This window comes from Ostrinia furnacalis, unplaced genomic scaffold, assembly GCF_004193835.3.
Source record: "Ostrinia furnacalis isolate ACB-3 unplaced genomic scaffold, ASM419383v2 OfSCF7154, whole genome shotgun sequence".
Taxonomy (NCBI): Eukaryota; Metazoa; Arthropoda; class Insecta; order Lepidoptera; family Crambidae; genus Ostrinia; species Ostrinia furnacalis.
This window is the reverse complement of record NW_021137393.1, coordinates 35,803-107,891: the sequence shown is the minus strand read 5'-3', so window position 1 is coordinate 107,891 and position 72,089 is coordinate 35,803. Positions and strand designations below refer to the sequence as shown.

Genomic DNA, 72,089 nt, shown 5'->3' with positions numbered 1-72,089 from the left:
GAGTATTAATTAAATATCGAATCCCCGAAGCACACGAAACAACATTTAGGTCTATTGAGGCAAATCTACAAACATAGCTTTTTTTTCAATCAAATCATTTATTTGTAAAACATAGGTAAATGTGGAATTTTATGTCCTCATTTTTTTATATTCTTTGTCGTAAAAGTTTACAGAAAAATGGTACGAATAATGGAATCGCAATCCAACCTAGGTACTCAAACAAAGATTTAGTTGAATCTCACGACTCGTAGCAAAGTCCAAGTCGGCTTGGAGTTCGTATAATTAATCAGGGGAAAAATAAAAGTAGAATAAAACAAGATAAACGACTTCCCCACTTTGCATATCAGGCGCATGAGAACTAGCGCTGTTTATAGCGGTGCTACGATGTTATGGATATCCTTTGCTGGAACTATTAGAATGAGTATTAAAATAAGTATTACATTTATGAAATGTCTGGCTATGATTGCAAAGTTGTAATCGCAAGGTACTTACCTAATTAAATCGTAGAAGATTGATTTTTGCATTTTAAATTTTTCTTCGTAGCCTTATGTATCGCTTGGTCGTCATATTATAAAGGTGCCTTAGTTTACGCAGAAGATGCTTGGTTAAGAATGAACTAAGCATGGAACATTATACAACTTAGTACTAGCTTACATTGTCCTGTAATATTAGACTTTGGTAATAGCGGTTTTCCGCTATTACCTAAGTATCTTCATCCTTATTTCTTATTCTTCATTATTTATCTTTTCCTTCGTACGGTTACCAGTCATGTGGACCTAGCCTAAACTACTTTATCGCACAACCCAAACTTACAGCCGTGTGTATGTGCACGATAAAGCGTCGGAGAAATAACACGAAATGTAAATTTATGGGTATCGATCGCCTCCGAGATTGATTCCAATAACATAACGCGACAGACGCGTCAAAATAACGCGACGGCGGCAACTACGCTAATATTGCCAAGCAAAATCAACACTGAAACTATTTACATTTCGTATTAATTTGCTGTGTCACTGTTTACGAATTCAATCCGCTGCGGCTTTCGGGCGATATTAAGAACTAACGGTCTGTCTGTGTTGGGTAATAAAACCTCTATTTCGGAAAATGATATGGAGAGCTTAATACGACTGGACTATAAACGAATTAATGTTGTATATCTTTGAGAGTGTAGTATAAAACAGGGTANTTTGTAAGAAATTGCAACAAAATATTGCGCTATTTTTTTATTGCGCTGATTCTGCTGCATACTGATGTCTGGGGCCTTTAATAGATGGTATTGTTTGTTTACACAAACAATGTCACTATTTTGTTGCAATTTCTTACAAAAATTGCGCGCAAAAAGCAAATCTAGTATGAAAATCATCAAACTTCTAATGCTCGTAACTCAGTTCAGACTGAGTTTAGAGGTATACATGTCATAATAAGTTTGGTTTATTACACTATTTTGTAATCAAAAAACAAAGTTTGGTCGATGGCCGCGCGAAAAAAAAAAGACGCCACCTTCCATACAAAATCTGGCATTGCCATTTCTATATTACATTGCCTGGCGCTTTGTTCCATAGAGGAGATTTTGTGTTCCAGCAATTGAATTTGCAACACCTGCCCAACCGAACTCGACATTTTATCTTCTACGGACTTGAGGCGGTCGTCAAAGGAATCTTGTCGCTCTGTCGAGTAATTGAGTGATTTCTCAAGATCACTAAGCCTAGTATTGGTCTCTTTGATAGATTTGTTGATGTTCTCATTATCTACATTAAGTTTCATCATGTTTGTATTAATTTCGCTCAGCATACCTGATATTTTAGTCATCTCGTTAGAAAGAGATGAACTAATCGCATTCGCAATACTCTCAGAGATTTTTTCATCCCAAATTGTCAGTTGCTTGTTGAATCTGTCTTCAAGGCGAGCCATGTCAGCGCAGTATGGTTGTTTACGCTTACGGGTGTTTATAGATGACATTTGCCCGCTGTCAACCGACGAAGCTAAGTTGGTGTCCGATGGATATTTCTGTGGCGGTGAGTGTTGCGTAGACATTGCTTTCAACGCGCCGTTCCGTCTACGAGTGCAAGGGAGTCAAAAAATAAGTATCTGTCCTTTAGCCCAGCGGTGAAGTATGAGGTAACCCCGCTGCGACGGCCGATAGATGCGATGCCAGAACGAAATAGCAACAATTTGTAACTTGCTTTCTCACTTAGATTAGCACAATATGCGCACACGATAACAGCACTAACGGTCGCGAAAGTTAACACAGTTAAAAACGATTATCCCGTGATTCTTCCTGTATACAGTCTGTGATAAGGCAGCGGCACTACCACTCTCAATGCATGCCCAACGATGAATGAATGTGAAATAGTAAGTTGAATAATTTATCTTTTAGTATATACCATGAACATGAGCAAAAACAAAAGAAAACTATGTGTAAAATGGGATTGAAAAAAACTGGTCCAAATTACCGGACTCTCCCTTATGTTTTTATTGAGTTGTAACTTTCACTGCTTACTTATTTGAAACTCGATCGATCAATTTTATTTATAGAAATGAAAAGAATCTCCTCGCCGAATTATTGACAAACACCCGCAAAATTGAAACCATTTATTGTTTGAATGAGCCTTTTTCAAGTCCTTTCACTCAGACAATAGTATTCCAAGAACAGCCACGAGCAGCGAGCAGTGATTCATATTCAAATTGAGATAAACTCCAGTCTATTCCAATGAACCACCGAATTCGTATAACTTAAGTACCACTTGCTAAGATGCCTACGTGTGTGCACTCGAAGATAAGAAAGGTCCGACGATCGCGAATAACACTTCCACATTTCCACACAAGCACCTAATGATTTTGGCACTAAATCTCATTTTTATCGTTTNTATCGTATCGCTGCATGTGCCTAACTCACTTTGTCTTAAGGTTGAAGATGATCGCGTTTTTTGACGCGGAGATTGAGGCAATCTTCAATGGGTGGCGGCGCGCTACCGAGTTTGTAGGCTCGCCATCTGCGAAATAACAAGTCTAGGACAAAGAGTTGTAGAGTTATTTAGAAAAATACGCTAAAACCGCCTAAAAAGCTTTTAATTACCCACCTACCTACTTTATAAGAATTATAGTTTTTACATACGATTTCCCCCGTGTAACATTTCAATAAAAATTCCATTACTCACTCATTATATGTATGTACCTACTATCGGCAACAGTATTAACTACCCGTTGCCGGTCATGTCGTTTCGTTCTATCGCATAGAATCACTATTTGATGAGAGCGAGAGCAAAATCTGAAATGGATAGTTTGTTAACAGTGTGGCCGTGTGTACACTGCAATTTAATGGTATAATATCTATGCCAAGGTTTAATTCAAATTTGAACTTAGGTACCTACTTCTTGTGTGAATGATAAGGTTGAAGTTATAAGGTCTCTAAATTAAGATTTAAAATTGTAGAAAAATATACATAGTATACCTACACCAAATAAAAAAAAGCAATAAATAAATGGTAAAACAATATTGCTAAGGTGTTTGGTAGTGTTCCGTGGTACGGGGGCGCGGACGATGCATAGAGCGCCCATTGTGTACGAAATAACTGGCGAAAATTACTTTGCGCAACAAACAGCCCGCACAGACGCAAAACTCGCGAACTTGTAAAGAAAACTAATGTTTGTACGACGCAAAGGAACATAGGTACCTATTACTTACTTTGTTTATAAAACGTTATCTAAAAATAAACTCTATGTGAGCACATTGATATTACTGTACCTACACTACTTGTGATAGTTATGAAATTAATTAACAGTAGCATCCACATTGTGTAGGTATGACTACCAATACTGAAACCGCAAAAAAACAAAAGCTAAAAATATACAGAGTCAGACTCAAGTGTTAGTCGACGTGCATAAGTGTAGGCAAATAATACAAAATAACATGATGCTACATCGCTTCAAATTCAACAAGTCCACATGACGTGTTAAATTTAAAGAAGTAAGTAGGTACTGGATACAAGATCTTAATGGACCTCAATGGAAAAAAAAAATCACTAGAAATATTATTTCACTTCATACTGGCTACTTACAAATCGCACTAAGCCATAATGAAAAAAAAACCTATCATTATAAACTTCAGAAGCAGTTCCAATTTTAAAAATTACCCATTTCATAGCGCGTTCTTTTGTTTTCTTGTACGTTGAACGACGCGTTCCTTTGTTTTCTTGTTTGTCGAATAAGCTCGGCTGACTGATGGCAACCCTATGTCTGGGGAGACAGCACTTCGTTTGTCGCGATATCGCTCATAAGCGCTCGCTATCTCGCGCGCCGCCTCCCTATTCACCCGAAATAGTACCTCCAGGAGTTCGGTAATGAAAATGAAAAAAACTGAAAAAGCCTTTATTGCACCTTCCATTTTTATGGGGATAGTACAACATGACGTGAGATTAGTTCTAACTTCTAACATAATACTTATCGTTACTTCACTGAGTTTTCGGTTGCCTTTGATATTGTTTGCGATACAAGCAAATGTAGGTACTTATTGCAGAGACTGGAGGTTGAAAATTGTAAATTATATTTTACTTTGAAATGTATTATAGTAGGTACTTTGATGTAACTAATTATACCTAGTACAATCGACAGTAGGTGCATTCCTGCATTAGACTTACACCTACATCATTCCTGCATTAGACTTACACCTACATTTTTGTTATAAATTAGCACCTATCAAAAGTAAATTAGATGACATCATCTGTGGAAAGTTACTAGCTACCCCCTAGTTTAACGTCGCCATTTTAAAAATTGACTCCCGCTATCTTGATGCTTCCGCCTTTGGAAAACATTTGAGCGCGCTCTAATATCTGGAACTTTCTAAGACAAAAATGGTCTATGTTTGCTTGGATATGCTCAAAAAGAGAACTTAGATGGTTCCGTTCAATTGAGCAGCTCGTTCGAGTGTTGAAAGATCTATTTCACTTTATACAAGTTAGCTAACCATTTACCTACTTATTAGGTACTACGTACCTACAGTCAACTGCATAACAAACTATACATTTTTCTTATAAAAATCGCAGTAATTAGAACAGAACAAGGTGTTACCTTTATGTGTTGTGGTCTGGTCATCGACTATGTGAATAGAACCTGTATGGCATACAGTGTATGCCCTTTTCTATTGGCACATTATTTCATACCATCCATTTTAAAATGGAAGACGATGTTCGTACAAAATAGTATAGTTATAAAATAAGTAGGTATACCTAATCATTTTAGTATGCATACTACATATCACAATTAACCTGTTCACATCCAAAGTGGTATGTGTTAATTCATTAGCCTTTAAAACAACAATGGCGAGCACAGCCAAATTAAAACACCGCAATGTAATAACCTCGTCGAGAATAAAAATGAATACGAGTTGAAAATTCAGAGCATTCCCTCACAGACTTCAAACCAAGATGGGAGTTTAATCTGATAGTCTACATTACTTTTAACAAATTATTCCCTTGGTGCTGCCAGTTTTTATCAATGAATCCCTGAATCTTAATTTAATTGTGATGTTAAAATATAAGTTCAAGCAACAGTGTCATAATCAAATATCATATTTAGATAGATAGACAGTGTTAGGTACCTATTTGTTTTTTTAACTATTTTCAATCTTAGACATGAAATGACATAGAGAGACATCTATTTAACCCTTTCACGGGCATAAATTTTTGTTGCTAAAAATGTTGTCGGAGAAATCGAATTTCGAAAACAAAACCATAAAGAAACATTTCTGCCGCTTAAATAGCAGGAAATTACGCTCAAGATCGATATGATAAAAATATCAGCAAATCATATCACGAGGGAAATGAAAGCCGCTAAAATTTACCTTATTCAATTGATATCAGTTTGCGATTTTCATGTCTAACGGAATAATAAAGAACGATCCTAGTAGGCTTAATATATTTTTTAATAATAACTACCTACTTAATATTGTTTTATTATTGAGTTTTTTTTTTCAATAATTTAATTATGGTTTCTATATTTTTGACGAAATAAGATGCCAAGCACTATGAGTGTAATGCTACAAAGATAAACATTCACACCGAGTGCCTGCGACTGATGAGATGATTTTTAAATTGAATCGATTACGACATAGGAGTAGGAGTGGTCTTCATACGCACAGGATGACCATTTTACACCACTTTGAGTATCCCCAACCGGTGCCGACCTGGCTAACTAAGGAAAGGTAAATTTACATTACAAACGAACGAAATACACAGTCCACGTTCATCCATCACGAAATTTGTCGTTAGAACTCCGAATATTAAACTAGCCGTTGGGTTCTATCTGCGAGTAGGGACGTAACAAGTCAAGCATAACTTACTGTTTGACATCTCAATATTATATTTTATATCGGGTGTCTAAGGTTCATTCTAAAACGACGCTCAGAATTCGATTCCACCTTAAGTAGGTAGTAGTTTCAAGCCTGTTATTGGGCAAAATATAGCCATTCAACCAATCACAGGTCTTCAATCTCTTAAGTGGGGATTCATACTTGAGTGGAGTTTTCAGACACGGGCATATTATAAGAATTTAAAAATATTTTCATAGCATCTCGATTCTCAACTAATACAAAATATCTAACATGTCAAATACAGCGAAGAGTATAAGTTTGAGAATACCGAGATAGATTAAACAAACTTCTACTACTAAACTATTGAAACTACTCAGCTTTACAAAAGCCTAAAACTTCGATTAACTTAGTTTGAAAGTATTTATTATTCATAGTTTTTAATATTCTATTTTATGTTCTTAGTTTCTAGTTCTCGAATATACCTACATCTGTTTCTATAATAAAACAGCGTAACTCCCGCTTCAACATCTTAACGTTTTAACGTTTTGGGCGTTGTTGGTCGTTTATTCTTATTATTGGGCCGGTTTTGATAGATTTTGCACTTTAACGTCACTCGTAAAGCCGGTGTCATGAAGTCACGACTTCATTTCCCCTAGTCTGTTGCCGGACTGCACGCCGCATGCTTTTGACGGTTATGAAAGTCTCAAACACTAGACTTGCCCGCGGCTATGCACGTGTGCAAGAGTAATGTATGATGTGGTAACTCTATTTACCAAAATAATTGCCGTCACCTTATATGTTTACAATTTCGTTTGCTGATTATAGTATTCATTTAGGGTTAGAAGTAAGCTTATTTTGAAAAGGAACAACAAATAATTTATGTACGTATCATCATCATCAGCATAAGTAATTAATAATATCTCAGTCTACTTACCGCTGAGCATAATCCCAATAGTTAAGTAGCTACCAGCTCTCATGCTTTTATCATTTTTTTGAGTTTGTCAAGGAAAATTCGCTGGCCAATAATGCGATATTTGTTAAGCGATTAGTCAGTTCTACGGAAAATATGACCAGCCTCGTATAAACTGTAATACAGTCTTTTGTTCTCTATCGCATAACTTCATTTCTGATTCTAATTATTCGTTAAAGAAGCTTTGAACGTAGCCTACTCCGTCCATTAAGCAACTTTTAAATGATCTCAACTGAAGTCCGAATACGAATACCTACCCAGTAACCGTGAAAATAGCAAATATTTTGTACATAACTTGCCCTTAAATTGTTCAACGAAGCAACAAACAACCCGACTTAAATTCATATCAATGGATTCAGACATGAAATGCGAGTAGTTAGTACATATAAGTATGTACACAGCATCCTGCTTCCGATGAAGTCAAATGCAAGGCTTATTTCCTGCCCGTGCACATTGGCACTCCCGCCCAAACATCCAATTTTCGATACTTTAACTGAATAGGTATAAATGTACTGTTCAATCCAAATCCGTCCAATATGGCGTATATGAAGGAGGAACAACACAAAAAAAACTTAAGGAACAACAACAACAAAACTCTAAAATTAAAAAGTTTAAGTTAATCCTCGCCAAGACTAAGCAACCAATTTGCGCCCGTTCGTCTCGACAAAGCGCATTGTGTCACGTTGCAATGATTTCCCGCTTTAAAAGCTCTTTGTCACATTCGTGTTAATGGATCCCGCGGTGTCTGCTATAGAGTTCTAAGAATTCACTTAACTAGCGTGGCACGTACACTAACACAGTTTGTTTGTGCCATCCGCACACGAAAAAAACTTGAAATGCAACTGGCTGCCGCAGATTCGCATTATTTTAAAAGCAATTTTGTGGGTTTTGTTATTTTTCATCTCTGTACGTCTACATAAATGAATTACTACAGTATGGTTTTAGCAATTGCACAGGTAGCGCTGAGATTGTTTTAAAAAAACTAGCGAGCATCTTTGATTTAAAACCTAATCCATGTATAAGGTACGTAGTAAATGTATCAAAATACCTTCAGCAGTTTCTAGTATTAGAGAAAAAAATACTAAATTATAATGTGATTAACATATACGAAAGAATGAACCTTTTTTAGTAGGTAGGCATGTAACCTTTGCAAAAAATACAGTTATAGGACTGTTTATCTGTACTGAAATATCCCTGAAAAGTTTCATTTTATGTAAATATCTTTTTTCGTATATGTTTTCTGCCCTGTGGCGCCCTGACGACATGAAGGCATAAGTTTCTGCTTATCGCAGGCGCTGATTTTGACCGGCTTCTGCAAACTCAGCTCGCACGGAGTCAGCTGCTACGGGACAAGGTCAACGGACGGTATTGCTACACCGCAAAGGATGATGGGCACAAATGTATGGGAAGTGGTACCCGCTCCAATAGCCATAACCAATATATATTTTAAAAGGCCTTTAGATGTAGGAAAATGTCTGCTATGGGGCCAGTTCTAATTCACGTTTTGAAAGCAGTAATTCCACTAAGTATTATAATGAAAGTATAACACAATCATCCATGTATACGAGTATGTATTATGACTACAATCTATTCATATAACTAAAAGAAGCATTGAAAAGGAAAGGATTATACCTACGATGAACTACCCAAGCTATTAGGCCTTTATTCGCTTTCATCATCATCATCATGATCATTTTAGCCATAGGACGTCCAGTTGAACATAGGCCTCCCCCAATGATTTCTACAATGGCCGCCTGCATCCAGCGCCTTCCCGCTACCTTTATGAGGTCGTCGGTCCATCTTGTGGGTGGACTTATTGGGTCTTGTGGGTTTATTCGCTTTAGCAACCCATAATAAAACCCTTAAGAAGTAATAAAACTTTAACCCCTTTATTAATAAAAGTTACACCCTAGTTGAACTCTGGCTTAAATTGTCATTTGATATGGAAATGTCATTTTAATCCAAGGTTCTTCCTAGGTGTAACTTTTTATTAATAAGGGGGTTGTACTTCTTTAAATAAAAATATTTATTTCACAATTATCCCCATCAATAATTATAGAGTTAAGGAAGGATGCTGGAGCAGTAAACCCTTCCTGCCTCGCATAACCTAAGTACCATACGATGGACACGTATGATACTTCTTCTTCTTCTTCCTCGGTCCCTCACTGATGAGGATCGCGACCACAGATAGTGTTCCTCCACAGACTGCGGTCATAAGCTGTGTGGACCGCACGATGCAAACTCCCGCCCACCGTCTTCCTCACCGCGTCTGACCCTGCCCCGAGCGCGTTCCCCTTCATACTGTATGATACTTAGGTATACAAAAAGTATCTTTATCTTCGAACTCAACCAGATCTGAGGCTGGTGGCCATAGTAAATGTTGTTCGTCTTGGAAAGACCTTTCAAATGACACTACAAACATAACTATTGGAGCCGGGTACCATTCTGCAAAAAAGTATGTATATCTTCGTACACAACCAGATCTGAGGCTGGTGGCCATAGTAAAAGTTGTTCATCTTGGTAAGACCTTTCAAACGATACTAGACACATATCTATTGGAGCCGGGTACCATTTTGCCCATTGTCCTTTGTGCGGCTTCTTTTCAAAAGAACAATTTGTTCAAGGGCATTGAATTATAGTTCATTAGAAATGAGAGCGATTTCAAAAACAATTTATTGAAGAATTTTCAATAGAAAAATTGGGAATTCATCTCACTTAAACTTTTTAAGGTGTAGACTACTTGATCGTTTAAGTAAAATAAACTTTAAGTAAACTGCTGATTTTTGTCCTATTTTTTGTGTGATTATTTACCTGTGTATGAAAAGTTGTTTGTTTTCCAAATAAAAACTATAAAGTTTCTATCAATTTTACTCTTATTTGTAAGTAGGAAAATTTTCAAAATATTTCCTTCTTCTAAATCGAAGGGAAAATAGCAATCACAAAAAACGTAACGTTTTCACTGTGTGTGTTTCANGACAAAAATCAGCAGTTTACTTAAAGTTTATTTTAGTTACTATAGTGAAAGTAGAACAATAAGGTATAACACCAATTTGGAATGTGATAATCGATCTCCACACCATCTGTTTGTAAAGTGCTATTGTCGCTCACAAACTTTTGCCGCGACACTTGGTCCTGGGACTTGGGGGTGGTGAAATTAGTCGTCACCCGTCTCCCAAAACTATCGTAAATAGAATTGGCAGTGGTATAATTCCGAAGACAGGACTGATACTCCGTGGAAGGGTCGTGGCAGTTTTTTCGGCGTAACCGCTTCGTCCCTCCAGTCGCTCGTTTAGCAAAATGACGGACGAACCTTTTTTATCTCGCCAAACCGCAATTTGTTGCCAGCGATCTCTGGTTGCGATACATGACTCCAGTTGCCTGAATACATTTAAAATTCGTTTCCTATAAATATTTAGGCGTACGGAAGGTGCCGCCTCTGACCGCTGCAGCGCTGTAGTACGTTTTACGGACCCTCATTACGCGGTAGTTTCATACGTTTAATAATTAGGGCCCATTGATGAACGCACAGAGAATATATTTATTGTTTACAATTAGTTACGTGATTATTTATATTCGCATTCTGGTATTAATTAGCGCCATTGAAGCCGCAATGTGTCCTGAATAATTTTCAGTGCCAATCATTTCAAATTGCCCTCATATCTGTAAAACAGACGCTACACCGGTTTTAGTATAGTGTTTACAAATATTAGTGTTAAAATTTGGATAAAAAGAAATGCGTTTATCATTGATTTATTTAGTAATCTATTGCTCCTAGGCAGGAGGACGTAGCGTGGGCAGGCCTCCCACTAGGTGGACCGACGATCTGGTGAAGGTCGCGGGAGGTACCTGGATGCAAGCGGCGCAGGACCGGTCTTTTTGGAAATCCTTGGGGGAGGCCTTTGTCCAGCAGTGGACGTCTTTCGGCTGAAACGAACGATTGCTTTTAGAGTAGAAAGCTATATTGGATATCTCGAATTATAAAGGATAATTTACAAAATATTTAATAGAGTAGAAGATACTAAATGCAAAAAACTGTATTTTTTTTAATTATCTGAAATTCATTACCGAAACCCTGTTTTAAACAATCCTCCAAAAGTTGGATGGGTTCAAAAATAGACGCATAATGCAAAAAACCAACAATACAAAAGATTCCTCTGTATCGTCGCGAGTTTTTTTACCGTGAACTTTTTCAATTCATGTCATGTTTCATATTTCGCACAAAAGAAAGCCGATCTTTTGACTTAACAAAGAAATTGCAGAGCGCCGAAACTTGGTCGTCACAATATCGAGTGAGCGCGTCGCGCCAATAAAATAAAACTTTAAGGAAGTGTGTATCTACTTGTTTTGCAAGTCAGAACTTTAGAAGAATATTATTTTACTTAAATTTTCCTAAACATTTTTCTATTTTGGAACGAGAGTTGGTGATTGTTTCAGCTGAAATTCAGGGCAATAAAGTTGATTGTCCTCGTTGTTTGTATAAAGACTGAACTTTTGCTCTTTTGAGTCATTTCTAAAGGTTTCGTACTTAAATATTAATGAATGACAATGAGACTCATTTTTAAATGAAAAAAACATTAGACTTATAAAGAATAGAATTCTTACAATAAGTAACGAGAAAATATCTTCTATAATAAGTTTCAGTTACATACATCTATTAGAACTAGTGATGTACTTACCTACACGTACGTGTGTTAGATAGCACAGAGGCAGACCAATTACGATGATACATTACTTGATACTTGATCGTTTACGCCAAATCGCCCACCGCTCTTCCCAATTACCGCTGATGTTTTTATGGCTACTTCTCGTTGAACGATAAAGTACAGTATTTTTAAAAACCCAAATTAAGCTTTCCTGCCTAGAGTGCATTAACGCAAGCTCATTTATTTCCGACTTTATTTACTCATGCAAAAACATGTTAATAAAAGTTTCTGATATATGGATACGGTATTGAAAAAAAATTAAAGTGAGTACTCCCGCTCCCATTATGCCCATGTTGGAATCCGGTAGAACTTCTTCTTCCCGAAAAAAATCTTGATTTCATAAATAAAATCATAATGTTGTTTGCATAACAGAAAATCATACATGTATAAAGAAGGAAAAAAGAAATATTTTAAACGTACTAAAATAAACTAAATAGACAAAACGATTCCATATTAATGGAGTATTGGGATTACCCACTGAACATGGAGTCATTGCTTAAAACTTCATGTACATAATTATGAGTGATTCTCGAAATAATTTGATTTTAAACATAAAAAAACAATTAAAAATTAATATGAATTAGGAACAAAAGTAGGTTGGTTTGCCAAAAACTTAGGTAGGTAAGTACTTACCTACTTTTAACAGTACTGAAGACACTGACGACTAAGTTTAGTTTCTTCCACTATTCTCTCACGTACAGCTTTATAATTTACTTCATAACATTTCTACAAACTAAAATGGCACCCTGTATACGCTGCTCCAGCCAATTACCTCTGATGGTTTTATCGGCAGCCGTTGCAGTCGTACGGCCCCATCTGATTTGAAAGCAAAAGGAAAAACTGTTCGGACGTAATGCGATACCATAAGTTTTCACCCCGATTCCAATATTTTTAAGAATACACGAAATTGTGGTTAGCTATTATTTACTTCATCCAAATCAGTTTAGGCCCGATTCGACCAAACTTTTATCCGAGAATAACTTCTGGTATAACATTGACATTGACAGTGTCAGTATAGGAAATATGTCAAAATGTCGAACAAGTGACGATTTATTCTGAGATTAANGCTCTTAATATTTACTATTGTTTGGTCGAATCCACCTTTAATGGTTTAGCGTGAAAAGGCAGCAAAAAATTACATTTGCATATTGATTCATCCAAGATAATACATGACTCCGAATTTCCTGATAATACAGGTACTTGTTCAATTCCAAGTTCAAAATAGTTTTGGAAGTGGAAACACGCAATCCAAGCCACATTCGTAGAATGGGCGAATATGACACCATTCATTGAAAATTAGACCGGAACGTGAATATGTAAACACAATAGAAAATTAGTTGTTTGGAGGAACTCACAGGTATATTAATTCCCCGAAATTACACAAACATTTGTTAGAATGGCTATAGAATCATAAACTATTCGGGTAGGTAGACGTAAAATAAACCAGCTAAGTGTGAGTCAAATTTTTAACTAAATTAAAGTTCTGTATCCTATTAGGTAACTCAACATTTAGGGAAACCTTTCTACCGAATAAAATAAATCGTGTTCAAAAATTCATCTGATAACAGCTACAGATTAGTTACACCTAATGTTAAGGGCAAGTCAAGCTTAAAGTGTTTTATTAGGTCCTACTTCACTTACCTTTTTGCCTTGATACTTGCCTAACTTCACACTTTCTTGAGTAAAACACTCTTGACAGACTATCAAGATGGACAATGGAGTGTCCTTTAAGGGTTCCTTTTTCCTTTTCAGTACAAAACTCTAAAACCTGATTGAAGAGTTGATATTTCGACTGCCCATAAAAATGAGAAATTAATGCCAAAATAAAGAGAGCGATGGCTTCATATCTTTTTTGTCTTTCCAAGAATTACGTTAACATCGTTTCAACAAAATAAATTGTACAAATACTTTCTGAATTTCAGAATTCAATGAATCGAATACGTATCTCAAAGTAGTCAAAAATGAAAAGCTTTCGGCAGTTAGAGAAAAATAACGGAATTCCAAGACAATGATAAAAAAATACGGCGACCGCTAACAATTGCTAACCTGAGCAATAAAAGAACAAAAATGACGACAGTAGAACTTTTTTGGCGACAAAATATCAGTAATTGAAGATTCCCCAAAATACTTTTGCATCCGCCACATGCTGCAGATTAAATAAACGACTTATATGCTCTGCAATGCAAATACACGCTTTAAATTCAGATATTCCATTTCATATGCACTATTTTTATATTGTACCTTCCAATGCGTACTTTTTTACTCGTGCTTATCTATCAACTTTTATGAATTTGAATATTGTAAAGAGCGCACAAAAGTCGGGTTTTCACGATCTCTACAATATGGGTCAAGCCATATATTTTTATCAGTATCTTCATTAATGAAAATACGATTCGATATAGGTATGTAGGTACATACTCATAGAGTAGCAAAAACGTGTTCATAATAAGGAACAAGATTTATAATAACATGTTCAATTTATTGTTGATATTTATTTGAATTAAGTAATTTTTCTGAAATTGTTTTTGTTTAAGTAATGCCTGAAAACATAACTATAATGTAACGTAACGTGAAAATGTTAAAGAAAGTTTACTTACACATTCTCTCCTTTAAGGCTGGGTTGCACCATCATACTTTAACTTTGACAAACGTCAAAAGCCTGTCAAACTCCTTCCAAATTCACCGGATATCGATAAAGTTATGGTGAAATTTGCCCTGCGTTCAGACTCGATCGAAAAACATCAAAACATCATCTGGGCTGCCCCTACAGATTCGGAAGACAATAACGTTAAATCAACTTAAGTTATAGCGGGCAGCACGGAGCGGGCACGCAACGACACCGTGTCGACGTCGGCACGACAATTTACAGCCACAATAAAAGTATCGCGTTTATTGTTGAACACACAATTCGCTCGGACAGCTCTAATTGCGAGCCCCGCAGTGTCTATTGGTTTCGTAATTTAACCCGCACTATTTTAGCATCATGTCCACAAGAATGGAGTGCCATGGCCGTTATTGAATCGGCCGCTCTGGTTCGATCCGTTCTTTACACGGAAGGTACATCTGGGCGAAATAATTACTTTGAATTTTTTTTTATCTGTATTTAATGTTTTGTATATTTATGAAACCTAACTGACAAATTGATGTGCTCAAATTGTGAGTATTAAAACAGAGCTAAATTTTTTCATGAGAAATATGGCAGTAGGTAGGTAAGTTAGGTAACTAAGTAGTAACCTTAGCCTGTTGCCTGTTTCTTTTAGCCCATTGTCAAACGGTAGCTGAGCATCACACCTTTCTGTATGTGAGTCATAAGCGTTAGTGTAATTTAATGTCACTTGGCACTAGCTAAACATCAAAAATATCCCGTAGATTTAACTAACGAAAATGAGGCCGTCTTTTCAAGAATACTTCAAATTTTTAATCCTAATCGTTTTAACATCATTAAGGTAGTGAAATATAATTCCAATGCTCAAGTTTATTGGAGGACCTGACTTAATTTATTTTTAGAAGACGTTTAAGACGAAATGTCTTCCAGTTTCTAAGTAAGGAATAATAAGTGTTTTGATAACAACATAGTTTATTGTGTTTCGTGTATTTTTGCCAAATAACTTTTTTTAATAAAGGAAATATTTGTAGTCAAGCCAAAACGTTTAAAAAAATGGAATCTACGTAGTCCTATTATATGGGTCTAGCTTTTTATATTGAAACATTTTCACATATCTATCTCCCAAATTCCGAGCATAAAAGCATTTGTTGATGAATCTTTCAAAGTGAATATTCAAACATTATGACATCAACAAGGTACCTACAGTCAGAAACTCTGTTCTGTGTAAACAGACCTCCATCAAAATAATAACTTACTTTTCCCTTTCTTGCTAATTTAGGTTCGTCGTTGTCAGCACAACTTCGCCGACGATTGGCTAAGACGAGAAAAGACATTCCTACATTTACTTCGCAGTGGTACCGAAACCACCTCCGTCTGTTAGCGCGGAGCGTCCTGTCTATCTGACTAAACATTTGTGCACAAATGCTGCATTTTCACTCGAGACATTTCTGGATATAATTATACTAAAAGCCGGGCATCCTCAAACGGTTATTCCAGAAGAGTGGCTGCCATGGCTCAAATACTTAGTTAGGGAAAAACTTTTCTATTTGATGGACAAAAAACTAGAATTGGACAAAAGATTTTTAAAGAATTGCTTTTCTTTGGACGTCTCGTAACTATCTTGTTTTATAGCAATTTAACGTATTGTCTGCAGAAAGAAAATATTTTTGCTTCAAACATGATAATTACATTTACTAACAAGGCTTTGACATACCTACCTACTATGTCTGAATGTATGAAACTAGTGTATTTTTAAATATCAGCTTCGTTCTATTAGATATGTATTTCAAGTTAAATACCGGTTGGTTTAGTCATTGATCGTTCATTACGTGTCAAACAACCTACCCTTCTTTATGCTTTGTATTCTTCTACCTAAAGTAAACATATTTAATTGAGTCAACATCTTTTGCTTGCTAAAAAAGAAAACAGAACTTTAAAAAATTCGACGAATAGAAGTCAAAGCAGATCATTACCTATTTCCTTTTGCGCAAGAAACTGCTGCTGCGAAGAAAGACTTCGACAGTCACTTCAGATGGATAGTGTTTTTACTCAGACTGTACACTAAGTTCGACTGAAATAAGAATCAATTTGTACTGAATTTGCATCAATTATTTTTTCAAGGAACCACCCAGCTTTGTCTTGCACAGATGTATAAATGCAGTTCTATGAATAGAATAGTGAACCATAATCGACACTTTTTTTAGTTACTCAATTACTCGTATCTATTCGCATACTCGTAGTCCCGTTGCCATGCAATATCCCATTGTATCACCCAGTAGATAATACTGACCTACATATACTAACGAGCAAAGCGGCTGTCACCCTAACTTTTTACACAACTTCCAAACTCATTTTGGCACGTGAATCATGAATAAAGCTAACCCTTTGTTTTTTGCCATCATTTATAAAAATGTTTTTGTGATTGCCTTCAATCTCAGTTTCATAAAAGGAAATATCATGCTTCCGAGATCTCTCATTTTTCATTTTGTTCATTTTAGAGATGGACCATGTAGTTTCATATACTAAAGCCCGCGTTGAAAGAAGCTTACGACTAGATTTAAATTCAATCTTATATTCAAGTCTGATTGGTTGAATTTCATTAGTTGGATCAATCATAGGTCTGAATCTATTCTCTGGTAGAGATTTGTGATCGAGAGTCGTTTCATAATCTAGGCCTGGATCTTTTTATACCTTTGTGAATTTTAGAGTATTGTTTGTAAATAGGTATTCTAAATGTTGACTCTGAATTTTCTAATTAAATAGGATTAGGATCTTGAAAACAATATAACACTGATAATATCTACTTATTGTTCAGTGCACAATAACATAACCTACTTGAAATTCAATTAACTTGATCCCATTACATTTCGGACGAGTAACTATTTAGAGTGCCTACTTATTATATATTTACGAAATCGATGTACCTACATTTCCTTTCATAAGATAACGGACCATTAACTTTTCAACAACAACCTGAAACTGTTTGACATTACCTCAACCCTCTCGGAATGAGTTGCTTTGAAAGTCAAGTTTTCCATTTGCATTTATACATTTTTTACTACATCAAGTAAGTTATTTTCCTTGTATGTCAATTCTGTCTTAAAGGTTAAATAAAGTACACGTTTCTTTCTGAATTTGATTTATTTCAACTTTAGGAGAACGCTTCCTTGATAGCATTTCACTTACAAACAATTTAAATTCTTAATGCCATCGGCAGTTCTAATATTTACAAATTTCGTTTTACGTGTTCTACTTATTACGTCAATGGAATTAAAAGTTTCACCATAAACGTGAGTTAAAAAAGTCCACCAGAATACACTGACTGGGTTACTTAATTACGATATAATAGACTAGTGAGCCACTCGGGGCGCGGCTGCTGGGGCTTGTAGTCGGGCGGGCTCAGCGCCAGCGGGGACGCGGCGTCCGCCATCGCCACCGATGACGACGTCTCAGTCACCGCCACGCTCGGCTTTCCCTTCAAAACTGATCTCAATTCATCATTCTCCACCGCTCTCGTTCGTTGCAAATTTTCTCTCGTCTCTTTCATTCTCGAAAGCTGTTCCCTAAGACTTCTATATTCTTCCAGAAATTTCTCTAACTGTGAAGCTCGAAAATCAAAATCCTCCAAAGGCGGGCCCGTCCGGGAGTAATCTCTGAGGCCAGAGAGATCTAGAAGAGGCGTTGCGGACGGCACCGTTGGCTGCTCCCTCGTCGGCGACGCAGGCAAACTAGGATTGCGCCGGACCCGATTACCTCCAGTAGAAAGATCGAGAAAACTATTTGATCTCCGTCCCGAAGACCGCTGTCGGTTTTTCTCGTATGGCCTATCGAAAAAGTTTATTGAATCGCCACCTGAGCTATTTCGTCTACTACTAAGAAGAGGACTGCGGCTATCGCCGTCTTTCCTCCTTGGTATCGTATAAAAGTAATAAGGATCGTGTTTCATTTCGCTCCTTAAATAAGAGGAAGCGCCTAAAGCACTCATTTCTATTAGGTCAGGATAGTTTTTTTCACTGTCACTGCCAGAAAGGTCGTTGTCGAGACGGTCGCGCGTGCGGGGCCGCGGGCACGCCCGGGGGTTATTGTTATAACGATTGGATTCTGGCAGTATCTCTACGTGGGCATTTAATATTCCCGTTGAGTTGGAACTCTGCACTGACTCGGATGTAGCATCAGACCTGAAACAATTACCAAAACAACATTTTTATATTGTGACTTGAATACGTAATTTCATTTCGATTCCAAACGTTTGTTTTGAACTGAAGTAATCTTAAAATTGATACCCGGTTAATATGATCTTTGATTTGTGACAAAAACATTAATTATTATCAAAATTATTTGATGCGGGTCTATCACATAGTCCTTAACTAATCAGAGTTTGCACTATGGCGACTAACGCCCGTTTCCCATATTCAATCCTTGTCCAATAATTAATTCGGATTTCAACTATCCAATTCAGTCTTAGAATAAATATCCACAACTTTCGATGCGTTTACACTTTATTATTGTTAAAAACAATATGAAAATGTAAAAACATCCAACATCCAATAACAACCGCAGATATTTTGACCAAAACATATTTTGACAATTGGACAGTTTGATATTAGGACTGAATTTAGAAAACCAGTATCAGTAACGGTTAATTTTCTTAGATAGGTACAAAATCTAGCAAAATCGGAACCTTCAACCACTCTGAAGTGCATCATACTTATTGAGAAACACATGAAAAAAGTTTTACTGAGTTACATAAGGTGTAAATTCCAATCCTTTTCACGTAACGAACACGAACGCGCTCATCAATACGCACAACTTTTTACGAGGTCAATAGCGAAATCGAGAATTTTTAGATACTCCATACTCCATACAGAGCATTATGAATCGAAAAGCCAAGCATTTTTTTCAGAATTCAATGTTGCTTCCATAGCAAAATTGCTCGCAGCAATGAGTGCATTCGCATTCACAGTAAATAGTTAAAATTTATAAATAATATGTACTATGTTTGTTTTTTTTTTACTTGTACCTATTATTATATCATTTAATATTACACTTTTTAGCACGTTGTTACTAAAATAGTATTAAAAATTGCTTTCTAAGCAATTACCTGATATTATAGTCGCTAAAACGTGGTATGTGCAAATCTCGCTCATGCACACCATTTCTTGACGGCCTCGTGTCGAATTCCGCTCTTCGCCATCCAGTCTCTAGGGGAGGTGTTCTTGAAGAATCCCTCTCCTCCCGCGGCTCCCCTCTCAAGTACCCCTCATACTCATCTTCTGGGTCATGCAAAGGCACATTTCTATAGTCACCCCTCTTACGACCATCTGGAATTATTACTCTGGGAACCTCAACATTGGCTTTTATATTCGCCTCTATTTTTTCATAACTATCCTCACGATGATTCGTAGTCACTATCTGTTCATTCCACCTATCTAATTGTCTTTTCTTACGAGTCTCATATGCACACAGACCTATTAAACATGAGCTTAACACTATCACAGCGGACACCGCCATTCCAGCCATCAGCGCTCGCCCACCAAAACTTTTGTTTTGAGGCTTCTTTTCTATTGCTAAAGTTAACACTACCTCCGCCTTTCCGGCGCGATTCTCAGCGTTACACACGTAGGAGCCCGCGTCTTGCATGTCTGCTGATTTTATAGTTAAATTACTAGTCTGTCCCTCACTACGTAACATAAAAGCTCTTCCAGAATTGACATGAGACGGGGTTGTGTTAGCTAGCAACCGACCCGCCCGCACCCACCGCACCCTCGGTGCTGGCACCCCTATCACTCGACAAACTAGTGTCACTTCATCCCCTTCGACGCCTTTAATGATGTTTGTTGCTGCACTCACTTCCGGCCTACATGCAAAATCTTCTAAGTCGAGCCTATCCCACGACTGGTGCATCAAGCGTGGAGGTAGGGCACAGTCTGGCACCACAGTGGCAGGCACATTTCTTCTAATCATCCAGTCGCGCAATGGCCTCATAGCGCAGTTGCACTCCCAGGGATTATTCGCTAGCTCTAAACCCTTTAACGACCTCAATGGCGCTAATACGGCCACATGTAGTACTTGCAGTCTATTTTTACTCAACTCCAGATATTCCAAAGAAGCTTCTAAACCCATAAATCCTCGGGGTTCTATTTCAATTATTTTACAACCACTCAGAGTGAGTCTGACTAAATGGGGTAGAGCAACGAATGCGTCATCGCGTACTTTTGTAATGGCATTCCCGTTGAGTCGGAGCTCCCGGAGCTCGGGGATTGAGTCGAAAGCATGAGACGGTATGGAGTCGAGGCGGTTGCGAGAGAGGTCGAGTTCGACAAGATTGACTAGGGCTCTGAAGGCGTACTGGCGGATGGTGCGAACGTTGCAAGAGGAGAGATAGAGTCGTTGGAGGTTGAGAAGGCCGGCGGCGGAGAAGGCGTCGTCGCGGAGCGTGGAGAGGGTGTTGTTGGAGAGGTCGAGCAGCTGCGTGGTGGGGTCGAGGCGGGGCGGGACTGCTTTGAGGTTGGCGTGCGCGCACAGGGCCGACTCCTTGCCGCTGCGCCACTTGCACTCGCAGTGCCGCGGGCAGTCGGCGGTGGCGGCCGCGGCCAGCGCGAGCATCAGCAGTACCCACATGCCCCGAGCTAGCTCACCCCGCGCCGCACCGTTCGTCTTCACCGCCCAGCGTCATCCCCCACACGGCGATTTACCTAAAACAAAAACATCTTTGTTTATACTCAAAGATTGACGTCGGTTGAACAGATGAGAAAGTTAATTAGATTGCTTTTGTTTGATAAACAATTAGGGGATGGGCGAAATGAGGAAAACTTCCATTATAAGCTTACAAGGACATCGGTTATTGGAGTTCCTTCGTAGATAAAACATTTCATTTGGTCGGTTGTTTTGCATTTGTAGAGTTTCTGTTTAAAATATAATTACAAGTTTCTAATCAATGGCACTTTCTAGAGGGCAATTTAAATGTTTTATACGCAGAACTATCTGAAAGAATCTCATTACGTTGCAGTATAAAGCCCTATTCGGGCGATAAAGCTTAATTCCCTGGAACAGTCGGGTCAGCGGCCAAATAAAATGGAACCACGACCGCGACAATGTGATCCGAAAATCAATTTTCACGATTAAATAAATGCAATTGTTTATGTTTGTTTACTCAAACAACATCCATATTCATTGCATTGACTGCAGCAAAAGCCGGCGATTCGAGCGATTCCCGGAATTATCTGATTATGCTTAATCATCTAAAATGATAATTGAGCAATTTAGTCTGACATTTGAATGCAATATTGCAAACATGAGGACGTAATAGGCGGTTAAGATAATCGATTTTTACATTAAGTTAGATTATTACTTACAAATGCATTGGAATTTTTAAAAACAGTTGTTTAACAATGTTGTTGTTAATTTCAACAAATTCGCTTGCAATAAGTAATCTCAACAAGTTCGCTAATTGCTTTTTAAAAATTCTATAAAAACAAACTATTATAATCAGAATTTATCAAATTAGAATTCGAAATGTTGATGTTAGTCAAATAGAAATGAAATTTTATTATGAATTGTTAGCAGCGAAATTCAATTGTTTTTACGGCTCGGTTTACGCTGGTCGGAACTTAATTGAAAAATTTAATATTTAGACCATTATCAATGTTGAGTGAATGAGAAAACGCAGTGAAAACTGGTCTAATCTACTTGAAGACAGTTAAAATTAAACATAAATGAGATTGCTTGCGCGTTTTTCGTGTTCTCATGAAAAATTTCGCGTACAGGCACCGCTCTCTCTAAATGGAGCGTACTAATTTTCGCTCGTTCCACGTACAAAAGAGCTCTTGGAGTAAACTTTCCATTGAATAACATCGGGATGTTAAATATCCCGGTTCCACATTCGACCTCCTTTGAAAAACGCGAGCCATTTTGTCACTTCTCGTCGGGAAACGTCGAAATTAAGTCACGCTTGTTTAGCTAAATGAACCAATTTAGGGGAAGGCAAAAGTGCGTTTGTGTTCATTCCAGCGACATTATTCACATTTAGAAAAAGATTTTTCGAGCGTACAGAGCTCGTTTAAAATAATCTATGACGCGTTTGCTAGCGACTGCTTCAAGCATAAAATAACGGGGATTACGTATGTAACGCGCTGTTCCTGTTACAATATTCTTTTTGTGTATTTTGATTATTACCTCAGATTTGAGATATTCGCTTTTAATAACGTTTTATCGTTCAATACTTCACTTCTACAGTGGGTATTTGGTTTTGTAACAGAAAAATATAGCCCATTTAAACTGTTATCGTCCTTTAATAAAAAGCAACAAAGATTCTACAATAAAGCGTTTTTCAGTAATGGAGTTTTTATTTTTTTTAATCAGACTTAAAAAGAGATTACAAGTCTACATTTTACAAATACTGTAACTTAATATTTTTGTTTCTAACACGAGTAGGTGTGCGACAACAGCTTTAATATTATAAACATTCGTTTAAATAATATTAACCTGTCCGTACAAAAATTCCAGCATTTTTCATGACATCACATACAGCGTATACCGTCTATATCATGATACCAGCAAGTCTGACAAACTTAGGTGCTACGGATAGAATAACCGTGAGTAATAAACTTGTGCCGCGCAGACAATGGTCACTTCTGGCCACAAATCACAGGCGCGCGGCGGAACAACGACACGGATCGTCCACGGAGCGTCTCCATCGCGATTACTGCTTGCGGTGTACAGGGTGAGCGGAGGTCACGCGACTTTCATAAAGTCTTACTATATAAAATAAGAAAATATAAACTCGTCTTTTGTCTATGTGGAAGTCAAGGACAAGTGTGGTCTGGCAACGTCACAGCTTTTCAGTATGAATTTTTCTCAGAGTATTCTTTTTTTCCCGTATAAAAAGTTTTTCTTGAAATCTTAGTCAAAATAAATTTGTAGTTTGATAACTATTTCGCAAATTCAAGAACCTATCGACTAGGACTACCTGAAATAATTTAAAACCAATTTAAGCATTCCGTCATCGTTTAGCCACTAAGATTGTTTCCAAATCATGTACCTACCTAGTTCTTGGTCAAGTCTTAACACACACACTTCTCAATTAACTAATTACCTAATGAAGTTCGGATGAAACTATTAAATTAATATAAAGCTTATTCTTGTACCTAGGTAGTAAGAAGCAGTAACTAGAACACAGTCAACTAGTCACATCTGTCTCAAGTAATAAAATGGGGCGAACGGTGACAGCCACAGACCTACATTACTACTCTTGTTTTGACACTAAAGCTACTGATGTTGTTATTAAATTGATATGTTCCAGGTACATATTTACCTAGGCCATTTGTACTAGCATAGCTAAAGACAATGGCCACTTCTGACGCCTACAAATCAAAGGAAGCGGAATAATGATAGCGCAGCGTCTCCGTGATTAGTGCGGCGCTAGAGTGGGGTCACGTCTTTCGTGCAAGTCGTTGACCTTGCGTGGCATAAAGTCCTACAAAGTGAAAATGTCGAATATAAACTTTGTGGACAGTCGGTCAAAGTGGGTCGCTGTATTTGTCTTGTCTCTGGTACTTTACAGTTGAAAACAGTGATTTGTTTTCAGTGTTACCAGTGTGCTTACCATGAGTTTACGTTAGGTGTGCTCGCTAGCGACTGCGTAAAAAATGACATTAATTGTATGACATATTGTGCAGCGCCTCTAGCGGCTACTTTCAAGAAACAAAATCTTCATAGAGATTTTTGACGTACTCGCTAGCGAGCACACATAACGTAAACTCATGGTAGGTACACTGGTTATTATTGCTGTAGTCGTAGCTTATTTGTTGAACTTCTCAGATCATTAGGTAACTTTTTCAAGAATAATTTCGGTACAAATAGTCCAATATCCAATACAATATGATTCACAACATTTGTAACAAGAATAGGGTAAGTGGTAGTACAATCTAGTTGCGACTATTGTTATTATTACGAAGGAGACCGTCGGAACATCTGCTCACAAATCACAGGATCCGGAGTATAGCTGGGAATGTATCACGAAGACAATAACTGTCTATAAATATAATATAGGAAGCATGGTACTTAAGACATTAGATCTGAATTGACAAGGTACCTATTATACAAGCAAAACTATTGGGAACCTCATCCTTTAAATAAATTGAATTGAATTATATTACCTACTGCTATACCTACAATACAAACTGCTAACGTAACGCTGTTTTTAGTAAAATGAAGAAAACGTGTTTTATATCGTATCTCTCTGGCTATTTACGTGACGACGCGACATGAACACAGCATTCCAATATTGCATACATTCCTATTTCCAGCCCATATAAACATATAGGTAAAGCAATGCGAGTCTATCCGCAAACTCGCCAAACTCACCGACTATGTTGCGTTATGGGAGTTTCAAAACATAACACAAGCATTTAAATTCATCCCTTGATGATTCTCACACACCTAAATTGTCATATTTGGGTCGTTTCGCTTACCTTTGTTTTCGAATCTGATCACAATTTTCCGCTACGTCGACGCTCCCGAAAAAGTAAAGAAAATGTTTTATTACACGGATTGACGTGAAACTAATGGACCTCAACGTGCAGTCCCACCTAGTCCGCTATAAATTCCAGCTAGCTATTTGGAATTCCAAAATAAGTTTATTTTTTAAAAGATAAAGACTGTGGAAAAATGGTGAAAATGTTCTACGGCTTTTTAATCTTGGAACAGATATCACGGTAGGTATAACATTCGCTAGGTATCACTATATGTATAAGGCGTGCTATGAAAGATGTTTTGACTTCTTGCAAAATAAGTTAGCTGTAATAGGTACGTGAATATTGTAAACACAACAGTTCTGCAAAATTATCTGACGCGGTGACAGAGGAACGGTGTAAACGAATTTATTTCAGCAATTCAATACATTTTCATATTGACGCCGTACATTTAAATTTTGGCCGGCGGCTCTGACATTATGTTTGTGGCAGTATATTTAAAACTTCCAGAAAATTAGGGTAAAATACAAGAAAATTTATCAGTTCTATTTACTTTTAATTAACTTGGAATTAACGATTTAGATGTTATTACACTGACAAGTTACTAGGAAAAACAATTTCCTGTTCTCAGGAAAATTACTTCTTGGAACGACATTTTTTTTTCAGATTAAAAATTTCTAAATATAGACAATTCATTATTGCTCATTTCCTAAAACCCAACCAGTGAAGGTTTCGTCGAATTTTTAACTGTTATTGAACCAAAATCTTCAAAAGAAAAGATTAAAAAATAACGAAATAGGCATATTAAGTCGTGATAATAACATGGTGCAAATGAAACTGTGCTCGTCATAAACCGCAGAGAATGTCATTACACCAACTTAATTTAATATTGTGAATAGGGTTACCAGATTAAAAATCAGGAGTCCGGAGAAAAGGCCTGATTTTCATTGAAAAATCCTGAGATTTTGTTGCAGTTTAAGAATTTTCACTAAAACGTACTGAGCAAATTTAAAAAGTTCGCATTAGTGTCGTTTTTTATACACTGCGGATCATAGGGTATAATAAGTGTTTGTTTAACTTTTTATTAAAAACATCTTTAAAATGTATTTTACCTATTTCAATTAAAATTCTGAAAATCCTGATATTTGCAAAATCCAGCCGCATACCTGAAAAGAGTCCAAAAATACGGAAATGTCAGGACAAATGCTGAGATATGGTAACCAAATGCTGAGATATGGTAACCCTAGTTGCGAATCACTGAATTTCATGTCCTTGTGGTAGCCAGTAATTAATTTCGATCTTTTCATTAACCAACAATACTCATGTTATTTGAATTCAACTTCATAAAATTAAATATCGTCGTCGGTACCTAGCGTACCTATTTACTCGTATACAATTTTTGGAGCAAAAGCGGTTGTTCAAATTTTTGTATTAATCAAGCCTCGAAAAAACATAAAAGATCGTATTTGTCAAATATAAATAGTGCCCATGTTTGTAAACCTATATGTAGATAGATAGATAGATACTCCCTAGGTACCTATATGCACAGTACATAAAACGTACATCTATTGCAAATTAAAAAAAATATAAGCCCCTTACTATTCAAAGACGAACTAGTTTAAAATTAATGTTTTGTATAGAAATGTCCACTGCTGAACATAGGCCTCCCCCAATGCTTTCCATGTTGATCGATTGGTAGCGGCCTGCGTCCAGCGCTTCCCTGCTACCTTTACGATGTCGTCGGTCCTGTGGCTGAAATGATGATGATGATGATAGAAATGTCATTTAATAAGGCAAGGAGGGTAATAACGGTGTGTACTATATCTAGACTACTCGCGACCTAGCCACCTAACTCATTACGACTAATGAGAGAGACTTGCTTATGACCTAACCGAAGCTTCTAAGTTAGTAACTAAGTGTCTAAGGATGTATCTCAGTCCCACTCTATATTTAAGGCTTTAGTCAAAGCACGCATCCTAACACAATAATGCTGGGATACGTATGGCTACAGGAGTGTAGGTATGTTGTACTGCTATACATATGACATTTGCATATTCCATGTAATTATTTTATAATGTTTCTTATTAGTCTCCACAAAGGGGAACGCCCTTCCTTTGTTATTTTACTGTTATATGTATGTGACCTATTACTAATTATGCCATAACATATGCATGCACATAAGTATATCTCTACATTTAAAGCTGGGCATTCACGGTCAGTTAAACTGATGACTGCTTTAAGGTCTAAAAAAACTACCAGTTTACAATGAATTTTTACTTATGATTCCACACACACGATCAATTTTTGGATGTTACGTCAGTTCAATTCGTCAGTTTAACTAACCGTGTGTGTCCAGCTTAGGTAAGTAATTGTAGCCTTTCAAGTGTATACAGTAAATTCATTGCAATACATAATTTTGCATCAATAGCATCGACGGATTACGGACAGTGGACACCACTGCCATTACACCACCAACTTATATTATTTCGCAATTTCCCACCACTTAATTGTTGCACAATAATGCTTTCACTAGCTTTCGAAAATTTAAAGGATATTTTTAAAGAAGACACGTCTCTTAAAATCAGACAACAAGCAGCGTGTGTATTCATTAATAACTTTAATCAATTTTCCATGAAAGTTGGCCAGATTTATCTGAATAATGAAAATACAATTTGATATCTCAGTCTTCTCCTTTGTCTTCAATTTACATTACAGAGATACTTGATAATTACATATGATCCACCTTAGGTAATAGTCAACTACACTCACCACTTTAGCGTAGTTTCATCATCAATTCAGCCACATGAATCTAGGTACTGCAGAACCTAGCTCTCTCCCAATGATTTCTAATGCCTTAGCTTAGATTAAAATTTAATGATTGCCTCTAAAGCGCTATCACTAAGCCTGTGTTTCTTCTTACTAATAGTACCTACAAAATAAGCATAAACTTAAGCAATAAGAATTCAGTCATTTTCAAATCTTCCGTCTACTCGTATTACAGTAGATTAGGTAAGATTCCAAATATACAACCCCCTATACGTAACTTTGTCGCGTTACCACCATGAGATGATTTTCCTGAAACCTTTCTTAGTGTGTCATAAAATGAAACTACTCTCCAAATGACACTGCTAGGACTTCATAGAGCGCTTTATGAAAAAATAAAGGTTAGGCAGTGACGTTCTATGGCTCAGTTTTTATCTACACTAGTACCTAGTGTACAAGGGTTCGTTATTTATGTTTTGTATTATCTTGTGTTATGTACTACTTACACACTTTTAGAAATGTGTGATCTATTTTTATACCTTCAAGCTATTTTGATCGATTTGTATATTAAATATTTGTATATCTCTTTAGAATAATGTGTATAAACATTTTCAAATACAAATAAGTACATTGTCAATTACCCTTATGTAACGTTCCTTATTCCATAAGCAGCCAGGTAGCTTACTGCCAGGGCCGTCTTTAACCTACTAGGGGCCCTGAGCCCCGTTTACGGTAACTTTTAACGTCAACAATCCAGACACGCTTCTCGATTCTGCGATACGATTGGTCGTTCAACAGCGTACGTCAGCTGTTTTGACCAATCGTATCGCAGAATCGAGAAGCGTGTCTGGATTGTTGACGTTAAAAGTTACCGTAATCGGGGCTCTGGGCACGTGCCCATAGTGCCCAGTGGGAAAGAGGGGTCTGCTTACTGCGCTAACTATGTATTACTAGAACTTACATTTTATTTAATACAAAAACATTTTAACTCTTAGAATTTCTTCTCGTAATTTCAACAAATAAATCAGCCAATGCTCACGTCATAATCGGATCACTTGATTGTGATGCGATTATAATAAAACACACTGAAACACAACATGCATTTCGATAGCAATTTATAATTAACTAGCTTTCCGCCCGCGGCTTCGCCCGCGTGGAATTTTGTCTGTCACAGAAAAACTTTATCGCGCGCGTCCTTGTTTCAAAAACCGGGATAAAAACTATCCTATGTTCTTTCCCGGGACTCAAACTATCTCTATGCCAAATTTCATCATAATCGGTTGCGAGGTTTAAGCGGGAAAGCGTAACAGACAGACAGACAGACAGACAGACAGACAGACAGAGTTACTTTCGCATTTATAATATTAGTTGGGATTGGGATTGGTGCTGAAGCCCGGTAATTCTAGATTTACCTGCCTTCATTCCGATGGAATTAGACCACGTTTGGTATTATGTTATTAATTTAATTTTGATGCATTTTGGTTGTATGTTGAAGCAATGTTACGAATACTTACTGATCGTTTTTGTTGATGTCTCGGATATTAACATTAATTTTGTTCTTACATGGCTCCAATATTACAATAGTTATACTTAATATTATGTTTGTAAGTTTAAAATAATTAAATAAACTTCTTTCGGAAATAACGAAAGTTTGACGTGGAAAACTATTAAAACTTTTCAGTAGAAACTTAACGTTTTTACATAACATACCGACTGGCCTTTCACATACTTGTGAAATATTTATAAGATACACTTAGCCGCTTCGATGCCGAGTATATTCGGGATGAAATATCGCATTAAATGTCCATTAAGTTCTTTTGCTATCGGGACGCGGGTAGATGATCGATGGATCGCACTCACCTCAAATTCTCACTATACTCCGCTTGATCTTGATCCCGGGAATCTGGAATCAATGGAATAAATATTTAACGTTATCTTCTTATCAATAGCATGAGATAAGTTGTAGAGAGGCATTAGAAAACGTATAAGATTGATGACTGATTTAAGGCACAGTCATACTTCAGATATGTTAGGGTGGTATAATAATAATAATAAATATCCTTGGACATTTTACACTGAGCTTCTAGTCCCAAACTAAGCAAAGCTTGTACTATGGGTACTAGACAACGGATATAAACATACATAAATACTTTTTTTTTTTGTAAATACATACATATTATACATAGAAAACACCCAGTCCAATACAAACAAATATGTTCATACACACAAATGTTTGTACTGTGCGGGAATCGAACCCGCAACCTCCGGAATAGTAGTCCGTTTCGAACCACTACACCAAACGGCCGACAAATGGAATGAGTATGGATAGTTAGTACTCAAAGATGCAAGCAAACCCATCAAAATGTTTAGGCATGCTAGTATGTTTGAATAGCTAAGTCAGCTATTTCTCAAAAACAATGACACTCGTGACAAATGCCTCAGAACATAGTTTTCACCCACCCACAACACACTGCTATGACCCATGTTGCTTTGCTACAATAAGTAGTCTGTGAGGTATCTTCAATATTCCTACTTAAAATGATCACCTAAAATAAAACTCCTCAAAATAATATTCAAACTAGATACTCGTAGTAGCACATTTTGCGATTAAATGTGATTAATATGAAAAGAAGTTAAGTATTTAATGTGCTTTAGAACAGTAGATAATGTACTTTACGAATAATGACTCCAAACTTTTTCATTTCCATATTCAATAGGAGGATAACTCCTCCAAGTTCCCTAATACAATTACTGCGCTGATTCATCAACATCAAATATTTGTTTTAATTACAACATCCACAAGATAATCAAATTATCTCGTTGGTTGCCATGGTAACGGCTCTCAATTTTCTCTCATTTCATTATCACTGTTTCTTTTCTCAAAATTCACATTTCACATGATTTATAAACAGTCGGCGGGGATTTTCTTGTAATTTACGGGCTCCAGCTCTGGGAGGTATCATCAATGAATTAATTATATTTTCGCTTTATCTTACCAACAAGCAGGTATTGCTGTCGTATTACGCAAAATTCATTTTAATATTTATTAAGGGTCCTACAGCGAGATAAGCATCTTTATCAAATTACGAGTACCTACATACGTGTCACTCGCGCGTAATTCGTGAATTATGCTAAAACTGAAACGCGTCAGCTGAATTGAAACTGAATTGTTGATTCTGGTGAACCTAATATGGTTTCACGTGGGGTGTTAAGCTTCGTTCACAAGACGTATCATTTTATAATTAAATTAACACTGTTAATGTTCACAAACAATACAGAGTGAGCGTTTTCATGCCTTGCCGCTCAGATCGTAGCCTCGCCGTGTTATTCTAAACTGGCTTTGTCTAATCCATTTCAGTCTTGTTGAGATAGTATACAACCATCATCATAATTTATGTCTTAGTTAAGGGCAAAAATAGCTTAAGAGTATTTTAGATACGTTATGTTGATATCTGCTCAGCACCGTTCAATAAATCATTAGGCTATTTTTACTTTGCTTCGTTTTATTCATCAACTAGGCACACAATTACCCGCTCATTTTCATCAATGCATGTCACGTAATAAAATGTATCCTACTATCAAAAGCAGAATGTCGCAAGTAAGTTTGTTCTAGCCTCTGCCTTACATTAAGGTCATCCGAGGCCAGCGAACTTTGTCTAGCAAAAATATATTCATTTCCACGCCTGTACTATCTACGGCGTTTTAACAAGCGCCTATCTATACAGCGCACAGACTTACAGTCGCTGCTTACCTCTTTCTTTAACAATACCCATTATTTATTTTACGCTTGTCTGGTGCTGCGTCTGTTTTCCATTGAAGAAATGCGACTTTATTATACTTCNAGTTTTTATAGACTTACTATTTATTGAGAGTAAATATTATTTAACAATAGTCGACGCTTTTAGTAAATTAGCACAGGCAATTCATATTCCAAACAGGAGCACACCAGAGGTAGTTAGAGCACTAATTAAATACTTTAGTATGTATGGCATACCCCAAAAAATCAATAGCGACCCGGGAACAGAATTTAACAATGAACTTCTAAAAGAATTACTTAAATTTTATAAAATAGAATTACACATAGGCACCCCAAACAACCCGACTTCAATGGCAGTAGTCGAAAGATTCCATTCGACTATTATAGAAATCTATCGTCTAGCAAAATACGAAAGAAGCGATCAGGACGCGTGTTCAGTTATGACATACGCCATAATGGCCTATAACAACACAATACATAGAGCCACAAACTTTACTCCCTTCGAAATAGTATTTGGTCACACTGAGTCAGGCAATATGTTCGACACTGATAAAGAATTGAATTTGTTACAAAAATTAATACAGGATCATAGGAAACGTTTAAAAATTTTATATGAATTTGTGAAAGAAAAACTTGAGACGGATAAAATACAGGTTAGAGATAAGAAAGGAGGCGAAGAGCCACCAAAAATTGAAGTAGGAGATAAAATCTTTATGAAAAATACTAGGACTAGGAAAGCTAAGGATTTACCACGATTTGAAACAGCGGAAGTAATAGGCGAATGTAGTAGAAACATACTACCTGTACAGATAAAAAATAGAAATAGTAAAGTAGCAATTAAGAATATTAAACGCCCTTCACAGGTTGTTCGTGATGGCGCTAGCACTAGCAAAACAGACACACGGTCTGAAAATACAAAAGCTAGACCCGAATCCAGGAATAGCTCCGATTCGGATTGGGACAGCGATGAAGAAGATTGATCACTGGAGTATTTTTAAGACCCTAGATTTAGATTTGATAGAAAAACAAGTAGATAATAATATTGGGGAATATTATAGAATAAAATCATCAGCGTTTAAAGAAACTGAAATTCGCAGAGAATTATTCGGATTATCAGTTCAAGTAGAATCTATAATTAGTTTAACAAAAGCTAGGTTAGCTCAAATCTTGCCAACATACAGAGTAAAGCGTGGTTTATTAAACCCGTTAGGCTCAATAATTAAGGTTATTTCAGGTAATCTTGATAACGAAGATGCTATTAAATATGACCAAGANTATACTTCCATTTCCTATTTCGGTATAATGTTACTTATATGAATATGAAATCGCGCAGAGAAATATCAAGGTAGAGTTATTTCGGTTAAAAGTCGCTTTATTCTGATACGAACACAATATTGAAATGTTAGTGTAATTTTAACATTATGTAAACAAACTATGATGTTCGTTCAGCCAACCACACAAAAACAAAATTGTTATTAGAGACCTACTTAAAAAATGGTGGACTCTGTTATCCGTAAAAGATCTATGGCAGCTATTACTTTTAATGTTGTTCACGTTTGATGCTTACATTTGCTACGTAAAAACGTTTTAAACCATTTATTTGTTTTATATCAGCGGCATTATGTGTTAAAGTTTATCAGATCGTTCTGTTTTTAATTACAAGCGCGGCGGTCGGCTAATTTTTATTTAGGCCAATTTTAGGTCTTCTTTAATGGCTGGCGTGCTGAGGCGTAGGGCCATTCGGTGTGTAATTCTAGTGCGCCCTTTCGGGATCACGCGATCGCGTGCGGCCGGCGGACCCTCGGCGCCCGGCCGGCCGACACTGCGGGGCTTTTGCTTCACTCGGATACCTGGCCACAAATAAAACAAAAAATAAAAACGTCTTGCAAATCTATTCTTTTATTCGTAAAAAAACAGACTGTTGGACTTTTGTTTCGCTCGAATACCTGGCCACTAATAAAATGAAGGAAAAACATGCGAAAAACTATCTCCTTATTCATGAAAAAAAAAACAACACCGCCGTTTTAGGTTAATCTTTGTCGTTGCTGTGATGAAAAAAAGCATTATTGTAACTAAAAGATAAAAAAACCGCGCCCCTTCAGCGATCTATTCATAAAAATAGCAAAATTATAACAACCTGATAATATATTTGTTATTTTTATTTTCTATAGAAGTTAAACTTATCTCGTTAAGTTAAATTTTAAATTACGCGAAAGTTGATTATTTGTAACTAATAATACTACTCAAAATAGAATAATAATAGCGCTAAATAAAAATATCATCATGAAACTCAAAGCCACATCACCTAAGTGGTACACAGTCCAGCTCTGTGTCGGCCTTCCAGTAGGTACGACATTCGGACTACGCCAAACATGCTATAACAATTCCAGGAACAATATTGCCGCATGATCGACACTCCATTACGTTCTGTTTTTCCGTTAATTGTTCTTCAAAATGACTTAATTAATAATTCGCTCGTGTGCACTGTAAAATTACAGAGTATGTTGTTCCCAATTATGTAAATGAGTCTGCGAGGGTCCGGATTTTTCCCTGCGGAGGACTATTATTATTACCCATTGGTTTGCACCAATGGTTCTATTTAAAGTGTTTAGCCATTAGTAAGCGAAACATCACCGGTCTTTACAAAAACCAGCGGTCGGGCCTCTCGAATATCTCGAAACAGATATATTCAATTTTATTTTGTTTTTCAGTTACTTTTCACTGAATTATTTCAGACCTTGAGAAAATTGAATTGGCTGTTTACTATTATTATTCTATTTCGTGAAAAAATGTTTTAACCGTTCCTTTCATAGTTTACGTACACAGACTCAAATTAGTACTATGTATTTGAAATGCGTTATCATGAAAATTTGAAATACTAAACACACACACTTCAAAATCCTTCACAATTTTTAGCGAAGCTCTGCAACTGCCGATCCGTAAATTGCAATACCTAAATTAGACTTATTCCACTTTAGCCGCTGAACGTGTGTAATACAAATTAGGTACACAGACTACGTCATAGTATGTATGTTCCTAAGCACATACAGAAAGTGTATACAAAGATTAATGGATGTGGAGAAGGCAATTTAAATTTGTTTGGACAGTGTAATAGCACGCAATCCGTTCACACTAGCCGCTTGATTTGGGACGAGGCTAACTTGCCAAAACTAGTAATTAGATCAGGATTTTAATTAATTTATCAATGAAGTGGAATCTCAAAGCGAGGAAATTAATGAAGATTCAATTAAAACTTTTCGCTGATTTTGAAAATAGGAAGGAAAAAATTATTTGAAATATCGTGCTTGGTAAAAGGAAAAGGTTAGAGTCAAGGTAAAAGTCAAAGTTGAGATAAAATGCGCAAATACGGTATGGCCTCCTTGGTGCAAATCAGAAAGAATTGCATGAATTTCTACCTACTTTTCTATTTACTTGGAAAATCACCTACGCCGTATAGCATTTTTGGGACTTGAAAAGGGGGTCACGCAATACATAACCAGGCATTATTTTTGTTTCAGGGTACACCTAAGTATACGAACGATGGCACTTCATTTTAACCATTGTAGCACTCAGAAATTTTTAACAATCACTATGAAAAACTCGTTTAAACTTTTATAAGACAAACGATAACACTATCCATATAATAAATAACGATGTAAAGCATAAATAAAACGCTGAAAGTTCTCTAAGCAACGTAACTGATATTTATTCTCACGATAATAACGTTCAGTAAACTTGCACCGAACTTTTTAATTCAAGACAAAAAAAAACAATCTTACAGAAATAAGTGGCGTCGGAAGAAACTCGCTTGTACTTAGTTTGTTATAGACCCTTGTTACGAAGTTTTCGTGCAAAAACGGGCAACAGCTTATAAAGTAACGTACAAGTAATCAGATAAATATAACTTTATCGGTTACGAAGGTAGCGTTTACTTTTGCAAATCTTTCATTTTAATAGAATCTGAGAACAAAAAGTAACAGCCAGGATTGCTTTCATTTGAAAATCTTTATTTATAATTAAAATGTGGTATGAATAACAACAGTGATAAATGCAAGTTGTTGCGATAGTATTTTACTTACACATGAATTGTTTCTTACTTCTTTCTTTAAATAATAATGTAAAGCTCGAGCTATCGTCATGTGTAGATCTGTGTGCTTACCATTTAGTTTACGTTAGGTGTGCTCGCTAGCGACTGCGTAAAAAAATGACATTTAATTGTATGACATATTGTGCAGCGCCCCTAGCGGCTACTTTCAAGAAACAAAATCTTCATAGAGATTTCGCTAGTGAGCACACCTAACGTAAACTCATGGTAGGTACACTGAGAAATATTTGAAAATCCTAATTATGCCACTTACTTATAATTTTTTTACCACAACCCGGATCTAGAATTTTGTCGCAGTCTTCAAGATGTTTTGTCAAAGGAATTTAATTATAAATTTAATGCTCCCCAGGCAGAGTCTTTGGGGTAAAAGACGGAGATTTTTATAACTTCCTTATTGATAAAGACGAAAACAGTTTTATAACATCCTTTCAGTTTTTGACTCTTTCGTCTCAGAAAAACCAACATTAGACCACAGAATATAATTTAGACAAAAAGTGACACGACAAATTATTAATTAGTAAATGAGGATTTATTTATCATTGCCTGTTTATAAATAGGAAGGTTAATGAATAATATCGTCCTCGTTTCCAGTTTGATTTCCAGAATGAGGTCAGTGTACTCACTGAACTGTAAATTGGTGCTTGAATTAGTTGCAAACGTCTCCGTATCTTTCACTTTACTGGGACCCTCCACAGCCATTCGCACCAAAACGGTGCAAGAAGGACCTTATCGTTACTCCCAGATGATACTACTAAAAGCACCCAACTAACAAATCGAGCAATAAGCCTCTGTCGTGTTCGCAGTCGGATAAAGGCGAAGGGGAAAAAGTCATAATTTATTCCTGTCACGAATTGGCTTACCTTTTCTACTGGTTTGTCAAATTTCGCTTTATTCAGTTGTTTGAATCCCTAACACAAACACTTCAGGCATTTATTGGAAAATTCACTTCGAATAAGAACAAAAATACTTTTCTATCGAGCAGAGTTTAACGACGTGTCACTCATGAATCAGGACAGGGAAACTTTGAGGACTACCTCCTTCAAACGAAAATGAAATATACAATTGTCTGGCCCTTCGATACGGGGCGCCCTGCCGTTTGATGTCATTCTGCTTCTTGTGTTATTATGTATAACTTATCGCTAAATATTTGTTTCTTTTATGTACTTTCATTATCTTTATCATACCTGTATTAAGTCCCGTTGAAAAGACTACTTTCAATAAGAATTATTTTTTACAGTAAATAATAATAAATCTTTATTTTACTCACACAAAATTCGAACAGAGTAACATAGTGAATGTATAAGATACGTTTGATGTTCATTCTTGTGTGAGTCTGATGCCTATACTAAGTATTTAGTATTTATACCTGTATACTCGTATAAAGACGAGTCTGGAAGATTCAATTTGATTAAACGGCTTTTCTATGAATATTGGGTAGAGAGATTAACTCAAGAATGTTTTCAACAATTTTATTCATAGTTTGATTTTGTATAGTAAAATCTTATTTTATTTGTGAGTACCTAATAGCCTTTATACGGGAACCTGCCTTACTAAAAATCGCAAAATACTCGTACGTACGCAAGTACACTCAAACTGTTCTTTACACAAAAACGGGTGCCCGAGCCCGAATAAAACTTTCTAGCGGTGGTCTAAAATTCGAAGTTGCTTAGAAATCAATAAGGAGTACACAAGTTGTTCCGGAACGATTGATTGGAAGCCCGATGGCCGGAATTGATTTCAAATACCAAGATACATCTCAGATAGCGTCCCGGCCAGTGCTGCCCGTAATGTGGGACGCTACCGATTATTGCTGCCAATCAATAGTGGAACTGAAATAATCAATCTCTGACGGCATCAAATCTAGATTGATTAATAACTTCACAATATTTATTCGTCGATTTATAATTGACTATTTTAACAAGCCTTTCAATTTCACCGATAGTTTTCGAAATATTTACTGACAAACAAAAGCCTGCAGAGTAATTTACTGGCACTTGTTTATTACACTTTTCAACGATTTATTTGTTATCGATGATCGACAGACGTATCAATTTAAAGATTATTGGCAGCACTGCACCCCGGCCCGTACAAATCAGAAAACGTAGAAGGTTAGTTAAACGGGAACTAGTTAGATTAGTGTCCCAGAAACTTTGAACAAATAGCCCCAGCTGACCCTCATCACGGCGGACAGTCCGCTGACAGCATTAACACCTTGTCACAATACGCGTAATTACTGTGAATTAACATTATATTCAGCACCTACATTTAAGGAAATATTACAACTAAGATCGTGTGCGCCGCAAGAGGCGAGCAAAGTCACTACGGATTAAAGTTTAATTAGTTAACTTCGGTGCCTAACTGTATTGTTTATACAACGTGGAGGCGCGTAAGTACATGGTGATGCCTATACATGTATGTTAATTAAACTTATGTAGAGGTAATCGAAGGGATCGCGTTAAGTTACTTCGTATCCCTTTCATGATTTGAAATCAAACGGGTTTTTTATCATGATATTAATCATACCAGTTTCAACGAATATTAACTTTTTTTAATAATCTAGGTACTGCCCTCATAACTACAGTAAAATTCTTGTGTATAAGAAATAAACTTCATTTGTTTTAACTCTGAATATTAATTCTACAGAAAACTAAAGTAAAAACAACATAACTTTGCCTAGGTGTACTTCAACATCATTCCAGCCTAGCAACATCCACAACTAAACTGAACGTCTACTCTGTTGATTTCCAGCGGGATTAGATTTATACACAAATCTAGATTAAGTTTCAAATGCAAATGTAACCATTTCCCATTGAGAACACAGTTAATAGCGTGCAAAAATAGACGTTTCCCGGTTTAAGCGAAGATTGTCTGGTGATTAAAACCCAACCGTGTATAAAAAGTGTTCGTCGTCGACAAAGCCTCGCACATTAATTGGATCCTCTCAGGAAAACGTCAAGTAGGTACTTGTGTTCTCTGTGCCGGCACCCTGGTGATGTCTGTAATCGATATTAGTCCGTATACCATAGACAACACACGGTGACACGGCGTTTTAAGCCGCTTTAAATAATTTGCTATACGGTCATTCGCAGCTACGATCGCATCAAGCTGGAAATAAGGATTCTTTTAGCTATAATTTTTCGCCGCGAATTAAGCAAATTTCCCTTAATACCTTACTTTATACGTGATGTACTAACATAGACGTTGATACGTTTGTACATGTCTAAGGCTGAGTTGCACCACCTAATTTTGACCATAACTATAACGATAACCGGTGTTTTTGTATGGAGTTTGACAGATTTTTGACGTTTGTCAAAGTTAAAGTAAGATGGTGCAACCCAGCCAAAGACGCCTGTGGAAAACACGTAGGAATGAGTGCGTGCGCGCGTTCAGTTTGCCCATTGAAGCGCGCGTATTTAAAGCTCGCACGCCAAAACAAGCGTGAACACGCCGAAGAAACGCCAATCTGAAAGAGCATTAATAGTACTAATTTACATTCGATATTCATAGACGTACTCAAGTGCGTCTCAAGTAATTCCTGTATCGATGTTAAACTCATTAACTTCATAGGTTGTCGGTGTTTTACGTCTGTGTTGTAGAGGAGAGCACAAAAGCTAAATATGTAGGTATTATAGCAGACTACTTACTATGTACCTAATTGAGATAAGACCAATTTTTTCAATAAAAAATAGGTATGTATGTGCTTACTTGAAAACTTTGAATAGTTAGTCTTTACTTATTTATACTTACTACTACTTATTTTCTTAGAATTTTAAATCATGTCTAGTTAAACCTGTACTTACTTATCATAATCATATTAAATGTAACAATTTTACACATTAAATACACGATAAAATATAAATGTAACGATTTTACACGTGTCCTTTTTGTGACGAATCGACTTTGCGGCAAATTCGACAATAATCCCTTTGCGGACCGGACCGAGATAAAGCGGCCGTTATAATAATTGGTTAAATAATTAATCGCGTTTTAATACGAGCCATCTTCCTCGTTATTATTACGTCATACGCGTAAGTAGGTTGTCCCTAAATACTGAAACACAGTTAATTATACATTAGAAGCTCGTTGTTCTCTGGAAAGGTCTAGCTCTCATAAGGCTTTCCATTTTAGTTTAGCGTGCAGCTTTAAGTTTTTCCACTTTCAGTTCAACCAAATCCACTACGAAGTTTAAATTCAGCGACGGTAAATAATATTGTTCCAAATTGGTTTTTAACTTTGCTGTTAAGATCTTGTTTGTTTTAATGTGAACCGTAATGTTTTGAGAAAGACTTCGCCAAAGACTTCTATGGACACGACAGGCTCTACTGACTCGAGATATTGCTCACTAATTTTTTAATAAGTATCAAAAACTCATTTAGGCGATTGTCAGCGAGTAAATTAATAAAAAGTTAATGAGATTAATAAAATGTTGACAATTTTCGTTTACTAACCTAAATTAATAAATGAAATCCTGAGTTTTGGGCTGACACTGTGTAGGTTTGTTGCCGACACGAAAAGAAGAAGAACGAAATCCTAATGTCTAAACATTCTCCGTGTTTACAAATCACACGATAGAAGTTTGTGTTATATCACAAATTAAAAAAGTTGTTTTCTTGTTACTTACCTACTTAGATTCTTATCAGTCTGTATTCTATAGATAGCTCTAAGTTGCCTCCAGTTGAAGGACTAGTCAGAAAATTGTACGCAAAGTTTTGAAAAGCACGTACAAAATTTTTGCCAAAGTCAAAAGTTTATCTATTCTTATAAGAAAACTCCTTAAATAAAACCTTTGACTAAAATATACAAGCAGGTAGGTATGTACTATTATTAAAAATATTAAGTAGATTGAAATAGGTGTCAAACTTATAATAATCTGGCTTGGCTAATTAATTTTCCAAATCAGATATCATTGTTATGTACATCGCTTATGTATCTAACTCATTGTTTGGCTCAGAGACCCAGGTTAGGGCATCTATAGAGACAATGGGAATTGTCCACGGTGTCTCTATGCAGAGGTATTACAATTAATTGTTCCAGTACGTATGACCGGGTGTAGGTAAATTGTAGGCGCGTACTGTACCTATGATAATCTCTTTGTGGAGACAGATAATAATTCCACGCCTTATTAGTTTAATGACGTCTTGTCTGGCTTATCATGCTTAGCCTATGATACCATTATTCCACCTCACTTTCTCCAGAAAAAAAATAACTCTATGAACAGCAAACACCACTATTATGATTTAAATTGTAATTTTTTGGAATTCGCAAAGGTAGTACAAAAGGTCTTTCAGAATATAAATAATGTACCTATGCACCTATGCCCTACAATCTACATCATTCTATTTATACGTATTGCCGCGAGATCTCAGAAATGAGTGGAGCCTAAACCACAGAATCCGTAAAAAAAAGAGCTAAGTAGCCTGTAAAAGTTCCATTATTTAACTCAATACAACAATCTGTCAAGTTTCATTAAATCAAAGGATTAATTACGAAAAATCGCATAATTACAACATTTATTAAATACCTTGTAGAATAAAATTACCATTTCAACGGCCTCATTAACATTTAAAGGAATTAACTCGTTATTGTCGCGCTGAAAAAGGAAAAAGTGGAAAAAGGCCGCGTCATAAAATCAAAGCGACAGTGAGCAATTGTGATATTAATTTTGAGGCATTTTGTAAGACAGGCGATAAAACACAGCGTGCCATATCTTACATGACGCCACCAGCGCCCATGATTAATTTTATGTTTCAAAACGGTTTTTGTCAACTCACTGGTTAGCTTAAATTCTCAGAACAAATGTTTTTGGTGCTAAGCTTTTTATCCCTGTCTCGATACAAAAAATTTGGTTTGGGTCCTATTATTCTTCATTTATCTAATACCGTTTCTTCCACTTCATTTCTTTCATTCATATTCACGTTATAATATTCACCGATCCTCATTTTCAATTCAGTGATTGCCAATAACGTTCATTTATTGGAAATATATTTACTAAGTATCTTATTAGAGGTCCCAGGGTCACCTTTAATTCTTACATGGCAAGCGATTAATGCTTCAACCACACCGACGCGTGCAGATCGCCATCGCCGGCGCGATCATGACGCGATCATAGGCCAATGACAGGTCGCGCGGACTGTCATGGGTCGCGCGAACTGTCATTGCCTTTGATCGCACCAGCGATGGCGATCTGCACGCGTTGGTGTGGTTGAAGCTTAAGATAAATAAGTAGAATTAGAGGACGTCAAAGTTTGAAGAAAATGTAATGATGCCGTCAGAGAAATAAGAAGTCACGAACTGGTCATCAAAGTAGGTATCCGATGGATTGCGAGTGGTTGAGGCACACCGTAGAATTTGATAATAGTAAACTCGGACCAAGCACGACAAAATCGAAAATTTCTCCTCTTATTACAGGCACCGAGCTCCGGCTACTACGGCCTCATTAAATAATTAAATAAATATAGTTATAAGTAAGCTCAGTAAGCTCATTTTAAACCTGCATGCTATTATTTTAATATAGCTTTACTATAAGTATGCACAAATTAAGAAGCAAATTGCTTCACTTGGCTATATTTATTTGCGCAAAAAACTGGTAAATGTTCAGTGTTTTATGCAATGATTGGAGCATTTTTGTGTCTGAATAATTATCATCATTAAATTCTAATATAACAGTCAACTTGTAAGCTAAATTAGTCACAAATAAGTAAGTAAGTGCAAGTAAATAACATGTGGCGGGGAAGTTCCGAGAAACCCCAAAAGTTTCTTGTTTTGTTGCCTAATCCAATTTTCACACAATCTTTTACAGAGTTCAGTTAAATTGCTTCTCTTTGTATTAGACGCAAGGCATAAGTAATGTATTGAGTTACATAATTGAACAATTTCTTTCCTTTATAAATACCAAGTCGAATAAATTGAATATCCGCTTACAAGATAATAAAAGCGGCATTTGATGTTTGTAATAGTACTTGGAGAAAAGAAATGGCTACAGAAGGGTCATTTTTATACACGGCACACCGATTTTATGTAGGTATTTGACAATTTAATATAAAAAATGTAAGTATACCTTTCTTTTTATCTCTTCAATTAGCTGGTTAGTTATCAGAATATGTTTCGGTTTATTTAATTAAACTCATTAGTTTAAAAAAGTATTTCTCTCACAANTCTCACAGCACAATCATACTCACCAAAAATTAGCTCCGGTACGCAAGAAATAAACTTGAACTAGGTGTACAAAAACAATTTTATAGTGCGTTCAAGTATGGTGTGAGATAATAATCACATATACAATCTGCTAATTAAATCTAATGAACCCACTGAATTCACCACTACAATGGCATGTTTAATACTCAAATGGTCAAGGCCGGGTCGAGTTCAGTCGACGTCGCTGAAAGATTTAATAATAAGGGCGTTTTATAACAATTTGACGGAAATGTGAAAAAATACTCATCAGTTCGTATTCTGAAACCTGTCTCAAATGTGAACAAATATGTTTGAAATCTATGTTTGAATTTGAATCAAGATTTGAGCGTTAGAGCCAAAGCACACGATACGCTGCGGCGCCGCACCGCAAAGATCTCGCATCGCGTCCGCCACAGATATTTCTAGTTATGTAAGATGACGCAGCGACACCGTTCGACCGGCGTCGCACCGCGCCGCAACGCATCGTGTGCTTTGACTCTTACGGGGTTGAGTCGTCCTTACCCGTACCTATCTAAGTAAGTAGTATGACAATATTTGAGTAAAAGCCCGCTTAATTGAATGTGAAGTAGACTTTTGAAACTACGATAACATTTTCCCAAAAGATATATTAAAATGAACATTAAATCTGATTTTACAACGCTATTTATACATAGGTAATAAATCATGAATTATCAGAGATTTTAGTATATAAATTGCGAAATAGTACATAATATTTATTTCCTTTTACATTGTCGTTCGATAGCAAAACAACCCCCTTTAACAATGTACGATGTGCCGAGGACGGAAAATCGTAAACTAAAACCTTTGAAAATTCATTATTATTTCATAAAAATCTATTGTTTCGCTCGTTAGGTAAGCAATTTAGAACTCAGCGTGCTGACTAAATTGGTAATCGATTTAATAAATTGGATTATCTGGGCACAGTGTTGTCTAAAAATCTAAAAAACAGTAGCTGTGGTTATCATGCATGTAGATTGCATTTAACGCGGTTCAATGCTCCTGTATAAAAATGATGCTATTACATTTTAGTTACATCAAAACACGTTGTGAAAAGTTTACATAATGTTTACAAGAAGTTATTTCAATAGAAACTATAAAAAACCTTAACTCTACATTTATCGCAATTCTTATTTTACCCATAGAAAGCTATTTCTACCTTAAGCTTATTATAACCGCAGCCAGTGCCAATAGTGAACATTTTAGGTCTTCAAAAGACAACTAGTATTTTAATGGGTTCAAAAATTGCCGGCATTTGTTTGAAAAGCTTACAATTAGTATTTATGTGATAAACCTGAAAGATTAACATAGCTGGAGTGACACAGTTACTAATTTATTTGTATGAGTGATGAATCCGATAAAATGTTGTCAAGTAGTTCTTTTTTGGTCATCTAAAATTAAATATTTAGAAATGAATAAATTATACCTTAATAATAAGGCTGAGTTGCACCACCTAACTTTGACCGTAACTTTAACGATAACCGGTGTATTTTGTATGGAGTTTGACAGATTTTTGACGTTTGTCAAAGTTAAAATAAGATTGTGCAACCCAGACACCAATTTAAGCAAGTTTAATAAATAAGTAACCTTTTATACTACGTTCTTTAGACATTTCTAAATAAAATATCAAAGACGTTCGCTTCTACCATTAAAACTTCAGTGAAAAATGTCCCCTTAACTCGCTTTAACATAAACTACAAAAATAAGAAACGTGCGCCTGCACGAAATTTATTAGGTCAAGAGTCTGTTTTACGGCTTATCGAGGGTTAACGTAATAGACCCCCAATTTCTGTAGGTAAAGTAGAATTAACGACCCTATTAAAGAATTCAATAACTCGCTATACTAAACATAGTTATTTATTAAAGAAGCTATTACGAAACACTTTGGCGATACAGGTCGGTGGGATCGATAGTGGAATAGGTAACATTTTATCCGTTTTATAAGAAAAAATATTGAAAACGTCAGATTACCATTCGGTACACGCAGAACAAAGAACGTGATCCGTTTCCGATATCTAAACAATGCGGGATGACAAGGAACCACAAATCAAACTAGCGTCTGTGCTGTTTTACAACAATTATTGTACCTACCTTGTTTGGAAAAGTGATATTGGATTTGTATTGTCAATACATAAACTTTCTTAGCTCATATTTTTTTATTTATACNAGTTATAAGTAGCACTAGCAACTCGTGACGTAGGCACGTAGCGCCTTATTCGTTCAAGAGCAGCGCAAAATTGGAAACTTATACTTGCAATTGACTTCCTTACAAATAAAGGTTCATAATTACATAATATTTGTTTTGTGTCGCTCAATAAAATATTTTATTTTCATAATAAGAAGTGAAATATAGCCTTAGATATTTCAAAAATCTAAACAATCACAATAAGTGACCTTGTGGGAGCACTGATGTGTTATTAATAACATCCAGTTACCTTTTGAAGTTTGACTGTCTGGCATCTTTATCTGCATCTCATTACTTTTTAATAATCTTGGTGTACGTTACTAACTGCCGATAACAAATGAAATAGCACCATTTATAGCCACACAGCTGGATTTCGCCATGGTATTTTATTATCGTTTTCATACCCACAAGTGTAGCTTAACTGCCGGTCGCCACGAAATAAGTTACTGGTATTTCTAAAGGCAAGGTCTCGTTCGAGGCCCGAGTCTTTAAGTGCTCACATAAATCGGAAAGTAATTCGAAATCTATTGAATAGACTCGCCTATTAGATATTATTCCTCTTCGATCTGAATAAGAAATTAAAATCATTGTGAAACAGATATCAAGCATAAAGAGGCTTGAAGTAGTATTAAAATATTCTATTACATAAAAATCTCTTCATATCTACCTACTAACTACAGAATTATAAACGCGAAAGTTATGAGTTCTGATGGATACATTTTTGAAAATATTGCTAAGAAGTACCTACTTGTGCTAATATTCCATACACATACCTATGTATATAATATTAGGTACCTAACGAACCGACAACGAGCAAGAAAACAGGAAATACCGTATATTTGCTCACTATATCCTATATGAAATCTTACACAACTTTGTATGTATTAATGACTGGGCTCCTTAAATTCTATTAATTTTTAAACGCAAAATAAAGTACAAAGTTGGTCTGAAAATACTTTACGGTTGCGAAAACATTAGACACTCATAAAGGTTCGGCTCTGTTTGTAAATAAAATATCAATCGACTTAATCATGCTTTTGGCAGGCCGATGTACAAATATCTTTGGAACGGAATAAAATAACATTTCATTATTTTCGTAGCAACTCGTAGTCAATATTTAAAACTTTACTTGTAGCTCGTAGCATTCGTAGTAATGTGTTGTAAATGTCTACGTAGAAGTGAGAAACATCAATAACATTTTATTTTCATCTACAAAGTGCTATCCTGCTCTCTTGGAGTTCGCACTTTAGGAGTCTGCTTACGTAATACTTAGTATTTATTTATTTATTTATTTTTTGGGAAACATACAGTTACAATATAATTTAACTTAGGTGCAGTAAAATAACACATAAACCAATTAAGTTTCCACAGTAAAATATACACATAAAGTTGGGCAAACCATTATGAATATTTTGTTGTGAAAAATATAAATTTACATAAAAAAGTAAACAAAGTGACAAAAGAAAAATTATCAACTAATTAATAAAGGAGCGAACTGCAAAAATCACTTGACGCTCGCAATTTAGTTGCCACAACAAGACAAATCCCGGATCTGTTTTTTAAACTTACTTAAATTAGTAGTATAGTTAAATTATTAGTATATTAATAGTAGTTAATTAAGTCAAATACATAATTTAAATATAATATTTTTATTTTTTGTCTCTAATTGTTTAATATTAGGATATTTTTCAGGTAAGATTTTATTATTTCTTTTCGTGAAGCACTCAGTGGTGCCAACCGATTAATTTAATGAGACACCACCACCAATGCAGTCACAATAAATTCAACTCAGTAATGAGAAAATGTGTAACTCTTTTCCGCGGTGACTCTTTGATGCAGCTTAAAAATACTACGGTGACGCGGAGCTCCTTGCGGATCGCGTCAGATGAAAGGGACTTGCTGTCAAACGAGGAACAAAAGGAAATAGAACTGCCAATTTACATCATCGTCGACGTCGTGCATTTCGGTTCAATTTTACGTCTAGAGTTTGAACTTCATTTGACTGAATAAGTTTTTAATTGTATCGTTATTATCTATAGGTGCAATATGGAAATTAGTTTCTAGTATTAGATCAAATGCTGTAATAACAAAAATTAGCTTTGTAATAACAAAAAATAGTCTACTAGGTATGATTCTAATTACCTAATTGAGTGATTTTATTGTCGGAGCTCCATCGTCTTTTTTTAATGTACTTAGGTACTCATTCTGGTTGATTTGGTTAGACTATTGTTATGACAGTATTTGTATTAGTATGCTACGTATGTATGGACGACGGCATGTCAAGCCATCTCTCATCATCTCTGGCATCTTTTCTTCAGTCCTTTAGTGAGCAGTGTTCTCATTAGTTTTTAAGATGTTATTGTTGGCATAATTAGGTCTAAAATAAAACTACAGGGTTCCATCATCTTACTTTAACTTTAACAAACGTCAAATATCTGTCAAACTCCATACAAAATGCACCGGTTAACGTTATAGTTTCGGTTAAAGCTAGGTGCTATTTTGCAAGATTTGTCGACTGTACCAGTAACGACTAAGTAGTCAAAACGACTATACCTTAGTACAATTGCGCGCACGTTTTTGTATTTTGTATAAAAAGCTAGCAAGAGTTTTGCGACAGAACTGATTTAAAATTGTCGCTGTATTCTCAATTATTCCGACAGACGACATTGTCGTCGCAACATTGTATCTTGAAGATGTCGCATTTGTATAGTTGCCTTTGTTTGCAGTGAAGGACTTGAAGATTATGAAAATCACGATAATTATTGTGATTGAAGAGACTATACAAGAAATAGTCCTATAAAAAATGTATGTCTATATGCTACATAATATTGTGTTTTATCCATTCATCTCCTTTTAAAAACCTTTGTCATCCTAATAAATACATTTAAGCACAGATACTTTATTCTGTCATTCTGCTATGAAAATAGTCTCATTAGATCTTTTAAAGTAAGTTATTCTGAGTGCTACAACAAGCTCATTGCCCCGGCTATAAAAAGTTGGAATGCCTTTTAAAGTGTCCCTCCTAATACTGTAGGTATTAATAATATTCATACGTAAAATACCAAGCTATCATTTTGCCACCACTCATCTTTTTAATCAGATGGATGCCATATACCCTACATCCACTTTGTACTTTAATCCGGGCCACAAAAATGATAACATTGTAATATAAGTTGGTAACATTAAATTTTATCGTCTTGACATATGCGGTCTCTCTTGTAGGGACCCCTGTTGGGTTGCTCTAGGAATATAATGTCAATACTTAATATTGTTTTGCTATTTCGATTTCGAATTGCTTTTAATCAGGATCCGAGTACCGCAGTATGTCTTTTGGTTGGGTTTGGAGAATTTTGGAAGAAAAAATCGTTCGTAACTGTTAATAAACAAGAAGACAAAACCATGAATTGTCTAACTAATACATCAGAATAATATTATGAGTATGATCATCCGATATTCCTTTAATCCCTTATAAACAAAATACCCTTATTCTATGCCATGTAGGTCACCTTCTACTCATGCTCATCCTCTTTGTATTCGATTAGCAAAACATGGCGTACAAAACTTGCAAATTAGCTAAGCAAGCGCCTTATAAATCATGCCATAACGTAATAAATTTTCGCAAAAATTTCTTGTGACAGCCATTATACACGTTTGTTGCGGAAAGTTGGCCAGTATTTAAATTATTACACGTAAATATGGTAGGTAAATGGCAGTCGGGTATAGCCCAACGAAGCTTTGTCCTATCTAAACAGTTGTTACTGTCACCAAGTGCTCGAGACCGCTTCCTCGAAACGACTAAAGAACGTAAGTATACGTTTCATATGAAAGCAAATGTATGCATAAATATGCCAGCTGTGTTGGATTGGTGGGGCTCATTTTTATGCAGCTTGGTTGTTAAAGGTAAAGTCAAGGATTTAGAAAGCACGGATGTTAAGTTTCACTCAATCATTCGGCTACAGTAGTTAAGTTGCAAAAGTAAGTAAGTAAACATACTACACAATAGCTACTAAAATTATGATTTATTTCTCAAGTGCCGTAGTGAATGTGACATGCGATTTCGGTTTGTCCTCAAGTTTTATTTAAATTAGATGTATACGACTTCATTGAATATCTTTATTGACAAAGTTTAATAAAAGTACAAAGTTTAATAAAAGTACAAAGTTTATTAATTATATTATTTTTATAGACAAACTTTTACTAACGCTAACTAAACCTACAAACTTTTAGATTTGTAGAGATCCCAATTGCTCAAACGTAATAATCATAACTTTGCGTCCCACTTCTGAACCCGTAACATGGCTACTGTGTAATGAGTTGGTATATTTGCATAGGATTTCGCGATTGTTTTAGATTTCGGATTGCCCCTAATCCTCAATTATTCCAGCATTGCTGAATCTCGCTTGTTTGTTTTATTTGTTGGCAGGTAGTTAATTTTGTTGGTTCTTTACTTTTAAATTTCTTTTAATTGTATTGCACGAGTCTACGGCTTCGAGTGAAGACTTTTTTCTCTTTGTTTACTCGCATATTGAACTTTAAGACTTAGGTAACCTAGCAATTTATGTACAATTCTGGATATAAGTAAGTAATAAAAAATTGTGTAGATTTCGAGTCCGTTTCAAAATCAATTCTTGGTAGGCTGTTGATCTTTTTACTTTTTCTTATAAATTCGAATTTAATTTTGGCAAAACCATGCATACTAGATAACCTCCACGATCTAAATGTAAAGGAGCAATACCTACAGCTACGTAATGAGATGTTGTTTACCACAAATTTCCTATAGGAGGGAGGCGGCCAAAATCACGTAAAATGAATTACGGCTTTGCAAATTAACTTGTACACATCAACAACTTTGAGTGGAGCAACTGAATTTTAACAATTAAATCTCATAAGCACTGAGGGCCTGCTTCACCACTAGATACAAGGTTTATAAGGAGTTTATCTATCAGATAAACATCAATTATGGTGCTATATCAGATAACTATCTGAATGTTTTCAGGAATTAGTGAAATTGGCCCTGAAATTTCATTTGTAATACAGTAATACAGAATTGCGAGACATTATTCATTTAAAAATGGAGATCTATTTTTGTTATTATATTCTTAATTAAAATTCACTGTTTTTAATGTTTCATTGTTAGTACATACCACTATCCTATTTGTTTTCCAATTTGCGTAGGCTAAAGCAATTATGTTCGAAACCAAATACTCCACCGGCCAAAAACCAAATCAAGCGGCATCCCAAGCTAACAGTAACCTGCTAACTAACTAAGCTGGCACTCACAATTGTTTTCATTTTGTATTGTTTTCCGCTGCATGCAGCCGGGATGATATATAAATATTTCAAACAAAGTGGCTGTGAACTCAACGCCACCTGTAATAGGTTTAAACATTGATTTGTTTCGAGTGCTGTTATTCGGTAGTTCGGTACAGCCCAACGCATCGCAAAACGAATGGAAATTGAAACGGTGGAGAATTTAACATTTATCCAATTTGAAATTTGGGGAACGGGATGCTTTTGGTTTCCACCAAGGCGAAGCGTAGCAGAGCGGAGGAGTGTCGGCCGTAAAATTTTTCTATAGAATTTGACAGCGGCGTCGCGACGCGGTGTGGTGCAGAGCTGTGTGTGTAATGAAAGTGTAAATNACCCAAATAATGAAATTCAAAACACTTCTCAGCTCCGCTTTGGTGGAAACTGGGCCTTAGTTCTATGTGTGAATAAATGGCTCCTATCTAAAACAGAGTAAATTTTTAGGTGCTTGTTTGGCCAAATCCCAAAGTATTGAAATAGTAAAATATGGCCACGGAACTGAAAATTAAAATGTTTGTACTAACATTATCTATGGTACACTATCTATTCTATTATATCTTTTATGTAAGTATTATGAGCTTTTCTATCTAAAAATAGGAACATAAACCTACTAAATATCCTATTTTAAATTTCCTTAAACTGTTTTGAAATAGGGTAAACTTCACTGGTAGGATTTATTGGCAGACGCGCTGTAGATCCTGGCTTTACAGGTGTTCCAGCGAACTACGGAGAAGTTGGAAGTTTTCTATGGAATTTCAACTTATTGTTGTGTGTTTAATAATTTGGTACAAACTATTAAAAATCAGGCTGAATTAAAAAAAATAAGAAAACATCATTTATTCACCTCTGTTTTGATATTCAGCCCACAATGGGGATGTTGCCTGGGTCAAAAAGCAAGAGTTTTAATTAGTCCGTCAGTTAACTTATCAAAAAATACTCTACACGTATTTTTCACTTTTTCAAACTAATGAAAATTTAAAGAGATAAAGCGCCCCAAAGTTCATAAGAAGAGGCCCGTGACGTCAACGCTTGCTTAAAAATGCCGCACGTTGTGACGTCGTGCGCAACTTCAACGCACCATAACTATGTAATTATTTGTTAGATTGACAAATAAAAATATATGTGTCCAATATTTTTTGATATTAAACATTACGGACTAAAAAAATTTTTTTAGGCAACTAGCCAATTATAAGTACTTACAAACAATTAACGTAGAGTAGGTAATAATAAGATAACAACACTGGACTACGAAAATCATTAGTGATACAATAGTAATGTCAATAATGTAAAATATTTAATAATAACAAACCTAGCATCGAATTACGATTAATAAACAACTTGTTTAACTATTCACAACATCAGTTCTATCAATAATTCAACAATACGCCGGGCGCTGGTACTTGTGAAACAATAATAACCCTTTTATAACCTACTAAGTAATTCTTCTCAAACAAATAATAAGGATTAAACTAAATACCTTCCTGGAAATTTATCGAAGTTTTGAAGAGAAACAAAAACATAATAATATGCCCCAGGGAAGTGGGTAGAATAAACTTATTTTGACAGCCAATTTGTTACGACTTTGGTTACAAACCTTTACTATATCCTGGATTCCTGACTAGAATAATTGACTTTAAGACGGCTAGGTTTACCAATAACCCAGATAATTAAGATCATATAATATGTTTCAGAGTTGAGACTGGATACAGCCCGGCTAGTATTATGTTCGATTGAACCAAATCTCAACCGAATCCACTATAAATACAATGAATAAATCGACTACTACAAAATAATGTACCTATAACGACATTAGTTTGATAGCACTCAGTGGGATTCTGTTAGCATTTACCTTTTCTCTCTCTTGTAATGGGTATACTCTTCCATAAGCGAAGAGGTGAGGGATTGCTAGTTCATAAATCAATAACCTCGCTCTAGTAGTTCTGTTATGCAGCGGGTAGAAAATAGGTTAACGAACAGGTAGGGAGGGTATTTATAAACTCAATGTTACTAAACGTTACAGAATGAAAAGTTTGGTTCGGAACTATTAACTTTTAAGAGGATTGAATGGGCAAGGAAAGTTGCAAGATTAGAAGAGAAGATGCAGTTGGTAACTTTTTTCATGCGATTTGTATACCCATTTAAATAAGACATTGAAGGAACATACTTTGAAGCTAAGTAACTTGAATGAAAACTTTTGTAAGTACAGATTTAGCTGTAATTAGAATTTAAACGAAAAGCTCGTCATTGTTCGTATAGTGAATAGTAAACTCAATACAAAGTTAATCGTAAAACGAAACAATTGACAACTGTAAAAATAGAACAAACTTGAACAAGCTGCCTTGAATAAACATCTTTTTAAAAATAGGCAGTCTGTCGTGATTTTTAACAAAAAGTTTTGATTAATTCGGCATCTCCGAATTCTAAGAAGGTATGCCGCCTACGAAGAAATACAGTAATAGTCAATTTGATATATTGTCTTCCTGTGTATAGTCCTGATATTCCGAAATTCATCGCGGGCCAACTTTGTTCCCGGAGATTTGATCTTTATAATGGACCCGCTCGTATAATGTTGCGTAACAAATATCCCACCAAAAACATTCTGTAAAAAACTAGCCAAGTCTCGATGGAGCTCNGGTCGTTAAGGTATGTTTTATTTGCATTTTATTATTAGTATTTGAGCTATTCGACAAAACTAATGTAAATTTATTAGTCTACGTCTATTAATTTCGACGTAATTGTTGAACAAAGATACCCCTTCCCAGCGGTATCCATAGCTCACGCGACATGCGAAAATGCACTGCCTGAAAGAATCACACAACCTATTCCGATTACTATGGAAACCGCTGGGAATGGGTATCTCTGTTCAACAATTACGTCGAAACTAATAGACGTAGACTAATAAATTTACATTCGTTTTGTAGAATGGCTCAAATACTAATAATACAATGCAAATAAAACATACCTTAACGACCTGGTTTTTCTTGTGTTGGGAAATAACTGAAAAAGGTGTGAAAAAAATCATGTTTATTTCTAATTAAAACCATTCTTACTCCCTTAAAATGTATTAAATTTGTGTCTGTTTTCTACTTCTACTAAAAGATAATTTTATTGGCTATCGCATGATATAAAATATTTGCTTATTAATGTTAAGTTACCCTCGCTATCACTTGTTTTTGAAGGAAGAGGTGAAAACTTAAAATTAAAAACTTAAATCCTTGTAAATATGCGAGAAATGGGTCAAGCCCCAACATTAAAGTATTTTCACCGATAAAATTGTCCATAGATTACGCCCTTAAAGTTTGATCACTACATGCCCGGACACACTGTATAGATTTCGAATATTTTTTAGTTTGAGAGTTTGTTAGTAGGGAGTTTATATCCGGAACAGCTGAACCGATTTTGAAAATTATTTCACTACCTATTAGAAAACTACATTATTCCATTGCAATATAATATACTTATTGAAAGACGAAACAGATGTAGGAAATGATGCAAGCAGAAGCTAGTTTTCTTAGGCTGGGTTGCACCATCTTACTTTAACTTTGACAAACGTCAAAAATCTGTCAAACTCTATACAAAATACACCGGTTACCGTTATAGTTACGGTTAAAATTAGGTGGTGCAACTCAGCCTTAGTCTCATTTCTAGGTAACTTGTACTACATTGTACTTAACTTATTCCTCACTGCTGCTTCAAATTACCATATAAATCTCGACAAAATCATCTAGCTTGAAACTATCCATCCAGACTAGAACACATCAGTGCGCGCAGTTAAACGAGTGGCAAGCAACTAGTTACTTAACCGATACCGATTACATTGGCTACTCAAACAAATAGTTGGAGTACTGCGTGCGGGCAAATTTAGTATTCCGGCTAACCAAATACACGCGGCGCAAATTGTCCACGGAATCGCTGATATTGAATAGAACTTAGCGGTCATTATACCCGGATTAATTTGGGTTAAGAAACCGCAGGATTCAAATAATAGTAACTATTATGTTGGCGATTTTATATCGTTTTAAACGTAAAATGATTTTTGTTAGCATAAAGATAATAAGTTTTATATGTTAGTAGATGAGAACTTTGCAGACGCGTTTCTACTTAAAATGAGACTGCGTTAAACCTCAATCCTAAAGGTAGATAAATGTTTTAATTACTGCTTTTCACTTATATCTTAATTTAAGCCTAGTGCGAAAGTGCTGGAAAATGAATACCTAGAAGAGTAAACTGAATGTAAGCTACATACTTTTTATACTTTGATGAATTAAAATTGGCATTGGGGGAAGCCTATGTTCAGCAGTGGACTTCCTATGGCTGAAATGATGATGATGAATTAATATACCTATAATTATGAGACGAGTAAACAAAATAAACTTCGGCGTACAAAAGTTAGTATTAGAAATAAACATTACGCTGGCTTCGTCAAAACTGATGGAAAATTTTCCCAGCATAAGCTACTTATAATACATAATAACAGACGTTTTCTTTGCCTTTGACTGTTGACTGTGTACTAACGGTGACATCTATGTAGTTGTGATAGATGCTACTTTGCTACAAAATGTGTATCCTGATGAGTTGGCGAGCGTTATTTGCCATTAAAACCTGTTCACTCTTCGTGAACGCGTCTAACAAACCTAATATTATCCCTAGTTCATTTCCTTTATAGCCACTTAAATATTCGGTAACTGCCCCACTCCGGCTCCAAAGTGTAAAGCGACTGCATTTTTTCTAACCGTCAATTATGCGAGTGAGCTTCATTAAAAATACCTTTGACTCGTTAAATTTTAAAGGATGTTATTTACGGTCTTTTGAAAGCTCTTCACTGGAACAGGGCAATTGACGGTTATCAAGGCGTACTTCTTTTATCTTAGAGTAATAAAGCATTCTAGTTTTTATATTTTTTCTGTTATAATAATAATATTTTATAGTGTACATATTCAGCATTTAAAAAAGGGTCAGTAACCTAATCGACATCTTCAGTCGTAAGTAAAGAATTCACATAATTATCAAACTGAAAACTGTTGCTGAAACAACATAATTATGTAGTTGAGAAAATGATTATTGAATTAAAAGAACCATTAGGTCTCCTTAATAACAATAATAGAAATAAGTAGGTACGTAAATAATATTTATGGAAAACATTTAACGATGGCGAAGTTTCATTTAACACTCGTGTCAAAGCAAAATTGAATTCTAACTCAACTGAACAAAACACAAATTCCTATATCATCTTTAAGTCTGTTAGGCGGTATCGGTTCTAAATTATCGTATTGAAACATACAAACGTGTCCCGATATAAAGTTTCATTAGAGCGACACATATGAGAAACTTCCTCGTATATCATAATTAATTCACTTTTTAATTAATGTGTCTGCACCGTCATATCTTAAAGTTCTTTCAAGCTCTCTGTTAGATATTCTAAGAACCGCCTACTAACACGTTGAGTTACTTATGGTAGAGCAAGTCCAATGGATGGTTCCGAGAGGGAGAATGCCGTAAATATCAGGGAAGATGAGAGGCTCACTCTAGTTTAATACCGGAGTTATTTTTGCTTCAACGATGCTTTTCTGTGGCCTTGATCGTAATTGTCGAATGTGGCCCAGTTCTAAAATTATTGAAAGGTTCTATCTTAGGCCGAGTTGCACCATCATACTTTAACCTTGACAAACGTCAAAAATCTGTCAAACTCATACAAAAAACACCGGTTATTGTCATAGTTACGGTCAAAGTTAGGCGGTGCAACTCAGCCTTACCTAGTCAACTTGTTATAATTGTATTAGTAAAACAAAAATGATAAAAAAACTTAATACTCAAAAAATGCCGGTAAGTATGAGGGGATCATTTGTCTCTGGCAGGATTCGATCCTATTCTACACGTATTTTATCTTGTGTTAAAAACGCAAACCACTATGTACACGCGATAACAGCGCAAAATATTTTATCATACATTTACATTATTCATTATTTTATTACTCGTATAGTTAAGCATTAGGTAAATACTAAGTATTCATTATAAATGTACCAAACAGGAAGACGTCAAAACCAAAGGACGTAATAATATAATGTAAGTGAGATAATCTGCCTTTTCGAATAATTACAGCACGCCTCCAACCGCCAAGGAAATTACCTAAAACAAATTCGAGGGAGGTGATGAGATTAAAATTGATGGAAGCACCCTTTAATTAAATATAGGTACGAATGTTCGTAAGTTAAATGAATTATGCGCGAAGTTCGCCTATCCGTGAAAATTAACAGTTGAGATAAAAGTTTTAATTATAAATCCACTTTTTACCCTCGTAAAATCGCCTCTATAGTTAGCCGCGTACTCGTAATCTAAACAAATAAAAACCTATAGTAAAAGGAATACAATATTTTCCTGTTGGTAGACAAGCTTAGATTTTAAATTCTGCAATTTTCTCTACCTATGGGTTTCTTTCAAAGATAAGACTTTGTGCCCATTACATTACACTCACAAAGAAAAATCGGTTGGCGTCACTGACAGAAGGGCCAAGTAAATACCGCAGCTTACCTTCCGTAGCCTTCGAAGAATATTATTTGTCCTTAATTTGAATTTACATAAGCTCAATCTCCGTGTCTTTCATTGTTTTTACTACATATACGAGTATTTAGTAGAGTTATTATGACTGGTATTTCAATCTTATGTACCTACTTTCACATACGTACATGATACCTTTTATTGCTAACCAGTGTTATTTCATGAGATAAAAGAGTATAAAATGTTTTTCTTTTCATTACATTCTGATACAGGGTGTAAGGGACAGGTTGATCAAAATTTTATAAGGGATGGCGAAACACTATCCCTAATTCGATACCATTCGTTTTTTCCTGGAAATAAGACCAATGTTTTTACACATTTATTCTTTTACTCTAAAATACAACAACATGCACACTGCCCGCAAACTTTGCAATTTACTTATGTATTTTGATATTCCAACTTGAGATTTGCATAGACAATATCAAAAATAAGAAAAAAAATTGGAAAAGTAATTCCACCGGTTTCCAACCTAGAAACGTGATCGGAATCCACTGTTTAAATTTTAGCCTACCTGTTTACACTCTGTATAAAGTCTTCAGAGGTCTTTGTAGCGTGAATAATTCAGACCCTTCAACCAAAACATAATAAAAGGCATTCCGATGACTCAGCAAAGGCGGAGGTTGNGCAGAGGTAATTGCCTGTAACATTAAAGTCTGTAAGCACACTTCTGAAGACAAAGACAATAAATCAAAAGTACAAGTAAAACGCGCACATTACCGTGACACGTCTCACGCATTACCTGCACGCTGGCACAAACGCCAAGTGCCAAGTGTGCGATCGATGCAGAATTTTTAGTCCTCATAAAATATGGGCGTAAAAATAGCTCACTCCGGTCATTATACTGTAACACAGGTAGAGTTCGTAACGGTACATACGTACAGTGCCGGCCATATAATTAGAAATACTAACCGCGTGCCGTGCTTTAAAAGTGCTAGTTTACTTTGTTGATTCTATAAAATAGTCTTTATGAGCCTTTTTGTCGTTAGCTTATAAGCTTTAAAAATTGTGTACTCCGCATAAAATTAGTCGCAATTAAATTGGAATTGAATTAATTACTCATGTATTCCATTAATTGTAATTTTAGTTTTACAATGCTGGTATTATTGATATTTCTAAACATTTTTACAGGAATGGAAATCTTAAACTCGCGTAGAAAAATATTTTGAAACATTTTTGAAATTTCATGGTGCATTTCTGAAAGATTTAAGTTGGAATAGCAAGCTGAAGTCAAAATGGGCAGGTCTGGTGACCGCAATGATGCAAAATGCCACCAGTAAAATAGACGGAGGACTTCTCCAGCAGCAATTAGATAAATGAAGGATATAAAACCTCCACAGACCGTTCTTATAGTCTAAATTTTGTGAATTATGTAGAACTGAATCAGCGTACTGAGCTGATTATGATAATTATGATGACGAGACAGGTATATTAATCAAGGTACACTTAGGCTGGGTTGCACCATCTTACTTTAACTTTGAAAAACGTCAAAAATCTGTCAAACTCCATACAAAAAGCACCGGTTATCGTTACAGTACGGTCAAAGTTAGGTGGTGCAACTCAGCCTTTCTGTAACTAAACGATACCAGTCAATCTATATTTTTCCAATCGGTCTTCTAGCGTTCTACACGTTTGTAGCAACATAAGAAAGTCCAGACTTATTGGAACACTGCTAAAACCATGTCCAGCAGTGTACGACGAGTCACGCGCCCAGTCGGCCACGACGCGCGGCGCAGCGTAATCCTCTTAGTGGCTAACGAACTGGCCGACAGACGCAGCCCATGCACTTTAGGCCACTCCGACTTGGGCTCGCTTTAAGAGTAAGCACTCGAATACAAACGTATTAATGCTAACCCGATTCGAAAACAGCATTGGTAACTTTTGGTTGTAGAGAACGTATGCGCTGGCACTTATGAAAATTAATAATAGCTACGCGAACGCATTTTTCAATCAATGTGATAACATTGAGAACGGACACTGGAAAAGTAGCAACTCGTCGATTAGGTACTTCATTTTGTAAAAAGTGTTTAATTGCAATCACAAAAATATGTATCGTGGGAGTAAGAAACTTTACCGTACATTTTTAGCAAATTTAATATAGCTTGGACATCATATTAATTAAAATATAACCATAAAGAATCACGGCAAACAAGTTCCAAGAAACGCTACTATATATAGTATAAGAAAGGTAGGGTGAAGTCAGATAATTGGCAGTGATAGTTACGCGTTTTGTCCCATACATAAATAATATCGCATGACTCATGTGATTCCCTTTTGCGGAAAGAAGTAAACGAAACGCCTGTTTCCCACGAGCAATGGTGTTGTCACTACGAAAAGCTACGAAATGTGTTCGTAGCATGTCCTTTACTATGCTACAGGAATCGTAGATGAATCTTTTTGCTACGAAACAGAGTCATTAGATTTATTTTCGTAGCATGTTTCGTAGAAGTGATTACTCGTAAAAATCAAAGAGATTGTTACTCATTTCTAGCTAAAACGTCGGTAAATGTAAGAACAATTTCACGGAAACCTTTTAAATGCCTAAATCAGTCTAACGCAAAGTTAATTAGAGTACGTTACGTAATATAATTATTTTATGGCAGCAGATACATGGAGTAAAGCCTTGCTCACATGAAACAACATTCTCTTCGTAATAGCATCATCAACATTTATAGAGACGCCATAGCCACGACTGACAGGGAAACATTAAGACGAAACTACTAAAGCTCAAGACATGAAAGTTCGTGGATTTAACTAACTATACTATGACAAAAATAGTAAATGGGCTGAGATTTTAATTGTATTTCATTTTGGAGTCCATGAACCTCACAGTCATAAAGTATCATTAATTTTAAATTATAATTTTATCTCTCAAACCCCTCTGCAAAAATATTATGAAGTTTACATGTACGAGTATTTTGTTATAATATTTACTTACTACTCATATAAGTTTAAAACTAAGTAGGATAACGTCTTAAAATATTATTACGAGTACAACTTAAAACTAACTTACCTAAAAAAGCGAAAATAAATTTTATAATTATATTGACTCTTACCTCGTAAGTTGCTATACTTTCATTAAGCCTTAACATCATTCCCAACGTATTTTAGTCAGTAATTTCCACAAACCAATTCACTTAAAACTTCTTACGCACGCACTCACATGAATTAATTAAGTACTTTTTAATTGAACGAATTTTTCGCTGTTTGTTTTGGTTACCGTTACACCTGGTTTGTTATAAATGTTTGTATGTAAAGTACTTGACGATGTCCTGCCGTGTGAAACGGATCGGGCGCATAGACGTGTATCCTCCGCCCTCGGCCTCGAAGACTGAGTTCCGCCCGCCCAAAACCCGCCGAGTCCGCCCGAGCCGGCCCGACAGGCCCCGAGCGGACCCCGATTCATGAAACCCACTCGATGAAGTGGTAAGTTTTTACGAGTACCCGACCGGCGAGTGCGGTCGGGACAAATATAAAAGGATTGTTTGACACCCGTTCCTGATTATCTTCGTGTAGTCCATTTCGGAAATAAAAATAAATAGATTTTGGAAAGCTATTTTAAAATGGAAATACCTAATAAGTTATAAAATGCAACTTCACAACTTACTTGGTACAACAAGTTAACACACATTTTCACCCTAAATTAAACAAAAAACCATATTTGAATACAAATCCAATATAAAAATAAACGATTAAATATCTAAAGCGTAACAAGTTTAACTCAACATTAAGTTTTGTACACGAAAATTATAATCTATACTTATAATAAATCTGTAGAGAGGTCAATTCTGTACATGAAATATATTTTCAAAATAACTATCAGGGGGTGATTACTGATCGATACTGATGCCAAAAATGCAACCAGTAAAATTTTTGTCTGTCTGTCTGTCTGTCTGTCTGTCTGTCTGTATGTTCCTTATAGAAACTAAAACTACTCGACGGATTTTAACGAAACTTGGTACAATTATTCTTCATACTCCTGGGCAGGTTATAGGATACTTAGGAATTCCCACGGGAACGGGCATTAGCGGGAAAATCCTTTTGTATGAAAAATTCTAAATTCAAAATTCTAAATCTAAACCGCTTAAGTAAGCGGTTTAGATTTTTCATAATCATTTTTCTTAGACGCTTGAAATTTGGCAAGCAGGTACCTTAGTAAACTTAAAGCTTAGTTATAACAGGATATTGCAAAATTCCTACGGGAATTGGAGTTAGCGGGAAAATACATTTGTATGAAAAAATCTAAACTGCGTAAGATATATGAAGGGGGTAAAACGGGATCCACGCGTACGAAGTCGCGGGCGGCCGCTAGTTATACCTATTATTATAGTTACCAAAACCAATTGTCAATTATTTATCTAAAACCGGCATTACGTCTGCTTACTTTGAGACTAGGTATGTATTTTATTATTGAATAAATCAATCGAAAATGATTTTCTGATACAATCACAATAATTTACAGTTTATTGTATTACTAGCTTTCCGCCCGCGGCTTCGCCCGCGTGGATTTTTGTCTGTCACAGAAAAACTTTATCGCGCGCGTCCCTGTTTCAAAAACCGGGATAAAAACTATCCTATGTTCTTTCCCGGGACTCAAACTATCTTTATGCCAAATTTCATCAAAATCGGTTGCGAGGTTTAAGCGGGAAAGCGTAACAGACAGACAGACAGACAGACAGACAGACAGAGTTACTTTCGCATTTATAATATTAGTTGGGATGGGATGGGATGGGATTTGGCTTATCCCAGCATCAATTCAATATCATTATCATAAAGACGCGATTTACTCGTATAAACTTACCATATCAATTGGATCACAAATTACAAAATCCCCGAATCACATTGAACTCTGTAAAGCATTTGTTCCGTTTTTATCAGTAAGGAAAACCTTTTGGATAAAATAAATCCGACCAATCCTTATGAGCTCTCGTACAAAGCGTTCAATTCAATTGTTTCAATCCGTAGTGCTCACCGTAGTGGTTGCGATGTGACATTACCTACTCACACAGCAAAACAGCGCATGCAGTGCACTATGGACGCCGCAATAAAATCGGGATCAACTGTTACAAGCCCTCTTGTAAAAGTGTAACAATGGCATCAAAATGTTCTCCACCATTCTTCACGCTTTATGCAAAACCGGAGCTCCGAAAAACTACCGTTCGAATCGAGTAGGTATTTTATTTTGTTCGCGCAAACTTTTATCGCGCTCAATTGTTAACTTGGTGCTGTAAACGATTTAGTGACGATTGAATACACACACTTACATTTACTCTTCAATATCATTATGGCAAATAGCATAAAAAACATAGGAAAACGTAAGATTTTTGTTTATCTAATTCTGTAGATGTCGAAAAAGCTTGTGACGAATATAACGGTTTGAACTGTTAAGATAATGAGCACTTTAAGTAGGTAAATCATTTACCGCCTCATAAAAACTAAAACATATCACTGCCTTGACGATTTTTTTTCAATACCCTTATAGCGAAATTAGCATGTCACAGACACGGTTCCAGAGCTCTATTCAACGCTGTGCGTTCGATTTGCTGCTTCACTTAAGCAAGTATCGTTTGTGAATACGGGCGTTAGTGTCGGTAACAGGTAACAGATATAGTATCCCCACCATTATCACATGTTTCGTAGCTCTCCGGAACAGTAATATTCCATGCTGTTCACAGGTAGAGTAAGTCTTTTCAAAGAGCTGAAATATGCTGAAAAGATAGCATGAGCTCAGCTTTCGTATGATGATAATATGGGATGGGACTGAGAGTGTGACTTAATAACATGAATCGACGCTTGAATAGTTAGTATTAGAAATAATAGCTGAGGCAGTAAATTTTCAGTTTAATGTTAAAATATAAATAAGTACTATGTAGTTTTTAAATAGATCACTGTTGACTCATAGCTAAATGGCTTATCGTTATTCAGAAACATTAACAATTATAAGCAGCTAACTACGCTAGCTTCTAAATTAACTGACATAACTAATAGCATGAAACGTAAAATATATCTGATTAAAATGTAAGGTAAGCCCACACAGAAGCTGAATATCTGGTGATTTCCACGAAGTTCTTGTAATACGAGAAAACCAGAACATGGCAAAGCGAAGTTTGATTTCAGTCCTTTTCCATGAAAATTAGAAGTAGGGGAGACTGGCCCAAAGCGGGCACCTTAAGGTAAAGTAGGAAAAAAACACACAGAATAAGCAAAACGGAATAAGTTTTTATCATGATCAGTTACTACATTTATTGTAGTTTGACATGGCGTTTTCAAATCATTCATTTGTCTAAAATATAAAAAGTAGGCACTCAAATACGAAACACTATCACTTGCTCACTTTGCCCGAGGGGGTGGCCTAAAGCGAGCACCGGCACACGGGCAAAACGGGCATGCAGAGGCCAATAGTTTTTTTTTATTTTTACTATATAATTTTGACCTTTGAATAATAAGTAATGTCTCTATTGAAACACAGAATGAGAATCATACTTTCTTTATTGCGAAAAAATTGATTCTAGACATAAACAACATAAAAATTAAAACATAAAACGAATCAGAAGGAACTCTCTTTGAATAATGCAGTCTTGAATCATTATCTTCTAGTATTTTGATGCTTTTGAGCTGAAGTATTACAGCTTCACTCTAAGTACCTTGTTGTGATTTTCTTTTATATTTATTTACCATCTAAAAAGTCAAATAATAAGAGATTAATGTTTACACTAAAGTCTGTTTGCTTGTCCAATATTGTAAACAATCTTAATATTCCTTTTTAACGAAATAATTCGTTTTAAAATAAGATAAACACAAAGCTCACAACCCACATAGGTAAGTCATCGTTGAACACCGATATCTTTTCAAATCATATAATTTATTAATTTTTTTCACTGATATTACTTTAAAAGTCACTTATAAAAAGATTGTTTACATTGTTCGACTACCAAACAAAAGCGGACTATACCTACACGATAAATATAGAGGACTAACAATAAAAGCAAGTTAGTTTATATGGCTATGAAGAGGGTAAAGTGAGCATGCTCATTATGCCCTGCTCACTTTACCTTTTGCGCCACACCACGTTTCATAAACCATAAACTATAATTCCTTTTAAATAATTTTCAAGGAAATATCCTTAAAACACGGTAAAGTAGGTGCAACACATTACGCATACATTGATAATAACGTACGTCACTCAATTTAATCCAAAACACAACGAACATACCTTTGTTTTTTCAAATAAAATTGACGAATTTCGTTTATCGCTGTCCACGCGTGGTGTTGTCACTCGGAGGTGGCGCACACGACTTCCGCGGGAGCGGCGGGGCGGGGGGATAACGTTTACAAGACAAGACAACAAGTCGAGCAAATGAGTGTAAGTTTAGAGGGGGGTGCCCGCTTTAGGCGGAGTGCCCGCTTTGGGCCAGTCTCCCCTACCTACGTTTTCCTGATTTCATTACAGTTTATCTTATAGCTTTCACAAGCAGTGAGCATAGTGCTGAAATTATGAATGATGTAGTGACGGACTAATATACATTCAGACTACCAATATCTTGACTAATTGGACGATCGACGCTTGAATGAATGAGAAAATTCTACCCACACCATTTCGGCTGCCCAGACTGCCCACTAAGGGTCACCGCTATCGATATAGATTATAGACTATTGGAGTATTTATTGAACCTTTATGATATCGTTATTAGTAGCGTAGCTAGAGCCATCTGAAATACAGCTTACATCCTCCAACTCACACGCCCATAGCTTCTTGAATTTACAATAAATCTCTTTCAGATTACCAAAGAGACGTGAACTAGAGATAAAAGGATTTTTCAGCAAGTACGCCGCTTTTTACGAACAGGATTGTTTGTAGATTATGGTAAGAATATCGTTTTAAACTTACTGTGAAGTAAATGTATCTCTTTATTTTATCTGTACCTACGCTTTTTGAACATCGTATTTAACAAGACAGACAAATTATAATAATTCCATAAATTGATATTAAAGAAAATATGCTGTAGTAATATAACTTGATATAGCGATCACTTCGCTACATCTACGAGTTACCTACATTTTATCGATCAAAAATGGCTGATTTCATTACGCTCAGAGGCGTTTGCCGAACAATTTTTTTACATGTTATTAGATGACGTGTTTATCTTAATGCTAACACATGGTAATATCGTTGTATTATCACATGATACATTACAGCCAAACACCGGCCAATGCGCACTATATATCAGTCGCAGATTTATATTCGTTTTTCCTTTAGTGATTTATTCCATTATCGTCAGTGTCGCTGGCGTCGCAGAGCGTGAATTATGGACTAAGAGCCAGTGAACGCCAGACCTTCGTTATTTTATGAAAGCTGAAAGTTTGCCAGCGTATTCTTCCAAATCTATAAAATCTCTTTAAAAGCTTAAAATAATTAGATGCTGTTTACTCATCAGCCAGATGGTTTTGACCGTCCCATCCCCTTACCAGACAAGCATTATAAAGTAACTGCCAAAGTCACGATGGCCAAAACTTCATGATGGTCCAACGTTCTTACCTATATTGTGAGCATGTGCTGTTAAACTTTTAGCTTTTTGAGAGCGCTTTCACATTTAGGCAACTAGCAGTGCGACAAATGCGCGACTGACGCGCTACTGTTAATATGAAATTATTAACTAATATTATGACAGCGGATTACTGCCTTCACATTATAAAATGCCGCTACCGCGCTGCATCTTATGAAATGTGAAAGCAGTCTTATAAAGCAACGAAGGTTTGGCGTCCGCTGGCTCCTGCTCTATTATAGACGGGCCCGGGTTCAAAGCACAAGCCGGCCCGTAATGGCCCGTGGGTGGTTCGTTAACTCAATTCTGTCGCCGCTATCGGTTGCTACTTTCCACCGAATTCCCACTTCACACCTCGATGATTGCACTTACATAACTACATGTATTAATACAGGGTCTACGACAGTTCCCTAAATAATGTGAAACCAAATCGCTACAAGCTTCAGTAGTACGTCAGTTTCTTCGTTTACTTCTAACATGATGCTACGGATATTGATAGGGTTTTACTGTCATAGATATTTTTGACAGGTTAATTCTTTTAGTTTGTGTGTAGTATCTACTAGTATCTACTTACTCGTATGTATCTAATACCATAGGATAATAATGTCTTTCTAATGAAGTTTTTGAGTAGGTAATAAGTTATCTGACTTGTGAATAAGCCGTTGCTGTTTGTAACGGAGCTGTGGTTTTGTGAATAAAGGTGCCTACTAATGTGCATTTTAAATATTGTAAAGCGCATTGCGCCAAATGGAGAGTAAGGAAATGATTTGGAGGTAGATCAATACAGATTCATACAAGCTCGTTATGCAGGCTCGGTCGATTTCTGAAAACCTTGGTCGCACACAGCCTTGTCCTGGTAACACACAATGCAAAGGGTGACGTTGGTTTCTGTAACTGCATGAACACGCGTAAGTATTCAATATCACTGAGCTACTGCATTTATTATTTCCTGAAGATACTTAGTTAGGTACATTACATATTTATGTACTATCTAACAGAGACCAAAAACTTTCAAAGGAGGAATTTTCAAAACTTTTGTCTTTATTCTATCCCTCACAATATCAAATGCTATTTAAAGTAAGTACTTAAACAATTCTTAAATGGGCATTATTTAAAAAAAACATTCTACTGATTCCATATTACGAAATATCACTAAGTTAAGAACCTTAATCCTCCATTTATCCGAATCAACGGCTCCACGTAGAAAATAAATATTTAAGTGGCACTTTTTCTCCAATTCATTATTGTCATTCAGAAAAATACGACATCGCACTTAAACGAAGGAAAAGAAAGACGAATATGTAAAGGAATATGTAAATAGCACCTGCTCTTGCTGGCATGGAGCCTAAAAGACATATTTCATGAATTCTTGGAGTATTTTATTCTTTATGAGAAAAAGACGGACTTAAAACTAGCCATAGACTGAACATCGTATTTAACCATCACTTTCATAAAGTTATATCTTTCGGTCTTCAAACTTTTAACTAAGGGCGTCGACTCTTTAAGTAGTAAGGTGTCATATAGTTAAGAGGATCTCGTGCTGATCCACCATAGCAAGAGTCACAGATAACGAGTCGTAGGGTGACTATAATTTTCAAATTATTTGAGACCAACTGGAAGTCTCCCCTAAAAGCTGTAACAACTTAAAATATAGCAGCAGGTTTGAGAAAGGGACTATTAGTTTGCAAATAAATACATTTACATTAATTATCCAAAGCAAGACTAGACAATGGATAGGTACTTATTAGACATTTGAACCAGTCCAATATTACGAGTATCCAATTTACAAGGTCCTCGCTTTGATACACGATAACGCACTACGATAAGTCAATTAATTGTGGTATTTTGATGACAGCTTCACTTTGCTGCTATGCTTTGCTTTTTTATTATTAAAATATTGTTTACCTATCAATTCTGGAAACATTCTGATAGAGTTTCGCCAGTTGACGGCACCCTAATTACGATACGTGTCACCCAGCGGCCAGTCTATTCACAACTCCTCCATTCAAAACTCACGATTTTCTTTCAAGACTTGCAAATGTGTGAAAGGCGCGGGATTCGGTGAAAAGGCTTTTATAATATAATCCAACACTAACATCCGTATTCAGAAAAGTTTTCTTCTCTGAAACTTCCTTGATTCGGCCCCGAGTCTGGTTAACAACATTCTTTTAGACAGAAACTCGACGACATTTTGTTTGCTAAATTATTAGGCAATTAATTCCTGAATTCAGACAGCCGACCGACTGAAAAATATTAGCTTAACTAATTACTGTTTCATTTAAAAGGAAATTCCTACGCTTTTTATATTTAAGATTAATGTAGTTTTAAAAATTTAATGAGAAATGAAAATTTTATCAATTCTTCAAACTTCTTATCTAGGTACTTATTTTTTTAAAACAGACCTCTCGGACGTATGTATAAATCTTTCTGGAATTTTCTCAAGCTTCAATTTATGAATTGACTGATTGGAAAATTTTAATGAAACAAATAAACATGGTTTGTGCTGAAACTAATCTAAAAATAAAAATTAAATTGTTTACTGCACAAACTTTTCTCTGTTCGTTAAACGTTTCGCAATTGTTGAGAACGGTTTTTACGACGTTGGATTTAGTAGTCTAACCTGTGAACGTAAAAGTTTACGTTCACGTTTGCTGTCTTGAAACGAGTGATTTGTGTCTGTTTACGACAAATCTAATCAACAATCGTTTGTGTATTTTATACAGAAAATACATTCAGAATGTACCTACCATAAGTAACTATAGTATATAGGTACTTAGGCACTTATGGTGGGAACGTGGGACCTAATCAATTTGTCAACCCATATTCACGAAGGCCCCGCTCGTTATGGGCCGAGTTTTTACTCGTTAAATTGTACAGGCAGGCTTATAAAAAGTCGACAAATAAAGTATACTTAAAGACCCTTTAATGGCCCATAAAAGTGGTCTAGAATCGAGAGTTGGCATAAACACAGAGTCCTTAAATAAATACGTAGTTATTTACTGATGTACTGATTATGCAGACTGGAGTTAAGTACTCACGACTAACTGTAAAATTGCATGAAAGAAGATGGCAGGTATATAACATTATAGCGATATTGTATGTGTAATACCTATCTCAAATTCACAATAAATTGCTTTTATAAATTAAAAATAGATATTTAGTTTTTGAATTCCTGCGAATTTTTGTTTCTCTGAATATTAACTGCGTAGATCGTTAATTTAATTTAAAAATCATTTCAACGACACCTTTTATTGCGAAGTATCTTAGTATCATTAAAATTTCCTTTAGGGCAGATGGGGAATTTTGAAAGGGCCTCCTCAAAGCCCGGATTTACAATGGAAAATTATACCTAAGTCTGTTGGAATCCGTCCACATGCGAGATGCCGCTTTAATTGTGTTTACAGAGACTTAGTTAGCAAACATTGAGCTACTTAATACGGGGATAACGGGACGGAAAGTCTTTGATTAATTCTTTGTACTGAGATCGTCTATTCAAGCAAATGTGGGTGACGTATTACAATTATGTAGACTGAAAGCCTTTTATTAAAATGAGATTCGGTTAACAAATCAAGGATATTTACATAACAAAATACCTAACGCTGTTATTTGATTACAATTATATCTACACTTTGTAATATTGCTTCACTGAAATATAAAATGATGAAATTTTCAGATTTATCACGACGGAGGCATCAGTTAGGAATAGATTTTTTTCAGAATTCAACCGTAAAGAGATGAAACAGGGGTTAAGGTGAGCAAAGTCGCGGGCATAAGCTTATTCATACTATCAGATAGGTATGGCTCAGTATGACTCAAATACTACAACATCGTAACTTTGAGTGACTACGTTGTAGTCTGATGAACTGTTTAATGAACCTTGAGCCATCCATCATTCATTCCTATTAGAAAGAAGTGCCGCATCGCAATAGGTTCCGGTAATGTTAATAATGTTCCAAAGCATCGAACAGTGGGCATACTCCCGACACAATATAAACGCACTTAAAGGTCGAGTCTCACTCGAGGGTACTTTTACACAATTTCTCCCAGCACACCCTTTTCGCTAGGCACTCCACCTTTTTGCCCCTTAGCACCTCTCTTCACCTTTTTCATAATCAAAGACGGCAAGTGCCTGCATTTATTGAACAGGGTTTTAGAGGAGATCGATTCTAAGTTTATTTAGGTGGGTACAATTTTATTTTGCCGGGAATTGTATTAGTTATGTGCCGTCCTTTTATAGACGTCTTTTTTAAATTGTTTCAACCATATCGGGGCCAATTAACCAAAGCGAGCAGAAAATTATTCCCCCACTGGGAATCGAACCCGAACCTCTTTGTCTGAAACAGGTGGTTAGTTAATCCATTAGACTACAGAAGCGATTAATATTAATATGAACTCTCAAATAAAGTATTGCTCTGTAAAACTAATATTAAATAGTCCGAACGTAAGCTCTACAAAATCTCCAGATTTAATCCTCATAAAAGCTTAAACTACAAATTGTCCAATCGCACATTTTTCAGAAGTTGCAAAGTTTGCACGATCGACGAAAATTGATAATCTTATATTAAATTCAACGTCTTTTTTTATTCATGATGCCCATAATCAACTTTTACAATATCTACGTAAAGAAGAAAAGATGGAAATGGCAATTTTCGAGAGAGCCTTATTTGGGAAGGGACGTCTGTGAGTTAAATGGAGTAACGAATTTTGTAAATTAAACATAAACATTGTACATTTCCATAACCAGATTTGCCATTCGGTTATCTTGGCGTGGAATCAGTCATTTAATTTCAAACATAGGTAGATTTAGGTTTCTGTCCGGCATTGTTGTGTGGATAAAAAATTTATACCTACTCGCAAAAATTGTGACCAAACTGGTGACGTGGTCCCTCAGTTTGAGCGGAATTTATTGTACACGATGTAAGCATTTTTGTATTTGAAAAATATATTGCGTACAATTTTCGTGTCGATTGTGAGCGCTTCGGGACTCGCGTCAAACGATCACTTTGCAAACGAACTTTGAAAGTTTCGAGTGTAAAAGATAGTTTGCCGATAATTTAGCAATAGCCTAGACAACAAGTAAAGAACCTCCCAGATCCAATATAGGTACGCGTAGGGTGGTTCTGGTGCTCAAACTCTTTTTACGGGTCCTAGGTGATCTCAAAAAAGTCGTTACAATAGGTACTTAGTAATTAACAGATACTGTTACAACAGGATCGCACCCCGTCAAGCTTGAATACAAAAAACACAACTGTTTATTTTTGGATAATAGGTAATATAGTAAAATTAACTAATTCGTTCCCTAAACTTGGACCGCTGCCACGCCTAAGCACTGTGCAGCCAATTTCTCTTAATTATTATTTTATCTAAATTATTATCAGCAGCAATATTAGCATCAATATAAATGGACTGCCGACTCTACTTCCATTCATAGTAGAGTGCAGTACCTACAAATGAAACCCAAAACCTTCAGTTAGAGGGAGTTCAACTACCACTAGAAGAAGAAGGTTAACAACTTATTTAACTAAGGAAGAACAACTTGCTTTCTTGTAAATTGTTCGATACATAAATTAAATTGGGATATCATAAAAATAAAATTACAAAAATAATATTATTATATTTCCATTTCCTAATATAGACTTTCACAATTAATTCAGAAAAAGTGCAAAGGTTGAATAAATCAATTGAATAAAGCATTCATTTTTATAAACATCGACAAAAATAACAAAAACCGTTGGCACGTTCATTGATGTCGGCAGCAAATGTATGGAGCAATAAAACATTCGTAAAAACTTATATGAAAATAAAACTAGCATTTTTAAAATGCCGACTCAATTCTGCTCTGTGACATTGAGAGACAGCAAAATACTCACAGATTTATTAAAAACTATTTGAATTTTAATTGGAAGCACTTTTTGGAAATCAAATGCAAACATTCAGGAAATCCTGGTATATTTTTTTTGTGTAAAATAAAAAATTTAAGCTTCGAAGTAGGTGATTATTATATTTGTAGCACGACAGCATATCAAGCTAAATATACATATAATACATACATAGTTTGATAACTAAAGTATTCTTGACTTACTTACCCACCTGTGTCTTATCAAGGTAACGAACCAAGGACCTTCGGATTGAGAGAGTTCAACTTTTTTACCACTGATTATTGAGCCAGTAAAATATTTTCGCATTTTTTTTTACAGTTTTGGATGTTGGTAAGGATTTTTGGAAAAAATCAGCCTGTATTCAATAACCTTACAATAATCGTCAATCAAGTGTATTAATATGCATAATAAACTTTATTTATGTATTAAACTCGTAAGAGTAACCAAAATTTACGCAAATGGAAAAGTAGTAAAGTATTGTTACAAATGTATATGAAGTTTACTGCACTTAGGATTGCTCGTATAGAGTTTATAGAGTAAGGGCTCGAGCACAGGCACGCGAGCCGATATCAGTGTGCCTACCATGAGTTTACGTTAGGTGAGCTCGCTAGCGAATACGTCAAAAAATTATATGAAGATTTTATTTCTTGAAAGTAGCCGCTAGGGGCGCTGCACAATATGTCATACATTTAAATGTCATTTTTTTACGCAGTCGCTAGCGAGCACACCTAACGTAAACTCATGGTAGGCA

General features: G+C 35.8%; 1 protein-coding gene across 2 annotated transcripts; it reads right to left on the bottom strand.

Annotated features, from left to right (window-relative positions):
• Positions 1-17,834: 17,834 nt before the first annotated feature.
• Positions 17,835-60,224, bottom strand: LOC114363475 (uncharacterized). Of its 2 annotated transcripts, XM_028319202.1 has the most exons (4): positions 59,973-60,224; positions 29,680-29,722; positions 19,686-21,279; positions 17,916-18,762 (listed from the first exon to the last, which is right to left on the bottom strand). In XM_028319202.1, the coding sequence occupies exons 3-4, from the start codon at positions 21,203-21,205 to the stop codon at positions 17,916-17,918; spliced, it is 2,367 nt and encodes a 788-aa protein (XP_028175003.1). In that variant the 5' UTR covers positions 21,206-21,279; positions 29,680-29,722; positions 59,973-60,224. The 2 variants fall into 2 exon arrangements, with proteins under 2 accessions (XP_028175004.1, XP_028175003.1); XM_028319203.1 differs by lacking the exons at positions 29,680-29,722; positions 59,973-60,224 and having other exon boundaries at positions 17,835-18,762; positions 19,686-21,205.
• Between the last annotated feature and the right edge of the window lie 11,865 nt (positions 60,225-72,089).

Coding starts and splice junctions, on each gene's coding strand:
- LOC114363475 (XM_028319202.1), bottom strand. CDS start 21,205: ATGTGGGTACTGCTGATGCTCGCGCTGGCCGCGGCCGCCACCGCCGAC. Junction 18,763..19,685: donor TTTAGCGACTATAATATCAG/GTAATTGCTTAG, acceptor TAATTGTTTCAG/GTCTGATGCTACATCCGAGT.